At 38.9% G+C, this 71,914-nt stretch overlaps 4 protein-coding genes and 1 long non-coding RNA gene across 8 annotated transcripts; 3 read left to right on the top strand and 2 right to left on the bottom strand.

Moving 5' to 3' along the window:
- Positions 1-3,764: 3,764 nt before the first annotated feature.
- Positions 3,765-4,635, top strand: LOC148870873 (acylphosphatase family). Its single transcript, XM_088971710.1, has 2 exons — positions 3,765-4,115; positions 4,207-4,635. Exons 1-2 carry the CDS (start codon positions 3,816-3,818, stop codon positions 4,471-4,473), a joined length of 567 nt encoding a protein of 188 aa, XP_088827836.1. The 5' UTR covers positions 3,765-3,815; the 3' UTR covers positions 4,474-4,635.
- Positions 4,636-5,108: 473 nt separating this feature from the next.
- Positions 5,109-9,121, bottom strand: LOC148870874 (U-box domain-containing protein 14-like). The gene is made up of 4 exons (XM_088971711.1): positions 8,375-9,121; positions 7,096-7,212; positions 6,495-6,905; positions 5,109-6,414 (listed from the first exon to the last, which is right to left on the bottom strand). The coding sequence occupies exons 1-4, from the start codon at positions 8,639-8,641 to the stop codon at positions 5,338-5,340; spliced, it is 1,872 nt and encodes a 623-aa protein (XP_088827837.1). The 5' UTR covers positions 8,642-9,121; the 3' UTR covers positions 5,109-5,337.
- A 6,157-nt stretch (positions 9,122-15,278) lies between these two features.
- Positions 15,279-33,788, top strand: LOC148870875 (uncharacterized). 2 transcript variants are annotated; one of them, XM_088968626.1, is made up of 3 exons: positions 15,279-16,786; positions 31,664-31,755; positions 33,198-33,788. In XM_088968626.1, exons 1-3 carry the CDS (start codon positions 16,664-16,666, stop codon positions 33,256-33,258), a joined length of 276 nt encoding a protein of 91 aa, XP_088824752.1. In that variant the 5' UTR covers positions 15,279-16,663; the 3' UTR covers positions 33,259-33,788. The 2 variants fall into 2 exon arrangements, with proteins under 2 accessions (XP_088824752.1, XP_088824751.1); XM_088968625.1 differs by having other exon boundaries at positions 16,114-16,786; positions 33,135-33,788.
- Positions 33,789-36,673: 2,885 nt separating this feature from the next.
- On the top strand, positions 36,674-37,030 carry LOC148870876 (auxin-responsive protein SAUR50-like). The gene has a single exon (XM_088970000.1). It carries the CDS (start codon positions 36,674-36,676, stop codon positions 37,028-37,030), a length of 357 nt encoding a protein of 118 aa, XP_088826126.1.
- Positions 37,031-59,661: 22,631 nt separating this feature from the next.
- Positions 59,662-65,913, bottom strand: LOC148870877 (uncharacterized). Of its 3 annotated transcripts, XR_016107293.1 has the most exons (7): positions 65,589-65,913; positions 65,322-65,511; positions 64,671-64,811; positions 63,482-63,572; positions 61,268-61,330; positions 61,069-61,178; positions 59,810-60,118 (listed from the first exon to the last, which is right to left on the bottom strand). It is a non-coding gene; the product is annotated as an uncharacterized LOC148870877 (long non-coding RNA). The 3 variants fall into 3 exon arrangements; XR_016107292.1 differs by lacking the exon at positions 61,268-61,330 and having other exon boundaries at positions 59,662-60,118; positions 64,671-64,774; XR_016107291.1 differs by lacking the exon at positions 61,268-61,330 and having other exon boundaries at positions 59,662-60,118.
- Between the last annotated feature and the right edge of the window lie 6,001 nt (positions 65,914-71,914).

Consider the following 71,914-nt stretch of genomic DNA (forward strand, 5'->3'; position numbering starts at 1 on the left):
GACAACCCACAAAAACACACTTCCTACTCCTTTCTCCAAACTTATCCTTGTCTTGAGGACTCCGATGAGTATAGCAGAGACAGCCAAATACTCTCATGTGCTCGTATTGAGGTGGCGTCCTGAACAGTTCCTCATACGGAGTCTTCCCGCCAAGTACAGAAAAAGGTGTCCTGTTAATCAAGTATCCGGCGGTTAAGGCACACTCCCCCCAAAAACCAATGGGCAAGCCTGCTTGAAATCTCAATGCTCTCGCAACATTCAAGATATGCTTATGTTTTCTCTCTACCTGACCGTTTTGTTGCGGTGTCCCAATGCACGAAGTTTGATGCAGAATGCCATGAGTCTCAAAGTATGATTTCAAGCTTTTAAGTTCTGTTCCATTATCACTTCGAACAATCCTGACTTGCTTGCCAAACTGACGTTTTGCCATGGCACAAAATTTCTCAATAATATGTGCTACTTCACTTTTGTCCAGTAACAAGTAAACCTATACAGCACGAGAATAATCATCAACAATGGTTAGAAAGTAAATTGCACCACAAGAGGCAAGTACTTTATAGGCGCCCCATGTATCACAATGAATTAGAGAGAAACAATCATCAACTTTATGTTTACTTTTAGGAAAAATTTCCCATGTTTGTTTTGCTCTGTAACAAACATCACATGGCTTATCTCCTTCAGTTCTACTATTTAATTTATCTTCTTTAGGAAGAAAAGAGAATATCTGTTTAGATGGATGCCCTAATCTGTGATGCCATAACTCCCATTCATCCATACCTCTTGTTCTATTCGCCCGAACCGGTGATGCTCCTCTAAAATGATAGACCCCATCACACTGCTCACCCACTCCGATCAGACTCTTCGAGGTTTGGTCCTGTATCACACATAGCTTGTCAGTAAAAGTGATAGTACAATTTATCTTTCGCAACAATTTTGCTATGGAAATAAGGGTGCAGTTCATTATTGGTACAAAAAGCACATGATGTAGATAAATATTTCCACCCAAATGTAAAGTCCCTTCTTTCATTGCAATGGTTTGCTTCCCATTGGGAAGTCCCACCGGACACGGTGTAATATTTTGTACATCCATCAATAAGTCAATTTCTCCAGTCATATGGTGCAACGCCCCAGAATCAATTATCCAATCAGTAGAATTTTTCTAACCAGAGAGTTTATCATTAGTCCTGGTTTTGTAAGCATCAAGCATGTTTACGAGAATCTGCCACTGCTCGTCATTAAACCCGTTTAGTCCGATCCTGTCTCCGTCAATTACGATTGCATTATCAGCCACCTCACGCCCTGCAGATGATTGAGCAGCATGAGTTTTTGCTGAATTTCGGTCACGTCCGCCAGAAGGTCCAACATACTTACTCGAACTCTCACCGTTCCTACCGCAAATGGCCGTTGCCGTTTCCCTCCCAGACGTCATGAAAGCGTCAACCCGTCTAGACATTGTCAACTTCATTCACGTTAACGTATAAAAAAAAAAGGAAAGACAGCCGTTAGCAAGCGCGCCGCCCATCAGACCTCTACAGGGTCTTCTTCCTTCTAATTTCGACTCTACGGCAGGAAGAGGAGTTGCAGCGACAAGCTTTCAGCGACAAGCATTGGTCCTTCGTATCAATTTCCGATTCCCGAGTTTCAATACCGTTCGGGGACAAGGGGTCCCAGTTCTCTTGTTCCGTCGATCGATTTCAGACATCAACAGAGGCAATAGCAACAGAAGCCAATCCACTGTTCATTAGCGTCTTCTATCGAACCCGAAACCGGAGGCAATGGCGACAAAAAAGGAACGCACGATGGAGCAGCGTCTCTCATCCTCTTTGTGTTCTTCCCAGAAATCGTGACTGTTCATCGTCTTGAAAACTAGAGCGGCAGTGGATCTGAAACCGCTGACCTGCGGGCGTTGAGAAGACATCTTCCGCGATCAAGATCCTCAAGCAGGTCGGTGCTTATCCCGATGTGGATAGCCATGTGATCCGACCAGAAAAGGGTAAGATGAGGAACCGCCGATACATTTGGGTTCCAAGATTGTGAAGGCTTTCCGCAACATCTCCAGTGTCGTAGTTGCCAATGGGAGAGAAGAGGAGGAACAGTTCTCGCCGCCGCCGGTTCCGCTTGAACAGGGAGAAGAGGAACAGTAGCTTCGTCGCCGCTCTTCTGGGTTGGGTTCGAATGGAGGGGACGAGCTACAGTGCTGATCTGGAAAAACTAGAGTGCAAGGTCTGGACTCAGCCTGTGCCAAGCGAATATGGTGTTGCTCTCAGCAACTTCGTTATGGCTCTGATACCACGAAAAAATAATCTTTGTGGAGAATCTCCGCTTTCATTATGCAAGGCACAATCATATATATACATCTACAATCGACGCCTGAAATTTAGGAGCAGGAGACTCACTTGTAGTAATAACCTAGGGAACTACCAGAATTTGTGCCTAGATGCTCCAGAATTTCCTAGTCCATGACGAATTCCAATACCTTAAAACTACATTTGCCCTTTACAGTGCAACCGGATGATCACAAAAAAAAAAAAAAAAAATACAGGTATTAACTACCATCGGAGCAGAAAAAGTCGCCGACGATGTCTCCCGATGAATTGCAGCGGTATATAAACTAGAATTTAACATGTACACGACCTCTGAGATCAGAAACAGAAGGGACCGTACGAATCTCTTCCGTCAGCCTGTCAACAGCCAGGGCGGTAAAGCGATCCAACAGAATAGGATCATTACAGGATTGAAACGCACATTCGAGACGGTGCTTTAGACGGCACCCTTGGATCTCATGCCCCACCCGAGCACAAAAAATGCAATAACGAGGAAGTCGTTCGAATTGCATCCTAACCTTAATGGTCTTCCCGTCCAGAAATGTATAAGGAACCTGTTGAACTAAAGGGGAGGAAATATCGATGGAAATCTTCAACCTGATAAATCTGCTCCATTTTTTTGTCTCGTTGCCAGAAGGGCGATACGGCCGACCAATACTAGAACCAATATGCATGGCCGCATTAGTATTCAGATAGCCTACCGCATTAACAATCACGCTAATAGCCGCTTGGGAATCGGACAAGAAATGAGTTATCGGTGAAATCTAATATACTGTGAGGATGAACCTTCCAGGATTTAACCAGCATCTCTTTAAGACCTGTAACACACAATTGTCTGTCACTTATTGCTCTACAGACCAAACTTCATTGCCAGTCATCCGCCGGAGAAACATCATCTTGGTTTTCTAGAAGTGGAGAAGAAGAGGAAGGGAGAAGGAGGCGAGAGAGCTCTTGTAGTGTAGAATCATCCGCCATTCAAAACATGAGGGAGAAAACGCCTGACGAGGAAGAAGAAAGGAGAAAGCCTACTCAGTTGTTAGGAGAAACGACCTACTTAGTTGCTCATGTTGGATATGATATCATGTTCTGCAAGTATTGACGTTTATTTCAGTCTTGTAAATCCTTCGGTTATTTCTGCTTCCAAATTCCGGTGAGAGAAAATATTGTCTTCAACAATCAATAATTCAATATTGGTAGGTAGGTAGACACAAGACAAGCATACTTCCAGAGTTCCAGTAGTCCCATGACCCACATCGGATACAAGATAGGCCTCAACCCAGGTCCAACTAGAGATGGGGTAGGTCTCATTTCCGGGCCCAGGGTAAATCTGAAGCCCAAACACGGTGAAGGGTGGACCATGGGATATTGGGATAATGGCCAAGCCAAAGCCCAGCTTGAACCGTACTGTACTATTGTCATTGAAATATCGTTTATTTTGGTTTCAGGTAACAAAAGACAATTTAGAAGGAGAAGGCGAACGATTCACAGTGAATGGCAACAGCAGTCGCACCCCTGAGCGATTCTATACGTGTATTCACAGCAATAGTCCGGAATCATCGACAGGTATTGAGGGTTTCTCTGGCTAGTCGCTTGGTTCTCGTTCGCCGCTCCATCCACCACCGTTCACCTTCCGTTCCGGCGATATTTTCCCCTATTCCTTCTTTGCTCCGACGTTATTCTGTAGTGTCTCACGCTATGAACGGTAATACCACCACTTCCAATGGAGAGGGCAGTCCACTCGGCAACACCGCTGCTCCTGGGGCTGGGACAAACCCAACTCCACCTAACACTGTGAGTCTCTCTTCTCTCTCTCTCTCTCTCTCGTGCTTTCTCGATTCATTCGATCAAATTTGATGACGGATGGTGGTGAGGTGATGTGCAGGTTAGGGCTGTGATAAAGGGGAGGGTGCAGGGGGTTTTCTACCGAAATTGGACCATAGAGAATGCCCAACAGTTGGGTCTGAAAGGGTGGGTCCGCAACAGGAAGGACGGTTCCGTGGAGGCTCTCTTCTCCGGTGACCCTGGTTCAGTCCATGAGATGGAGCAGCGCTGCAGGCGTGGTCCCCCTGATGCCATGGTCACCTCTCTTCAAGTCTTCCCTTCCAACGACGACCCTGGTCCAGGTTTCGAACGCAGGCCCACCGTCTGATGATCCTCAGCTCATTCTCTCTCTCTCTCTCTCTGACTCGTTTTATTCCTTAAATTTTGATTGTAGCCTTTATATTTCTTCTTATGATCGAAAGAAATCTGTTTTGTAGTAACTATGTTATATATTTATAAATAAAGATAATGGTGTGATTTGTTCAACAAATATGCTTCAGTGCCAATATCTGGTTGCAGTGCTGCTCAACACAAACAATCAGAAGCACCAAAATTTGGATTACCCAGTTGGGAATTTTGATATATTTTAGAGTAGGTGACTTGTTGGTGTTAACTATAATCTCATCAATCATCATCACCTTAGGAGATTGAATTGTCTGTATAGATATCTTCATCTGAGTGTGCTTCTCCTCCAATGTAACAGCAAATGGGGTAAAGGAAGATGGAAACATCTGAAATGATTCAACAACTCTGCAGCAGAAATTACCCCTTTCTACTTTAGATCGATCTTTTTTCACTGTGTAGTTCTTGAGACCTATTTGAACCTTCCCTAGGCTGCTCCTTCCAGTTTAATCAAGAATCACCCAAATGTTAATTATTTTCGTTTATTAGTTTATGCATATAGCATTTCAAGCAGATAGTTTATGATCAAAACTTACTAGTTATAATTCACAAGGTTAGAGCTACTCAGAAGGATCCTTACTATGATTTATACAGATTAAACGTAAACAACAATTCACTTTAAGCAGTCAAAACACTTCCATTCACCAATGTACACCACCTTTTAATTTACCTCATACACATAAATTACATGTGGAATTCATGTTTATTGATCCACATAAACCTCATCCTAACTGCAGAGGAAGACATTTCCTGAACTTTCTGTTTGGTTAGAAGAGACATGGGTTGAGTTTCATGGTTCCCCAACTGCATCAACTGCCCGATGAATGAGCTCCAGAATATTTCCTGCTTTTCTCTTGGCTCGTTCTGTACCATTCTCTGTCAATTCCTTCAATGCCTCTTCAGCTCCATGTTCCTTTGCATTTTTAATATGCTGAGCATCGCATGTACACAGTGACCACAACACAGCTGCAGCATTCTCCCGGTTTCGTGGGGACCCAGTTTTCATTACCTCAACTAAGATTGGGATAGGATCAGCCTGACCTATAGCCATCTTCCCTTCTTGGTGGCTTGCAAGGATTGCCAGTATTGCAAGTGCCTCATCCACCATCCCACCACTCACATCCATCATCAGATTCATCAGTGGTGCTACAATCCCAGCCCTCACGGCCCTTACCTTGTTTCCTTGATAGATTGATAGGTTAAAAATAGCAGTGGCAGCATCTTTCTTGCCTCTTGGACTTCCTTCACAGAGCAAACCAATAAGAGCAGGGATAGCGCCTGCTGCCCCAATCGCCACCTTATTCTCATCTACAACAGACAAACTGAAAAGAGTGGCAGCTGCATTTTCCCTTGCTTCCATGCTGCCATTCTTGAGCACCTCCACTATATCATGTATGGCTCCCGCATTAACAATTCTTCCCTTGTTTGCCTCATTAATGGAGAGGTTGAGAAGTGCTGTGACTGCATGCTCCTGTGTCCTAGGATCCTGGGAAGATAGTAAATTGACAAGCAGGGGAATGGCTCCTGCCTCTGCAATACATACTCGGTTATCTGCATTCCTTTTTGCCAACAACCGGAGCTCACCAGCAGCTGCCCTCTGCTCTTCAGTGTTCCCAATTGATAATTTCTGTAGTAGGGCATTGATGGCTGTTCGATCACAATCAGATGCACAACTTCCAGACTTCTTGTTTCTGCAACTTCCTTGTTTCTTTGGAAGTTCAATGCCATTGCTCTCACACCACTGAGTGATGAGACTCTTCAATGCATAGTTTGGTGTCAGGGATGTATGCAACAGAGTCTGCTGTGTCTTGGGACAAGTCTTGTGCCCTGCATCCAGCCATTTCTGAATGCAGGAACGTTCATAAGTCTGCAAAAGAAGTAAACTAGCAGTTAAATTAGGGATATCAATATTAAATACAGTCTCCTTAGCTGGTGGGAGCTACAAACCTGTCCAGTAGCGACAATGACAGGATCTTTCATCAACTCAAGAGATATTGGGCACCGAAAATCATCTGGAATGACAGGAGACCTGTGCTTAAAGCTCTTTTCACCTTTGGAGGTTTCTGCTTCTGAATCTCCTGTGAGTACGTAGCCATTAAGTTTTTTGAGTAAACCTTTCATTTCCTCGAGACATTCTCTTAGATCTCCATCAGTTGAGTCGGCCATTTTGTGCAGAGCAAATGCCTCTTTCTTGATATCGTTAATAGTCCTGAGCTGCAGCTTTTCTGAAAGTTTCCTTAGAACTGCGGGATCAAAGCTCTTTTCTTTATGTGCTGTAATCAAATCCGGTTTCAGTTGGAAATCGGGCGACTCCATCCTTTCTTTTGCCCTTCTAAATTGAGCATGCACGAGTTCAATCTGGATTGCAATGAATCAAGTTGTATGGGTTGTCAGAAGTTTATTTTTTATTTATCTACGGTTTAATGTTAATGCTCTTCATTCTATTACAGTGTTTCTCTGATAAAAAATTAGGGTTGGCACCATTTATATGTACAGCAGCAGTTATTAAATTAAATGATTTCAATAACAAATTGTTGGCAAAAGGTACCTGCTCATGAACTTCCTCTGATAAATCGAGTTTATCATAAGGAATCTCACTCAATGCCTTTTCAATTTGTTCTGTCACCTTCAGGAATTTACCTGCAATTATCTCCCCATATAGAGCCTGCAAACAAAGTTTAATGCTTACATCAAAAACATCTTTTCTGATCTAGTCAAATTCTGCTGATGGGAACACATAGATGAATATCTTAGGGTACGTTTGGTTTACAGTTGGAATCGGAATCAAAATTTCTTAAAATCGGAATTGAAATGGTTTATTTCCTTAGTCTGTTTGGTTTAAACAGGAATCATGATTGAAATTGAAATAAGCTAGAATGGGATTTCATTCCCAAGGGAAGGGGAGGGAATGACCATTCTCTTAAATGGGGGAATGCCATTCCAACAGGAATGGAGAAAGGATTCTGATTCCACCCAACCAAACAGTTGGAATTGGAAGGATCCATTCCGATTCTAGACCCTTATTCTCACGAACCATAAGCCATGGTTCAAAAAGAGAAGAACTGGTTTCTTTCAATACATCATGTAGAATAGAAGAAAAGTGTTCGGTTTACGGTTGAAATCAGAATGGAAATTTCTCATAATGGGAATTAGAATAAGCTGGAAAGCGATTTCATTCCCAAGGGCGGGGGAGGGTATGGCTATTTACTCAAATGGAGAAATGTCATTCCACCAGGAATGTGAATGGGATTCCCATTCTGCCCAACCAAACAGTCCGATTTCAGACCCTTAAGATCTGCCCAACCAAGGGACTTCAGTTATACTTGTACAGTATCTGGGTCTGGGATGTAATCAGGTAATATGTTGATATATGCTTCCCAACTTAAACAAACAGTCAATAACAAACTCCCATTAGTCCCTTTAAGTGCATTTTCATAATTAAGGGAATGCAATTCCTGCCATCTTGAGAAGCTCCTATCTTCTTTATGATCGTTATTGGTAATGGCAAGCCGGAAAAGAAACCATGACTGCAGTTGTTTCTCTCTGATTCATACATCCGATTACATTAATAAGAGACCATTTGCTTCAAAATTGATATTTATTTTACAGTTTCAATGTTAGAGTCTCTGAAGAGCAATTTAAATTTCTATTTCCAGTTAAAATCCAAAACATCCAAAATTTGATAGTTAATATACAAACTCTTTGATGGGTTTTCTCCTTTCAATTTATCTGGGAAAAATGTCGATTCAGTAAGGAAGAAAAATGATGGCTTCAAATACCCATAAAATCAACTTAATCAATCGACAATGGGCGATGAGTTTCAGTACCTGATAGAGCTTGCTCCCTTCGTTCACCGACTGAAGAAGCTCCTTGGCTGATTCCAAGGCGACCTTCAACATATTCAGAGCTCGAGCGTCTTCCTCGCCCAGAGGCGCCTCTCTATCCCTCAATTCCTCAAAAAGAGGGTTCAATAGCTTCACCCTCCTCAGAAGATTATGGTACATCTTCTTCGATGTACTCCGACACTCTGGAAACCCAGAAGCTTCCTTCACAATCTGAACGAGTTGTTCCACCACCTCGTTCGGTTCCTCCATTGGCACCACTTCACCGCAGCTAGAAAATCGAAAAGCCGAAAAACAGACCTGGATTCTTCAAAATTGGGAGTAACAGAATGGATCCAGTTAAGAACTCCCTGCTCTAAAACCCCCGACAAACATGAAACATAAGAATCGCCATGAAGGTAAAGACGAAGAAACTCAAACAACACAGCAAAGTAGGAAGACTGAATTGAAGAGAAGAAGATCAAACAGCAAGAGAAATTGAAGAAAGGGGTTTAAATTAAGAGAAAATCAAAATGAAGATAAATTAAATGGAAATGAAATGTGACCTCTTCTGGCCATCAGAGACCAGGTCATGGAGATCACCCTTACGGACGAAGTCCGACGTTGACAACCCCACTGATGTTTATATTTTTATAGTTGACCAAACTACCTTTCCGATTTTGGCAAAATCGCCCCTTGCTTGTTGATCTACTTCAGACTCCTTGAATTACGGATGAGGGTAGTTCAGGATTTTCGAACATAACAAGGGCGTAAACCCGTGCTATGTCCTGTTCAGGTTGGTATCATGTTCTGTAGATTCTCAATTGGCGGTCGGGATTCACTCATTCATTTTACCCGCGTTAGTTGTGTGGACACGCCGGCGTCCGGCGGTGGCTCGGCTGAGCTCAACTGCACTGAACGCTTCGACCATTCGAGCTTAACAGTTTTTATTTTCTAACGTCTCCCAAGCTTGCTTTTAACAGTTTAGGCTGAGTTTGCTTGAAATGCAAATGCAAACATGTACCCTACATATTTACCCATGTTTCGGTTCATGAATGCAATTGCAAAAGTAATTGCAAAAGTGTGGGTCTATCATTAAATGCTCCAATTATCTTATTCTCCAATGCATTAGTTTTGATCAAATAATTATCAAAATAACACAAAATTGGATCGAAAAAATAAGTATAGTAATGCTTTATTCTCAGAGTAAAAATGTCATAAAATACATTTTTACTTTAATAATCGTTACTTTTTTTACATTTCAAACAAACGCGAGGCTTTTGTATCGCAAACAAACAGAGCTTTAACATTTCTCTGCTTATTATTTGCCACATGTTAAGAAGCCATGAAGCAAAGAATTTAGGGGGCGTTCTTTTTCTGGATTTGGGGGGAAGGGAGTTGGTTAACCAAGAAACCCATGTTCTATACTTTGGGTGAGTGATACCCTTGGGGTAAATAATTTTTCCCACTTAGGGGAAAGTTACCAACACTTGAATGGGACAAAAATGTTCCTTTTAATATTGGAGTTTTATGGCTATAATGGCCATTGCCTTATTTATATGAAAAATAAAAGAACATGGGTAAATACACTTATTCGAGTAAGTCTATATGGGGAAACACTTACCTGGGTAAATGCATTTATTCGGGTAAATAACTTATTGAAAAGTGAACGAAGCCTATTGATGAAAAGGTCCCATTATTTAAGTATGACTTTGACCATCCAAACGCATAATCTCTTCTTAATTTTAAGGCCTTGTTTATTATTTATTTGGATGAATGCACTTATCTGGATAAATGTTTTTTATTGGGAAAGTGTTTTGTTTTTAAATTTTTGGGTACAGTTATATAATGATCTATTATTAAAGGGACAATATTGGCTATGTTTGGTTCTGTTGTTGTTTATTAAAAAAGTTCTGCTACATCAATATCATATAGGTGTTGGCATTTATTGTGCATAAAAACATTGTTTGGTTTCAACATTTATCAAATAAGTACTAAAATACATAAACACTTAGATTTGTATGCATGAGATGTTTGGGGAAGCTTCCAATTCTTGTTTCTCCCAAACGCGTGCATCTAGGCATTTCTTAAAACAAAATGCTTATGTGGCACACTTTAAACCGAGGTAGAAAATAACTTTATGAGGTGTTATATGAAACGCAAAACCAAACAACAAAAACAATAAACGTCTAAAATAACATTTTTCAAATAAATATTTCTTTGATAAGGGTTTGACTATGAAATTATATCCAAAAAAACAACTGACCAATAAACTAGAATCATAAATGTAATATCAGTCAAATGTTATTTATCAAAAATTTTAATTGATTAAAAGACTAAAATCTCTTTCAATATCATATATTTTCTTTATGAAATAAGATCTGAGGCACCGAGACTACCGACACCCACAATTGGCCATATCTATCGATCCGGACGGTAGAAAACTGATCTATATTACACGAAGTGCAATTCATCTAATACATTGCTCCTGTTATTTGATGACACGTGGCGAAAGGGTCCCAGTGGTGTTACATGAATATGTGAATCTGAATCAACCCTAAGCCATCCGTGTTTTGGAGACTAATATAAGATTTTATATTAGAAGAGAGGTTCAAATTTCTACAATCCAGCCATTCAAGAGGTTCAAATTTGTACAGAGCAGTTCAAAGTAGAGTTCCATTTCATGTCCACAGCAAAGCGAACAGCATTCAGAATAGCGATAACCCCAGAAAGTCAGAAAGCAAATCAGCCGAAGGCAACCTAGATATCTCACTTCTCACAATCTAAACACTGATACATATAAATCAGATTAAATACTATTCAGTTTTGACACACGAGAAACTAACCTACCTAATTTCTTGGTAATCTTCTCGTAATTAGTTAGATATCAAGCCCTAATTAGAGGGGAGGTCAAAGACCTCCAACGCCCAAGCTAATTTAGGGCTGTTTGGTTGAAGTGCAAAAATTGAATATATAGTGCAAATGATTTAGGTGCAAATTTTGATTTTTTTTTTTGTTTTTAAAATTTATATTATTTTTCTGGATTGCAGTACAAATGAAATAAAATAAGACTTGAAGCAGCATAAAGTAAACCTCCCACCCCCCCCCCCCCCAAAAAAAAAAAAAAAAAAATTTAACTGGAATTTGCATTCTTTTTTATTTATATTGCAACCAAACACATACTTAGATGGTAAACCTCTATTGATGTCCTCATCAACCTGTCTAAAACGACTCTGAATCTTCTGCCCACAATACACTATCCCTCGTGAATTGGAAATATCTCCCCCTGCATAATATATTATGCAGAGGATGAGATGTTTTCCATATATGACTGTGATAAACATGAACAGAATTCTTGTGAACAGGAGATCCGAATTCATTTAAAACCCATACGAGTATACAAAGCATCACATGAGATCATGCATGCCCATTTAAACATTTTCCTATAATATCGTGATAGCCCCATCAGATATTCCTTTGCATGGAAGGCACACTTTTACTAAAGATGAGAGATACTATGAGAAAGGGTGTTCAGGGTTCAGTTAATCGAACCACATGGGGTATTATTTGAAACCAAACTCATATTATATATTGGTTTTCGAAAATCTTCGAACCGAGAATGAATTGAATCAACCGGTTGATCAGTTTCCATTTTTGACTGATTCAGTTTTTTGGTTCATTCAATTAATCGGATCAATCGGTGAACAATCAACGATCAGTTTCCATTATTGACTGATTCAGTTTTTTGGTTCAGCTCAATTAATCGGATCAATCGGTGAATAACCAACGTTTAATCATACCAACTGGTATATATATATTTATATATTCTATATATATTATATTTTTCATATTATTTATAATGTATAATATAATATTGCATATATTTCTAGTATTTATATTAAATAATTATATATTTATTGTTAATATATATCACAAATTCAAAAAAAAAAAAAAGAAAAACCGAACTGGTCAACTGGGTGAATGGATTCCATCGATTGTGTTCTTTCGGGGAATAAACCCAAGATGAGATTTGATTGAGCTTGTCCAGGATCTCCACTAGACGAGCTAGGATCTCTTCTTGTCCATGTCATCAATAAGAAGGTTATGCTTGGGCTGGCATGGAAGGCCCAATAATTTATGGGCTCATTGGAGGATCTTGCGATCAATGAAGATCTTGTTTGCTGTTTTGGTAAGATTTTGGGCTCAAAGAAGTCAAAGGAGATGTAGGACCTTTTTCTGATCGGTGGTGTTGAAAAGGCCTAAAGAGATGCCAAAAGCATTAGGGTAGGGTAGAGGCAGAGGTGGCGGAGGAAGAAAGATTAATTGATGGTTTTCAAGTTTCCTTTGTAGATTTTTGGTTTTTTTTGCTTTCATTTTTTTTTTTTTGAATTAACTGTGCATTAATCACGCTTAAAGCTAGTTTGAGCCCATTTGTGGGTCCGGTATCTTCTTTGGTTTGAGCCCATTTGTGCTTCTTTGTCTCCTATCTTTTTCGTTTTAATATTTTTTATTTACTACCAGAAAAAGGGTTTTTATTATTCTTCCACCTCATAAAATTTTTATTGGTTTAATTGTATAATTAGAATCAGTAATAAGTGGAAGAATCTATTAATGTACAATGGGATATCGTATCATAGATGCAATTTTGATAAATAAAATTATAAAACCGAAAAAAATTTTTGAAACTGGATAAATAATAAAATTTTCAACAAAAAAGGGTTTCATTCAACATTTAAGTATGAAAATTTGTAAGTCTTCTTTGCTGAGAATACTGTTTAGAGTTGGGCCATTAAAGTAAAAACATGGTCTTAGTAGGATTATGAAGCTCTATGAAATTTTCAATTAAATGGTGCCCATCTAAGTTCGATTCAATTATTATTTTTTGGGATTATATCTAGTTTATCCAATCACAATTTAAGTTGTGCTTTAGTTAGAGTGGACAATTTCCTATTCTCTAGATGAATTTGTTTTTTTTTTTTTTATCTTAATGCTAAATTTTATTTATTTTTAAATAATCTTTGTTAATTTTTATTGTTTTATTATTATTTTTAGGTAAAATTATAAAAAACATCACCTTATAACAATTCTATTAACCACTTTTGTGTTTTGATCCTAACAAAAGCCTCTCCTATAGCTTTGAGAAAAAAAATGCAAATATCTCATTTCCTTTGTTTTCCTGTAACATACATTGAAATTATCAAAATACCCTTATCATTGTTAATGCATTATCATATATAATTTAAAGTTTCAACCTTACCCTTCTCTAATTTATTATGCTTGAAAACTTTGAAAGAATAATTCTCCTTACTCTTCATGGACAAAGTAAGGCACAAAGTCTGAAGTGAAGTAAAGTTAATGCACCAATCAATATTTTTTATTTGGAATGCTCATGAAAGGAAGGTATTTGCACCTTTTTCAAAATAATAGGGGATGTTTTTGTTAAGGTCAAAACACTGGGGGGGTCATAGGATTGTTAAGAAACCCAAGGAGGTTTTTATAAAATTTCCTATTTTTAAATGGAATTTAAATTGATTTTAAAACAATTAAACTATATTTAAGATTAGTATTTTTATTAATTTTTTAAATTAATAAAAATTGAATTTATTTAAGCACATTAAGTTTTTATTAAATTTAAATTCCTTATGAGATTTAATTAACTATATAAATTTTTATTTTTTAGTGGAACTTAAGATGGTTTTGAATTAATAAAATTTGATTACAAAAATAGTAATTGTTTGATTATTTTGTATTAGTTTTATATTAATTTTAAATAGATATTAGTTTTTAATTTATCTTATTCCTTTTATTAATTAAATTATTTTATTATATTTATAAAAATATTTTTATCAATAACAATAATTAATAGTTATTTTTATTTTACTTAAGTAACTTACTAAATTATTATGATTAATTGTTTTTTATTATTTTCAAATAGAATATAAATGGATTCTAGTTTTAAATGGAGGTAGATTATTTAGTGCAATAATATATGATTGAATATCTCAATTTCAATATAACTAATCTTTACTAATAATTACAGTTTAATGCAAATATATCTAATATATAAAATTATAGTTAAATTGAAATGGATATATATAGATAAAGTTAATGTATTTTATGCAATTAAGTGGAATAATAGAGATGAAAAAGAAATAGTGGCATGAGTTATTGAAGAGAGAGTTATAATGACACATTTAATGAAGAGAGATTATTAAAAGAATAAATAGGAAAGAAGAGAGAGAGAGAGCATGTGTTAATGGTGTATTAATGTGTTAAAAGTAGATTCCTTTAATAACTTCCATATGCATGGCAAAGACAAAATAATGCTTATGTTATGCCTCAGAGTGTTTTTTGGACATATTGCCTTTTTGGTTTCCCACTGGTTTGTATCGAGCCTCCGACATTATTGAGATGCTTAACAAACTTTGTGAAACCAATCTCTCTCTCTATCTAAAAAAAAAATAAAAATAAAAAAAAAATAAAAAAACAAAGAAAGAAAAGAGAAAATGAAACCAATCCCTAGTATTGAAATATGTTTCTTTTCTCTCTCTCTAATGCGAGGTATTTAAAAGTTAGTTGTACTTGTATGCTTGTACGATCAACTCTCCGTCTTACATTGACAGCCGGTGTGCTCTCTGAGCAATATGCTTTCTGAGGTTTCGTCAAAACTTTGGATAGCTGAGGTCGGTGGTTGACAAATCGAAGCTGCGTGCTCTCCAAAAGTCCTCCATTGAAAAGGGGAGAAAGTGACTTTAATGGAGGTCACACTCGGAGCAAAAGTTAAAATCTCTGCAAAACATATGTAGGAAAGATCTGTATGGGAAAGTAATGGCAGACAAGAGAATGAATGCACATGGAGTCTTGCAGCATGTTCATAACTTTTAGCCTGACTCTAAATATGAAGTCAAATGGTTAGAAAACGAAATACTATGGATCACTTTTAAGGAGAAAGATTTGAGATTATTCCTGGAACAAAAGCCATGGCTAGTAAATGGGTACCCGCTATTACTAAACAAATGGGTACCAGATGTCTCGATAGATAAACTTGTCTTTGATGAGCTCTTCATTATAGTGAGAATCCTGAATGTACTTGTAGACAAGCGATGCTGGGAATGGGGAGCTAAACTGGTAAAGATAGCTGGCGAAGCGGTTAAAGAAAGATGCTTGGAAGGGGAAGAGGAGGAAGAATTAGAAGAAGAGGAACCACAGTGGGGTCATTTCTTCAGAATCATAGTCAAAATTAAGGTGAGCAAACCACTGGCGATGGGAAACTACGATGTACACGAAGAGGGAGAGAAAGTTTGGTACAATTTTCAGTATGAAGGATTGCCGTTATTCTTCTTTAGATGTGGCCTTATAGGCCATGAGGAGATAAACTACGAAAAAGTCTCAAATGCGCAGGCAATGGAGGAGATTACAAAGAGGTTGGATGCTCAAACCTTTGAAGCTGAAGAAGGAAAAATGAGATATGGGATGACTCTAAGAGAAATACTAGAAAAAGAAGACTTTAAATTCAAAAACTCTCAAAGGACGGATATTGAAGCAACGAGAGAGAAAGGCCCAATTTGAAGCGAGAATAGGTTTAGAAGGACGACAGAGGAGAGGAGTATGAATCAACTGGGTGGTCAGGAAGGTATGGAGATACTAAAGTTAGTTGAAATTAGAGGTGCAGGAATGTGATCTCTGACACATATCAAGGACCGAAACAAAAGCTTTAAAGGCATGGACTCATGCAGAAGGAGATTGTTTCAAGAGGCGCCAAACCTTAGTTCTGGATTAAGGAGCATTTTCTTGTTGAGGGGACAGTTCGACTGATTATTTTGCCGGAGAAGTCATGCCAGCTAACTGAGTTGGAGGAAAAAGACAATACGATCAAGGAAGTGACAGTTACAGGTGGGGGAGCTCGAGGTTTCTGGAGGCAGAATTAGGCTAAGTGGACAGGTTTTGCCAAGGTGGCAGTAGGAGAAGTAGGAGGGGTGATAGGTGCATGGTTGGGTGACAAAATTCAAGTGACGTGTTATGACAAAAAAAGCCTTAAAGGGAAAGATCCCATGGTGAAGGCTATTTTTCAAGATGAAGTGCTGACAGCTTGTCTGCAACAAAAGAGAGAAGAATGAAGGGGTAGTTATTATAGAAGTGGAAACAGAGAGTGGGACCTAGCCGAACATGAATCGGGGATGGGCAAAAAGAGAGATACCCGAGAAGATATCAGAACTGAGTCGAATCTGGAATGGTTGATGGAAAAAGAAAACTCACCTGGAGAGGGCATTGATTTTGAAGACTTCCTGTTAGAAAATGAAGATATTGATGGGGCTGCAGTCGAAGGAATCGAAGGGTGAGTTGCTAGCTACGGATATGGAATTGGAATCTTCTGAGACAGGAACTGTAAACTGCTTGGGTAGTCATAGATCAAATGAGGTATGTGCCTACTATTGTCTCTATTATTTCTATGCATTCGAATGCTATGCTTTCTAATCTAGATGAATGTGTTTTTATCTCTGGCCTTTTAACAACAAATGCAAATATTTTGAGAAAAGAATTGATAAAAAACTACTACAGATGTGGAAAAAAAGAAAGAGGAAAAATGGATTAGATGAAAAAGGAGTCTCAAGAAGGGAGGTTAGTTTATGAAGTTATTTACCAAAACCAGGAAAAATAAGGAAAATGGAAAAATCAACAAAAATATAGGGAAGGGAGGGTATTGGGACTTGAGGGAGGGAACAAAACATCATTTCTTGGGGTTCAATGTAGAAAGAATCATTTCAAAAAATTATTGTGTAGTAAGCAAGAAAGGAGGGAACTCTAGAAGTACCTTAGATTCTATAGCACAGTTCAACTTAAAAATAAGTGGGTTTTGCGACCTGTCCCACAATAGGTCTCGAGTAGAAAATGAGAATATTGAGCTGGAATTGTTAGGGAGTGGGCTCTACGTTGACAATTCGAGCTTTAAAAGAAACCCAAAATAAAGAAAGAGCTGACTGCGTATTCTTAATAGAAACAAAGAATTCATTATTACAAGTTAGAAAAAAACTGAAATTTCTCAAAGATTGGCAATGTTGGGGGGTGGATGCTAGGGGTTTAAGTGGTGGTTTAGCTTTGTTTTGGAAAGAGGATGTGACTAAGGTACTTTATGCAAATGAAAATTTTATACATGTGTGTTTTGAAACCCATAGAAATGATGTGTGGCACTACACTTTTATTTATGGTGAGCCGAAGAGAGCCAAGAGGAATTTTTTTTATGCAGAAACGGGAGAGTGGCAAAAACTAATTCAAGGTCCTTGGATGTGTGTAGGAGATCTCAATATGATTTTCTTCAATTCTGAAAAAGGAGGGAGAAATTGTAGTGACAGTAAATTACAGAAGTATAGAGATCTTTTGGATGTGTGTGGGCTCCAAGAAATTCCTAGTAGTGGGCCCTTATTTACCTGGACAAACAAAAGGGAAGGGGACAGGCTTATTCGGGTGGAGACCTGTGCAGAAAGGCTCCAACCATATTAAACTTGGGGCAAAATGCAGAAATTTGGCTCAAAATCGTAAAATTTGGAATAAAGAGGTGTTTGGAAACATCCAAAAGAGAATAGCTGAATTAAAAAAAAAAAAAAAAACCTCATTACAAGAAGAATCAAGAAAGCGGGGTGCTGAATATAATGCAAGGAAAGTTAAAGAGGTTGAAGCAAAATTAAATGTATGGCTCAAAAGAGAAGAGATGATGTGGTTGTAAAGATCAAGAGTGAATTGGCTCCAACATGGGGACAAAAATAGTATGTTTTTCCACTCTATTACAAAGGGGAGGAGAGCTATAAATAGAATCAGCTATTTGAAAAACAATAGAGGAGAATGGATTGATGATGGGAGGAAATATCCATAGAATTAGAAAATCACTTCAGTGCAGTTTATCAATCCTCTGGGTCTAGAAACCAAGATGATATGCTTTCTAGTGTGGAACCAACGCTAGATGAGGTGGATAGAGAAAATTTGGAAAAGGAAGTAACTTAAGAGGAAATTAAGATTTCTATGTTTCAAATGGATCCAAGGAACGCCCCTGGCCCAGATGGTTACCCAAAATTTTTCTATAAAAAAATTTGGGTTGAAGTGGGTATTGATGTGACTAGGGTAGTAAAACACATTTTCTCAACAGAGAAACTGCTCAGAGAATTTAATGAAACTTACATTGCATTAGTCCAAAAAATAAAAGACCCGGACTTAGCAGGCCATTATTGGCCAATAAGTTTGTGCAATACTGTTTATAAGATAATTGCAAAGGTTCTTGAGAATAGAGTGATGGTGCGCGATCTAAATACTCCTAGATGGAAGACGATCCGAACTCTAATTGTGCGGTGAGCTGGACCAATTTGCAAAATAGTGGATCAGAGAACCCGGGGTAGATAACCCGGCGAGGTCGCTCCGATTTGCAAAATAGTGGATGCGAGCTGAATACTTGAGTGCTTGAATGCTGGTGAGTAAAATAATCTCGCATACCTTTGCCTTAGGGTTTTATGTCCTTGTATAATGGAGTAGTCGTGGGCCTTACGAAAGCGCTACGGGATCTCCGGGCTGTGCGGATAAGATCTGTTCCGTTTTTGAAGGGGAGTAATGTGTTGATAAGGTTTATCATCTACCTCCGATTTAGGTAGAGCTATGATGAGGCTCGTCGTGATCCGAGAAATTTGGGGTCCGTTGGGGAGGCCTTTCGAGTAGATTACGTGGCATTTTGGCTCTTTAGCTCCAAACTGGTACTTTGGTTCTTGAGTCCCGAACTGGATTAGGTGTCGAGGTGTATCTACGTCGAGGTGGTTTTTTGGGCCGAGGTGGCTGAACATCCGAGCTCAGAATGTTACGTGTCCCCTTCTTACTAGGTCGTGCCGAATCACCCTTCATCAATTGCCCCCTACTCCCTGTGCCAGGGGTCCCGATCCGGTGCGGGGAGTTCATGACGAGTCTAGGTGGGTTTGGCATGAAGTCTAGGCGACTTGAAGGGCGAACCACTGGTCGAACCTGTTCAATCATCTGGCTTAACCACAAAATGACCCTGATCATGTCTCGACCACGCACGGACGTCACACTGTTTATAAATTCTGCGGACGCCAAAGGGCGCACTCAACCGGTTTTGTCCTCGGGTTGTGTGCATCTAGTTTTCATGGGAGCTGTCGGATCGTATAGATCTCAAACGTTGATTTCCGAATGTGGTGGACTATAAATAGGGGGCCGAAGGGCCCATTACCTTTGCCATAAGTCGTGTAACTAAGCTCTCCTGAGATCGCATCGGAGTCCTTTAGCTCACCATTCTTTCCCTTGTGCCCGAGGTCGTTATCGTCTTCTTTGGTGAGTTTGTCTTCTTTCACTAGTTGTTCCCTTTTCCTTTTCCTGTCCAATATGTCTAGTGCTAGCATAGATAGATTACTTAGTGACTCTAGCGAGCTTGGGGGTGCCGAGGTGCGGTCCTCGACTCCCGTCGGTGAGGCCAACTCTTTGTTAGAGAGCTCCTCTTTAAACCTTTTAGGAGAAATGTCTTTACCTGACGTCGGGCCATCTCGCCTTGAGGAACCCAAACCTCAGGTAGAGCGGCCAGACTCCGGAAAGGGGGTCTTGTCTTCTACTCGAGGTCAGAATCCGGACAACTTTGGCCCTTCCACGATGACCTCGGACAGGTTGCTTTCCTTGATAGCTCGTTACCGTCTCCTCGACACCCTTGTTTTCAGCATTCCTTTGGGTCAGTACCCTTGGGTTCACGATCATAACGAACTCGCGGTTTTTGAGGAGCAGCTCGTAGTTGGGCTGCGCTTCCCATTCCACCCCTTCATCGTATAAATCATTAAGTTCTTTAACGTCACCATTGACCAACTACACCCGAAGTCCATTCGTACCATTGTTGGTACGATCTCACTTTTCCATGAGTATAACCGACCTCTTACTTTAGACATCTTTAGCTCGATTTGTTCCATTAAAAAGATCTCTTCTTTCCTGCATGGGGACACCCGACAGAGCTACTATATCTCACCTCACTCTGGGTTCAAGGTCCTGTTCGGTAACCCGAACAAGGTATCGGCCTGGAAGAGGAGGTACTTCTTTGTTCGGAATTCTGAAGGATGGCCATTCCCGACTCATTGGCGAGTGGCCATTAAGGACCCCGCGGTGAGGTTGGATGCAGAGATAGGGTGGTCATCCACTCTTGGAGGAACCTCGGCCTTGAGATGAAAGATTTCCTGGCCGAGGAGAAGCTTGTACGAGCTGGGGCTGAGTCCTCCTGGTAGGCCTCCACCTCGGCACACACATTACTTCTCCTTTTTCCTTTTCGCACTTACTTCAGTTCGCAACTAACTCTTTTTCTTCTCTCTTGTAGAAGCTATGACGGGTGTTGATGCCGCTAACCTTTTAAGGAGTTTTTAGAAGGGGAAGACGAGAGGCTTCGAAGAGGTCCCATCGAGAGGAGGCCTCCTCTTCGATTCTTGTCGATCCCGAGGTCGTGGCACCAGAGGCACCCTCTACTGAGCTCCCAGGGGAGGACGTTCGTCCCTAGCCCCCGGTTGTTGACTTGGACGAGGATCAGGATGAGGGGACCCCGCCTCGCGAGCTTGAAGGTACTTCGGTGCCCGAGCCTCAACCCCCTTCAGCAAAGGAGAGCATAATGACTCCGAGGCTTGAGCTCCTTAAGAGCAAGGATGTCGTGTTTCCTGCGGAGGTAGCAGAGTGGGCTAACATGCCAACAAGTCAGCTCGGAGGGAGGGCAACCTCCTACTGTATGGTGGTAAGTAACCTGCCCCTTCACTCACTTTCAAGAAAGAGATTGCGCCATCAAGGAGTTCAAGGAGTCCCCTGAGTTTCACGACCTCCAGGTCGAGTATGGCTCTGGCTCATACCAGTCGGGCTTCAAGCTCTACAAGTGGTTGATGCGGTAGAAGTTTCCCCAGCTCGACTTCGGACCTATCTCCATGTCTGCCATTACTCTTGAGATGGCGAAGGAAGCTGACAAGAAACCTGACTCCTCCAAGGGAGAAAGCGATGACAAACTTCTCGAGGCGAGACCGTCAAGGGAGGCAGGTCAGGATGTCGTGGAGGACCACATGGAGACCGACCGACCTGCTGGAGGTGATTTTGGCAGATCTGATGTTTAAACATGCCTCTTTTCTTGGACCCCCCCCCCCCCCCCCGTGCCCCCATTAGTGTATGTCCTGGGCCTCTGAGCTCGGTTATAGTAACCATGTATTCAAAACCTTTTTGTTAATGAAATATAGTGATTCAAAAAATCTTGTGCAAAAATCTTTCTAATTAAAAAATTTTCCCAAGTGTTGGTTATCCCGAAGTGCCAGACTAGCCAATTAGACTCTAGGTGGGATTAACCTTATGTTGTTGTACGCCGAGGTGGATAGACACTGTAGGGTATATACCCGACTTGTCTATGCACGGGCTACTTAGAGGCGATTGGTTATTTTGAAGTGCCAGACTGGCGAGCTGGACTCCAGGTGGAATTAACCTTATGTTGTTGTACGCCGAGGTGGATAGATACTGTAGGGTATATACCCGACCTGTCTATGCACGGGCTACTTAGAGACGATTGGGGATCGTTGCGCCTATGTTGAGGCGATTAGGACTTGTTTGCCCATGCCGAAGAGGCGACTAGGACTCATTTGCCTATGCCGAAGAGTCGATTATGACTTATTTGCCTATGCCGAAGAGGCGACTAGGACTTATCGTAGTGCCGAGGTCTTTTTTTTTAGCTCGGCATCATAGCCCTTAGGCTTTTGGGAGTGACTCACGGTTCTCTCTCCAGTCGGTCGTCTTTTTTGGTCAATTCAGTGGTCGCATAGACTTAGACAAATTTTGCCTTGGAGTCGCGGGCTCATAAGTAGTACCTTCTTAGGTTATCAATATTCCATGCTCGAGGTACCTGCTTCCCTTCCAAAGTCTCGAGCTCGTATGTATCCTCCTCGAATACTTGCTTTACATGGTATGGACTTCCTAATTTGGTCCGAGCTTACCTACGCCGGGCTTTGGTACCATAACTTTCCGAAGAACCAAGTCGTCGACACGGAACTGTCGCTTTCTGACCCAGGCGTTATAGTACCGAGTTACTCTTTGCTGGTAGGCTGCGCTCCGAATGTAAACTAGGTATCGCACCTCCTTTACCAGGTCCAAGTTGGTACGGAGCTTGTCATCGTTTGCTTCCTCATCATAAGCCTCCAATCATAACGTGGGTACCTCGATCTCTGTCGGGATCACCGCCTCTGTGCCATACGTGAGGTTGAAGGCGGTTTCACTCGTCGCAGTCTTGATAGTAGTTTGGTAGGCCCAAAGGACACTAGGCAGTTCGTCTACCCACAATCCCTTGGCTTGAGTTAAGCGAGCCTTCAATCCGTGAAGTATTGCCTTGTTAGTTACTTTTGCTTGTCCGTTCGCTTGGGGGTGTGCCACCGAGGTAAAGTTTTGCTGAATTCCCATCTCAGCACACCAGTTTTGAAACTTAACATCTTCGAACTGCTTCCCATTGTCGGATATCAGCATCCGGGGTAGTCCGAAGCGGCATACTATGCTTTTCCAGAAGAAGTTGTGTATGTTACAGGCTCGTTACCATGGGTTCGGCTTCCACCCACTTCGTAAAATAATCTACTGCTACAACCAAGAACCTCTTCTACCTTGTTGCTAGTGGGAAAGGACCAAGGATGTCGATTCCCCACTGCACAAAGGGCCACGGGCTGGTGAGGTATTTCAAATCAGCAGCAGGTCGGTGGTGGATGTTGGCATGCCTCTGACACTTGTCACACTTTTTGACAAGCTCGAGTGCATCCGCCTTCATTGTGGGCCAATAATAGCCTTGCCTTAACACTTTATGTGTGAGGGCTCTGCCACCCAAGTGTCCACCGCACAAGCCTTCATGGGTGTCGCGAAGTACATGCTCAGTTTCTGAGGGTCGCAAGCAGTGTAGGTAAGGGAGCGTGAAGGATCTTCTGTACAACTGTCCATCTATGAGGACGTACTTGGCTGACTGACACTCTACCCTCTGAGTCACATTGCGTTTTGTAGGTAGGGTCCCGTGTTGCAGATAACTCGCGAGTGGGTCGATCCAGCTTTGTTCCGCTTGTGACATGGGAGCAACCTCTTCTGCCCCCTCGAGTGGGTCGCATAGTGTTGTTGCTCGTGTTATCTAGACGTGACAAGTCATCGGCCTCAGCGTTCTCGGACCTCGGAATTTGTCTGATAAAGTAGGAGACGAAGCTACGCATGATCTCTCTGACTTTGGCCAAGTAAGCTGCCATAGTGGGGTCACGGGCTTCGTACTCACCAGTGACTTGGTTGACCACTAGTTGTGAGTCGCTGCATATGATGAGGTGCTTTGCTTTCATTTCCCTTGGTAAGGTTAACCCGGCGATGAGCGCTTCATATTCTGCCTCATAGTTTGATGCCTCGAATCCAAACCGGAGAGCATACTCCAGCTTCACCTCGTTTGGGCCATACATTATCAGTCTTGCACCGCTCCTCTGCTGGTTGGACGAGCTGTTGACGTGGAGGATTCAGGGCTCCTTGTCCTAGGTCGGTTCCATTCTGACTGGGGCTGGCGCTGCACTGGTTGATGCTTCCGTCGTGTGGGCGAGCTCTGTCAACTTGAGGGTCGCTACGCCGAACGTGCACTTTGCTACAAAATCTGCCAACACCTGAGCTTTGTTAGGAACCTGCCTAACTCAGGGCTCTTCGAGGGACCAACCTCCTGAATTCTTGGAAGGAGAGAGAGAGAGAGAGAGAGAGAGAGAGAGAGAGAGAGAGAGAGAGAGAGTTTAATGCTGAAAGAGTCCTCTCCTATTCCTTTTCTTCTCTACTACTTATAGTGTTACAATCTTGACTGTTACAACTGTTACAAGTGGATGGCAGTTGTTACAAGTGGATGGTTAGTTGAGTTGATGTGGCCTCTTGTAAAACTGACTAACTGCCTTCTGTTGGTCTATTCCAACAGTCTTGACAATCCAATTGGATGGCAGTTGTTACAAGAGGCTGGTTAGTTGAGTTGATGTGGCCTCCTCTTGTAAAACTAACTGTCTTCTGTTGGTCTGTTCCAACAGTCTTGACAATCCAATTGGATGGCGGTTGTTACAAGTGGATGGCAGCTATTACAAGTGGTTGGTTAGTTGAGCTGATGTGGCCTCCTCTTGTAAAATTGACTAACTGCCTTCTGTTGGTCTATTCCAATAGTCTTGACAACCCCCATTCCTTTAGAGCGACCTTGCCCTCAAGGTCTAATGTAGCAAATTTGATTGCAGATCTAAGTGGGAAAATTTGAGTCCATGTGCATGAATGTGGGCTGATCTGGGTCTCCTCTTTGCTTTGTCAGTGTTGCAAGACTGATGGGCCTTGGGCCCTTGCATGTCTGCCCTTGTAGATGGACTGTAGAGTTTTCTGATGTGAAGTCCATGGTGAGACGAGCCCAGTCACAGACCACGGGTCCTAGCTGCCTTAACCATTGAATGCCTAGCACCACGTCTGCTCCACTGAGATGGAGAGGATATAGGTCCACCGCAAACTGATGACCCTGAATCTTTAGTGGTAGGCCCATGCAAATGCTATTGCAAGATAGGCTATTACCGTTGGCCACATGAACCGTAAAGGTCGTTGTTGGTTGCACCGGAAGTCCCATTTTATCCACCAAGACTTGAGTTATGAAGTTAAGGGAGCTGCCACTGTCTATGAGGATTGACACTTGGCGTCCTAGAATCAGCCTTGCAACTCTCATTGTTTGAGGGGATGCAAGTCTCGTAAGGGCTTGTAAGGATATTTCAGGCGTGCCATTGGATTGTATTTCCCACCCTGGGTTAGATTCTCTGCAACCGGTGATGCAGCGATGGTCTGACTCAAATTTCTCTTTGCAGTTGTAACAGAGACCTTTGTCTTTGCGGGCTTGCATCTCTGCCCAGGTCAGCCGTTTGAAAAGAACCAGTGGGCCTGGGCCCAGTACTCCCTCCTTGTCTGGTGCTGTCGTCCTTTCTTGATCCCTTCTTGCTTCTGGACCCCATGGTCGCTGCACCTTTCTTGCTCGATTGAACTTGTCCTCATACAATCTTGCTAGTGCTACCGCATTGATGACCGAAGTGGGCTGCATCGCTTTCACTTCCAGTCGCAGTTCTTCTTTTAGGCCGCCAACGAAGTTTCCCACCAATGCCTTCTCTGTCCACCCTTGGACTCTCACGGCTAGCCTTTCGAACTCCATTTGGTATTCTTTTACTGATCCTACTTGCCGCAACTTTGCCAAATTTTCATCAAGATCTTCGAACCCAGATGACCCAAAACGGACAGTCATGGCATCGGTGAAGTCTGCCCAGGTTTGGCGAGGGTGCCCCCTTCGGTACCATTGAAACCAAAGGATGGATTCCCCTTCAAGATGTGCAGAAGCCAGAGCTACCCTATCTTGCCTCGGTGTTTCATGGTAATCGAAATACCTTTCTGCTCTGAGAATCCAGAGAGTTGGATCGCCACCTGAGAAGATGGGGAAGTCGATTTTGGCCATTCTTGTTGCCGCCCCTATTATGTGGCTGTTTTCATTGTTGCGCTCTTCTTGGCTTCCTCTGTCAATGTTCGTTGCCCCCTGCTCTAGTCGAAGGAGGATAGCAGTGAAACTTTCCTTCATTTCCTTGAGATCTGAAGACATTCGATGGATCTCGACTTCCATCTGATCCACTTGGGTGTCTACTGATGTGTTTCTTGTGTTGGTCATGCTGGCTCTGATACCAAATTGTTAGGAACCTGCCTAACTCAGCTCTCTTCGAGGGGCCAACCTCCTGAATTCTTGGAGAGAGAGAGAGAGAGAGAGAGAGAGTTTAATGCTGAAAGAGTCCGCCCCTATTCCTTTTCTGCTCTACTACTTATAGTGTTACAATCTTGACTATTACAGTTGTTACAAGTGGATGGTAGTTGTTACAAGTGGCTGCTAAGTTGAGCTGATGTGGCCTCCTCTTGTACAACTGACTAATTGCCTTCTGTTGGTCTATTCCAACAGTCTTGACAATCCAATTGGATGGCAGTTGTTACAAGTGGCTGGTTAGTTGAGCTGATGTGGCCTCCTCTTGTAAAACTGACTAACTGCCTTCTGTTGGTCTGTTCCAACAGTCTTGACAATCCAATTGGATGGCAGTTGTTACAAGTGGATGGCAATTATTACAAGTGGCTGGTTAGTTGAGTTGATGTGGCCTCCTCTTGTAAAACTGACTAACTGCCTTCTGTTGGTCTGTTCCAACAGTCTTGACAAGCTTTGACTGCTGGTCGAGACTCATACTGGATATCGTATTCACTCAGCTCGATGGACCACTTTGTTAATCTTTCAGGCACCTCGGGCTTGAGTAGAATCTATCTCAGGGGTTTGTTGGTGAGAACAACGATAGTATGGTCCTAGAAGTATGGGCGAAGTTTTCGGGCTGCTATGATTAGTGCGTATGCTATTTTCTCGATCTCCAGATATCTAGTTTTAATTTTGCTTACATAGTAGATGGGTCATTGAACTCGATCTACTTCTTTGATCAATATCGAACTAACCACTTCATCGCTCGCAAAGGTATAGTTTTAACACGTCCCCTTCTTAGGGTCGAGTTAAAACTGGGGCAGTACTTAAGTAATTTTTTAGTTCGTCAAAAGCGAGCTGGCATTCTTTAGTCCACTCGAAGTCCTTGCTCTTTTTTATAGCTTTAAAAAAGGGTAGGCACCGGTCTGCCGATTTAGACATGAAGCTGCTCAGGGCGGCTATCCGGCCAGTCAGCCTCTGGACCTCTTTTATATTCCGGGGTGGTTTCATATCTAGAATCGCTTTTATTTTGTCTAAATTGGCCTCGATGCCGCGTCGGTTGATTATATAGCCTAGAAATTTACCCGAAGTGACTCCGAAGACGCATTTATTCGGATTTAACTTCATGTTATATCTTCGTAAAATTTGAAAAACATTTTTTAAATCATCCAGCAAAGAATTTGAAAACTGGGTCTTCACGACCATGTCATCAACATAACATTCTACTTTATTGCCGATTAACGGCTCAAAAATCTTATTTACAAGGTGCTGGAATGTTGCCCCAACATTTTTCAATCCGAAGGGCATGACCTTGTAACAATATAACCCGAGCTTAATTATGTAAGCGGTCTTGTCTTCGTCAGCGGGATCCATCCTAATCTGGTTATAACCGGAATAGGAGTCCAGGAAACTCAGCAACTCATACCCTGAGGTTGCGTCCACTAGGCGATCGATCTTGGGCAGCAGGAAGCAGTTTTTCGGGCAGGCTCTGTTTAGGTTGGTGTAGTCGACGCACATGCGCCATTTGCCATTGTCTTTTTTCACCAGAACCGGGTTAGCCACCCAGCTCGGGTAATGGGCTTCCTTGATGAAGTCTGTTGCTAGGAGCTTCCCAACCTCTTCATCGACTACCCTCCAACGTTCCGGGGCAAGGTTGCATTTCTTTTACCTTACTGGCCTGACTAAAGGGTCAGTATTAAGTTTGTGAGTTGTAATTTTTGGATCAATCCTGGGAATCTCTGCCGCAAACCAAGCAAAAACATCTAAATTTTTAAGTAAGAAACTTACTAGTTGGGTTCGAAGTGGTTCGCTGATAGAGGCACCGATCTGAAGAGTTTTGGCTAGTTCAATGACAGAGACTGGTATGTGGAGTGTCTCTTCTTTTGGGGCAGCTCATTCGTCGGTATACTCCACTGGTTGCTCGAGCTCAACATCCTCTGCCAGCTTTACTTTTCCTTTCAAGGCAGCCACGTAGCACTTGCGGGATTCGAGCTGGTCACCTCGCACAACTCCCACTCCGTAATCAGTTGGGAATTTCATCGCTAAGTAGTAAGTGGATACTATTGCACGTAAAACAGTAAAACATGTGTGATAGGCCGACCTACTATTGTGTTGAGGGGGAGGGAGTCGTGACTACCAGGAACGTGTGCTCGAATCGCATAATGTTTGGCTACGTGCCAGTTTTCGCGGGTACTGTGATTCGACCAAGAGGTCTGACCTCCTCGCTGCGGAACCCTATTGAAGGCGTATCTACCGGTTTCAGGTCGCTTTGCTGTAACTGTAATTTGTTAATCACCCCTATTAAAGGCGTATCTACCAAGAGGTCTGACCCGCAGGTGATCATGTTAATCACCCCGCGGACTGGTCTTTCCTCTGGCAATTGTTGCGGTGGTTGCTCATTCTGCCTGTTGACCTCGGGGCCATTCCTCCTCTGGTCTTCTTGTCGATTTTCCTGTCGGTCTGCTTGCCCCTCTCTTCTCGCGATATGTAATTCTTCAGGTACCTTCGGCGGATAAGTTCTTCTATCTTGTCGCGGAGATTCCTGCAATTCTCTGTGTTGTGTCCATGATTTCGGTGGAAATGGTAGTAGACATTCGGGTTTCTTGTTGTCAGGTCTCCCTTAACCTAGGAGGCCATTTGACGAATGAGGAATCCTTAATAGCCATTAAGATCTCTCCTCGCTTAGCATTCAAAGGCGTATAGCTCGTTCTCTCCATAGGTGGGGTCCTGGAGCACCGACTTGGCTTGTGGATGCGCGAGGGGGACCGACTTCTTGACTTGCTTCCTCCCCTGCTCGGGGACTTGCTTTTCTTTCTTTTCTGCCCACCATTGCTCGTTCCTTCATTCTCTCTTCCTCTTTTCCAGCGGTGGGTTGTCGAACTTTTGGTTGATCTCCTCCTCGATACCGATGAATTGATCTGCTAGCTTGAGGAATTCGGTGATATCTTTCGATTTGTTAGCTACCACGTGCCACTTAAACTCTTTATGGGTGATTCCTTTCTTTGCCACAGTGAGTCACACCGCTGGATCGATGTCCGGTATCTGCAAGCAAGTATCATTGAAGTGCTTTATATAGCTTCTGATTGATTGTCCTTCCATCTGAACCACGTTCAGAAGGCTTTCTTGCGACTTTGGGCACTTCTTGCTGGTAATGAAGTGCGTAGTAAACATATCGGAAAATTGGGACCAACTTTTGATGGAGCCAAGTTCGGACTACCCCCCTAAACGTAGTGGAGAAGGTCACACACATGCAGGACTCGTCAGCTCTAGCTAGGTGCATTTGAGACTGGAAGGAATCCACATGATCGTTGGGGTCAAACCACCTATCATACTTGTATAATGGGGACACCTTGAAATCTTTCGGCATCGGAGTTGCCAAGAGCTCGGGAGACAGAGGAGATGACCGGCAAAGTAATGGAGGGCAAGTTTTCGTAGCCACCGAGCTCACTTCTTCCTTTTCTTTGGCTCACTCTGCTTGCTGGCCTGGCTTCGTCGGTAGGCTGTTCCTAGTCGAGCACCGCCGCTGCTGCTTCTTCACCGGCTCGGCGTTAGTACTGCTGATTTCGGTCTGGTCTAGTATTTCAGCATCACCACGGACATTATCGCGAGGTGGATCCTAGTTCCTTCTTGCTAGGTTCTCTCAGTTGTGGGGTTCGCACTGGCTATCGTGAGGGACAGAGGGGTCGTGCCTCGAGTTCGCACCTCGAACTCTGGGCTGGTTATTATCTTCTCGCGAGCCATCATTTTCCTGTTGGGAGTGTCGAGGCGGATTGGCCCTGTTGAGCTGACTATCCTCGGGCCCGTTTCTAAAATTTCCTTGCGAGGCTGGAGTAGTGTGCTGATCGTCTCTCCTCCCACGGGACGAAACCTGACTCCTGGGAGGAATCGGTACTTACGAGGTCCCCTCACCTCGATGGGGGGATTGGTTGACATTTTGGTTGGTTCCAGGCCGATTCGGGTTCTGGCCCTGACACAACCCTGGGTGCCGGGGTGCAATCGGTTGTTGGTTCGGTTGTGGTGGTGGGAATTGCTACTGTTGCATCTGGATCTGTATCGTCCGGATGCACTGAACGAGGTCATGGAATTGGGAGTGCCCAATTCCAGGAGGGACCACAGATGGGCCGAAAAAAGTCACACTCACTGGGGGAAGCGGGACGCTCACTTGCGTAGTACCGTGGTACGGACAGTGACGGGACTCCTGACACTGTAAGAGGAATAGTAAACTGGCCAATGCATATCGTAGGACCTTGGAGGAAGGTTGGTTGCTGATCTTGCCCCCCGGTGACCTTCATCTCGGTACTTTTTCCGGTGTTGCTGGAAGAGTCCATTGGGGAAAATTGAAAAAATAAAATTGTAACTAAAGTTGGGATGACCTTTCGATCGATTCCCACAAACGGCGCCAATTGATGGTGCACAATCTAAATACTCGTAGTTGGAAGACGATCCGAACTCCAATTGTGCGACGAGCTGGACCAATATGCAAAATAGTGGATCAGAGAACCCGGGGTAGATAACCTGGCGAGGTCGCTCCGATTCTTAAGTTAGTATTATACTATGGATGCGAGCTGAATACTTGAGTGCTTGAATGCTAGTGAGTAAAATAATCACACGTACCTTTGCCTTGGGGTTTAATGTCCTTATATAATGGAGTAGTCGTGGGCCTTACGAAAGCGCTCTGGGATCTCTGGGCTGTGCGAATATGTTCCGTTTTTGAAGGGGAGCAATGTGTTGATAAGGCTTATCATCTACCTCCGATTCAGGCAGAGCTAGGATGAGTCTCATCGTGATTCGAGAAATTCGGGGTCCATTGGGGAGGCCTTTCGAGTAGATTACGTGGCGTTTTGGCTCTTTAGCTCTGAACTGGTACTTTGGTTCTTTAGTCCTGAACTGGATTAGGTGTTGAGGTGTTTCTACGTCAAGGTGATTTTTTGGGCCGAGGTGGCTGAACATCCGAGCTTAGAATGTTGCGGTCTGGGTTCGTTTGGCTGAGTTGTCACCCCTCAAGCAGATTGCGTCTACGTGTCCCCTTCTTACTAGGTCGTGCTAAATCACCCTTCATCATAGAGTAAAGCCTTTACTAGGTTAATTGATTAGTGAAAATGATAGTGCTTTCACACCTGGCCGTTTTATCCAGGATAATATCCTAGTTGCCCATGAAATCATTGATTTCATGAGGAAAACAAAAGGAAAAAGTCCATGAATGGCACTTAAACTCGATATGAGTAAAGCCTATGACAAGGTGGAGTGGACCTTCCTAGAAAAAGCTTTACAAAAATTGGGATTTGGTAGCAAATGGACTGAGTGGGTGATGTAGTGTGTCACAACTGTTGTCTATAAAGTTCTAGTCAATGGCTGTCCTAGTAAAAATTTTTGTCCTGAAAGGGGTCTGAGACAAAGGGCCCTCTATCCCCTTACCTCTTCTTGTTTTGCTTAGAGGTCCTATCTGTTAAAATCACAGATCTGGTGAAGACAAAAAAGATATCTGGCCTAACAATCACAAAAAAATTGTCCAATTGTCTTTCATTTGTTTTTTTTTGCAGATGACAGTTACATCTTCACTAAAGCAGATCTTGGGGAGAGACGGACCTTATTTGATACTCTCAAACTTTATGGAGAGGCTTCTGGTTGGCAGGTAAACTTCTCTAAATCTGGTTTTTCATTTTTTATTTTTCAGTAAGAACTTACACCCTAAGATCCAAAAAATGATGGCCAGATTCCTTAAAATAAAAAAAAAAGGTTGAGACCCCATCAATTTATCTAGGATTCCCAACAAGTAAAGGAAAATAAAAAAATGCCCTGTTCAAATTCCTGATTGAAAGAGTTGAGAAACTGCTATCTGGATGGCAAGGAGCTCTACTCTCTCAAGCTGGTAAAGAGGTTATGCTGAAGGTTGTGTGCTATTCCAAACTATACCATGACTTGTTTTCTGATCCCGAGGAGTGTATGCAATGAAATAAAAAAGATTCAATTAAGATTCTGGTGGGGGAAGCAGAAAAAAAAAAAAAAACCTCAGTGGGTTAACTAGAATGATTTAAGTAAAAACACATTGGATGGAGGTTTAGGCTTTAGGGATCCCTACAAGTTTAACTTGGCTCTCTTGGCAAAACAAACATGGAGGCTTTGTTTGAATGAGGAGAACCTCTGGGTTAAAATTATCAAAGGCAAATATTTAAGGGGTAGAAATTTTCTGAATTCAGCTCTACCTAAGAACGGGTCATGGGGCTAGCGAAGCCTTGTTGCTGCTAGGGAAGTTCTCCAACAAGGAGCTGTGTGGGCAGTTAATATGGGGAATCAGGTCAAAATATGGGAGGACCCATGGCTTCCCAATATTCCAAGTTTTAGAATAGTGGACCCCAAACCAAATAGCTCAAACCTCATTTGGGTCAAGGATCTTGTGGTGCAAGGGGAAAGAAGATGGTACTCGGTGCTTAACTGCTTATGGTAGAAAACTTTGGGGAGCCTTTTTCTTCCAATATTCAAAGAATAAACCTAGCTGAGGGACAATGGGAAGACAAGCTGAGATGGACACTTCACCTAAATGCTTAGTATACTATAAAATCAGGGTACTATGCAATATTTAACATAACAACACTAATCATGACCGGGCTACTAACAGGAACAATGGGTACAGGGTGGTGTTCAAGAAAACACATTGGATTGAAATCTGGAAAGCAAAAATAGATCCAAAGATTAAAAGTTTCATTTGGAAATGCTGCAAAAATTCTATAGCAACTAAAGAGAATCTCTACAAGAGAAGACTCGTTGTTGATGATAGGTGTCCCATTTGCCTACAGGAGACTGTCTCTAATGAATTGTCTGTTTTTCTGTAGCCATGCTCAAGCGGTGTGGTTTGGAAGCCATTTAAACCTAAGAATAAACCAGGGCCCACACTATATTAGCTTTTCTCACTGGTTTGTTTTTTTGGTTGAACTATTGTATGAAAGATAAAGAAAGAAAGATTGATCTTATAACTTTCTCTTTCCTCTTGTTGTGGATTATATGGAAAAACAGGAATAAAAAAGTTTTTGAAAATTCTGATCCAGAGCCTAGAGATGCCCTTGCTGTAATTTACAGGATGTGGAGGGAGAGGCAGAAGATTTCCCAAGAAGAGTGGCAGTTTTTTTCAAGCCCCTAGAATGTCAGCAGCTGTATTTTGGAAAGTGCCCAAGCCAGGTGAATTTAAACTAAATGTGGATGGCAGTTTTTTTGTGGGTTGGTGTGATTGGTTTTGGTGCAGTTCTAAGGGATAGTTCCAGGATAGTGATCTCAGCTGCTTTTGGGAAGATTTCTGGATAGTCCCCCATTTAGGCGGAGGTTATAGCAATCCTTAATGGAGTGATGCTCTTGGAAGGGATAGGAGACTCCTTGATCTCGGTGGAATCGGACTGCCTTAACATTGTTCAAGCGTTATCATCAAAGAACTCCAATGAAGCTTCAGATACTTTTGTTTTTGTGCAAAGATATTGAAGTAGCGAGAACAAATTTTAATGTTGATTTTGTTTATGTAAACAAAAAATGTAATTCTGTAGCCCATCTACTGGCTAAGCGGGGACCAAAAGAGTCTAGAATTTATGCTAGTGGAATCTCTGATTGAATCAAGGACCTAGCAAGTCAAGACTTAATTAGACCCTAACTTCTTAGTTTTTGTATTGTTGGTTTTATTTTAATGAACTCCTTTGCTTTCTTCACTCAAAAAAAAAAAAAAAACATGACAACCAGTACTACCCTCTCACACACACACACTAACAATTACACACTCCATTTAACTAGTAATTACTGCACCAATATAGGGGGTTTTACAGTGAAAACAAAATCAAAAGCTTTTCTAGTGAACCACTGTGCACCGTTGGGTAGAGGTGTCAATTGGACTGGTTTTGGGCTATCCCGGTCCAATCCAATGTGAGTCCACTTACAAATGGACTCACATTAAAATGTAAATGGACAGGATTGGATCCAAACCGAATAAAATATCAAAAATTATATACAGGATATTATATATATATATATATATATATATATATATATATATATATATATAATACAAAAATTAATTAAATGAAGAAAATCTGAATATGACAAAAATATACCCTTTTGGCATTGAAAAATCACTTTTGTAAAAATTCTTTCATAAAAGTATTTTGATAAAAGTACTTTTATAAAAGTATTTTGATAAAAGTACTTTTATAAAAGTATTTTGATAAAAGTACTTTTATCAAAGTACTTTGATAAAAGTACTTTTATAAAAGTACTTTCATAGAAGCTTATATACAAGTGCTTTTATAAAAATGCTTTTGTAAAAGTACTTTGATAAAGTGCTTTTATAAAAGTTCTTTCATAAAAGTGCTTTCCTAAAGTGCTTTTATAAATGTACTTCCATAAATGTGCTTTTACAAAAAGTATTTTCGTAAAATTTCTTTTGTAAAAGTGATTTCATGTAAAAGTACTTTTATAAAAAAGTGCTTTTGTAAAAGTGTTTTTGTAAAAATATTTTCATAAAATTATTTTTATAAAAGTGCTTTTGTATAAGTATTTTTACAAAAGTGCTTTCATAAAAGTACTTTCATAAAAGTGGTTTTATGTTGGTTTCAATTTTGATTGGTTTCAAATAGAACAAGGGTTTGATCTCATGGATTGTTGGAAATTTGGTTTAGGTCCAATTTAGACTAGGGGTGAGCATTTGGTTTATAAAAATGCTTTTGTAAAAATGTTTTTGTAAAAGTACTTTGATAAAAGTGCTTTTATAAAAGTACTTTGATAAAAGTGCTTTTATAAAAGTACTTTCATAAAAGTGCTTTTATAAAAGTTCTTTCATAAAAGTGCTTTCCTAAAGTGCTTTTATAAATGTACTTCCATAAATGTACTTTTACAAAAAGTATTTTCGTAAAATTTCTTTTGTAAAAGTGATTTCACAAAAGTGATTTCATGTAAAAGTACTTCTATAAAAAAGTGCTTTTGTAAAAGTGTTTTTGTAAAAGTACTTTCACAAAATTATTTTTATAAAAGTGCTTTTGTATAAGTGTTTTTACAAAAGTGCTTTTGTAAAAGTACTTTCATAAAAGTGGTTTTATGTTGGTTTCAATTTTGATTGGTTTCAAATAGAACAAGGGTTTGGCCTCATGGATTGTTGGAAATTTGGTTTAGGTCCAATTTAGACTAGGGGTGAGTATTTGGTTTATTCGGTTAAAAATCGAATTGAATAAACCAAAATTTTAAAAACTGAATTAGAAAAATGAAAACCTAATCGAAACCGAATTAGAGGAAAATCAAAATAACTGAAGCTGAAACTTTTGGTTGTTTAAGTTAAAACCGAATTTCAAAAATATATACTATATACTATATTATATGTATATATCATAACATATAATATATAAATATATATTATGAAATCAAATTTTATTATATTATATATTAAATATAATATGTTGTATATTATATATTATATATTATATATTATATATTACATGCTACATAAAAAAGTTTGGTTAATTCAGTTTTTTTCGGTCAACCAAAATTCTAATTCTAAAAATTGAAAACGAAACTAAAATATTTAAAAACCGAAAAACCGAACTGAATTAACCAAAAACCAAAATAACCAAACCGAAAAAACAGAAACTAGAATTTTCTGTTAGGTTTTTCAGTTTTAACCGAATAATACTCATCCCTAATTCAGACCAATAAAAATATGGATCAATTTATTTTGAATTGACTCAATCCAATAATTATTATAATGGATCGTCCAAATCCAATTTAATAAGATTTGGATCAGATTGGGTCCAATCCAAAACTGGTCGTTGACACCTAGCTTGGGTGAGCTTCTAATTGAAAAAGACGAGTCAAATGAGGGAAATCCGGATCTAGCGCTACAGTGGAATTCAGAAATCTGTATTGAGTCTGTCCATACTTTTCCGCTTACTGATAATTGCACAAGAGCGTATATAGATAATTAGATTAATGAACAAGATTGGCCGGCGGCCGGCTAGTCGTCCGCACATTTTGCTTGAAGCTGATAAAGACTAGTCCAGAACACGGCTCATCAGTAAGGATACACGTTTATTGTTTTGGTTTCATTACTAAAATCAAATTTCGGGTGGATTCATTGACCCTTTACCTATGGGAAGCTATTGCTCTCCTACCAACCAGATGTCTATGCGTTTGCTTTGCCTGAAATATAAAACTCCGGATTATTCGACTGCAAAAGAGTGGTGGAGAACTGGGCATCGAGAGGTGGCCTTAAATCCACTGTTAAAAGGTGATTTAATAAGAGCCAAAGTTCTCTCTCCTCATGGAACATGGCAACGTGAGCCGGAGTCCCACCATACTTCCAGAATAAGAAATTCTACAGTGACTGGTCATGGGTGTATCCAACAGAAGGTTCATATACACATGCACTGGTCTAATAAGAGAATATCTAGCACAAGTCTGATGTTCTCTTCTTCTTCTGTGCTTTCATCCAGATATAAATCTTACACTGGAGTCCCATTTCTCTCACTACAACAACCAACGATATTAATTAATTCTCTTCATCAGTTCCTTCATTTCTTGCAGCAGAGATGCCGCCCAAGACTACTAAGCATATAGTAATGCTCAGGAGGATCAAGAAGAAGATAAAGGAGTTAGCTACTCTCTCATCACCAAAGAAACTCAGTGGTGATGGTGTCTCTGATGAAGAAGTGAATCCTGCTGCAATGGAGCTTCCCGAGGATGTGAAGGAAGGGCATTTTGTGGTGCTCGCAGTTGATTGCGACCAACCCAAGAGATTTGTTCTTGAATTGGCTTATCTCTCTCACCCAGAATTCCTTAAGTTGTTAGAGCAAGCAGAGGAGGAGTTCGGCTTCAACCAGAAGGGAGCTCTTGCCATACCCTGCCGGCCTGAGGATCTGCAGAGAATTCTCAGGGACTGGAGCTAGAGAGTAGATGGGTGATTGGACCGGCTGGTCAAACCGCTGGTGCGATGTTCCAGATCTGTGAGTGATGGTTAGAAGCTAGAGAAATTAAACCCCTTAGGTAGATATAGATTAATTAGCATGTACTTGCAATCAAGAAACCCCTTGGAATGTAATTAATGTGAGCATAGTTGTATCAAGCCATTACAATCTCTGATAGATTGCTCAAAATAATATCTTTTTCTTTTTATCTTTTTTTTTTCAAGAATATTTCAGTGTTAAAATTTATTTTTCGATTTTGGATGGGCCTTGGTGCAATGGTTAGGTTGCTCCATTGTGATAAAGGGTGACTAGGGTTTAAATCAAATCTTGGAAACAGCCTTTTTTGTACTGGACATTTTTCAATTAAGACAGATTTAATTTTCAAGTTAATTTAGAAGATAAAAATAAATTTTGTATTTAAAACATTCAATCATACCAGCAGTAATACACCAAATCTCATCAAAACTTCAATTCCTATGTTAAAAATGATAAATTCTTGTAGACTGATAAAGGTACAATAACACTCCGCCGAGGACTCTTCCATAAGATGTGCATGCAACCATGTTTTACCATGAGAAGACATATCCTCAACATTAAGGCTGACTTTCAAATCCATGAAAAAATTATGGGAGAAGGACGGATCAGCCTAGGGTCAGAATTTGCAGTGTCAAAGTACATTTTGGGTAGGTGTCAGCTCGGAATTGATGCCAATTCACGGGCCTTTATACGTGCATAGAATGTGGGTTTTTGACCTTTTGAATGCTTATAGTTTTGCGGTGGAAATTAGAAATCTGCATTGGGTCTGTCCGTACTTCTCCGAAAATTAAAGGCTCTCTCAAGTAATAAAAGAGCTTGTTAAAAAGATTATCATTTCTATTTTTCCAAAAAAAAAAAAAACCATAAAATAATGATACTTCCTTCAATGGGTAATTGTAGTATTGCTATTTGCTACATTAAAAAAGACAATGTTTTCTTAATAAGAAACTTACAATTATAAGTACTCAAGTCTTGAAACTCATATAAAGATTAAAAGACATCATCATGTGCTCGCTTTTAAATATTGCTTCAGCAAAGCATCTTATATAAAAGAATACGATCATATAGTATAGTTCTAAGTTCTACTTCATAATTGTCTTGGTTTTTTGTATCGAGAACTCCCAATTGACCCAGATGGTAGAACTGTTTGGCCCAGGAACCGTCCAAGCAACCGGTTCTGTTTTACCCCAAACCCGGTCCCTGGAAAAAATCATTGAATCAGTCAATGACCGATTGGTCCGGGCGGTCAAACCATTTACCCGATGACCCGTTCAATGGTTTTTGGCCATTTTTTATTTTTAATTATTATTTTTTTATTTTTTAACTTTTGTTGCCAGAACGGGCCATCCATTCAAACTAGACGGTTGAACCATTAACTTGAAAACCGGTGGCCAGAACGATTCCGTTTCTAGGTCAATTTTTTCTAGATGCCAATAAATAGATGAAATAACTTTATAGACATAGTCATGGGAAGGGTGGACATTACAAGGGATTCCAAAACCTTGAAATATTGCCATTTAACAAAAGGGAAGACCATATATATATATACACACTACATTGGGATATTAAATATTGCCATTTAACGAAAGGCAATAGTTCTCCATGTTTGTTTTGCATAATAATTGGGAGTAGGGTTTTCTAACTCAACCATGCAAATTTTGAAATAGGCAAATATACAAACTGATTGGTTACCACTTATGACTATAATCAATTATGATGAGGGGTAATTTGGCACGACCTAGTAAATAAAGGTCACGGGGACATCTTAGGACTATAATCAATTATGATGAGGGGTAATTTGGCACAACTTAGTAAATAAAGGTCACATGGATATGATCTGCCTGTAGGATGGCAACTCAGCAAAGGGAGCCTAGTCAGTAGTAGGCGGAGTTTGGATGTTTGGCCACCTTGGCATAAAGTCACCTCAGCATAATGCCACCTCGGCAACTAATCAAGTTTGGGGCCCAGGAACCGAAGTGACACGTAATCAATTCCAGTAGCTTCCTAGACTCCAAATATTACGGGATCACACCGCATAACGGCAAGCCTTATCTTCTCTCCGCCCGGATTGGGTGGCGATAATAAGGTTCATTGATTGATATGTTATTCCTCGACTAAAGCGGAAACAGATCTCGTCCATTTAGGCCGCAGACCTCGGAATTGTTTCGGGAAACCCACGATAGCTCAACTATATAAAGGCATCAATCCCTCCATCCTCCAGGTATGTGTGATTATTTGCATCCAAGCTCTCTAGCACTCAAATTCTAGCTTACAACCACAATAGAATACTAACTTAAGCATCGGAGTGACCTCCCCGGGTCATCCACCCCGGTCACTCTGATCTCTGTTTTGTAGTTTGCTCCAACTCATCACTCGAGTACGTCCAGGCAACCCTCCAGCTAGGAGCTTCTAGATCGTGCATCATCAATTGGTGTTGTCTGTGGGAAATGATCAAAAGGTCATCCCAATTTTTTACAATCTCAAACTCAGTCTCAACCTTAATGGTATCATCCAACCACAACAGTAAGGGTAACATGTACATCACGGGGGGCAAGAGCAGCAGATAGTCGTTCCCCAAGGACCCTCGGTAACAATTAGCCAGTTCACCATTCCTCTGACTGCATCTGAGGTCCCATCACTATCTGCGCCCCACGCTATCCAACAGGTGAGTGCCACATTCTCAGAGCCTTTCGTGATTCCCCTGGGATCAGGCACTCCTAATTCAGCAACCTCGTCTAGAGCGTTCGGACAATGTAGATTCAAATGCAGTAGATTCATCAGTTCCAACAGTATTAATTTTATCAATTGTATTAGCAGCATTTCCCACCACTGCAACCAAGCCAGCCGACGAACAACCAGCGCCAGAATGCCTACCAGTCTCCTCCCCGTAGGGAGAGAACTTCGCAGGTGTCGGTCCCTCCTTTGGGACAAACCCCGCTGTAGGGTGGCGTAGGTGACTAATGTACTCCCCCTTGCTTCTCGAAGAGAAAGCTTGAGGAATAGGCTCGAACCTAGCCAGCCCGAGAGGCACAGCCAACAGATTTCCCATGTGGAGCATCGGCTCGAGGTCCGAGGTGCGGGCTCCAAGGGAGACCCCTCGGTACCTCGCAACAGCCAGCATTGAACGCATGACGAAGAGGAAGTGGCAAGGAGAATCTGTGAACCAGCTCGTCCTACTATTCGAAGTAAGATTGAAGTACTTAACAACACGGAGGCCGATAGTACGAATGTCGCTCCACCAAAAAAGCAGTAAAGCCCAACCATCTAGTAGATCAAGGTCGAGAAAGAGAGGGGGTGAGCTCGGTGGCTACAGGAACAACACCTGTTCTTTTGAGCTAGCCTTCCCCCTGTCACCCGAGCTCCTAGTGGCTCCAATGCTGAAAGATTTCAAGGTTTCGCCACTGGACAAGTACAATGGGTCCTTTGATCCTAATGATCATGTGGACGCATTCCAGTCCCAGATGCACCTCGCTGGGGCCACTTGTATGTGTGTGGCTTTCTCCACCATGTTCAAAGGAGTAGCTCGAACCTGGTACAGAAATCTAGCGCCGGGTTCCATCAGAAGCTGGGCGTAGTTCGCAAATATGTTTATGACCCACTTCATCACTAGTAAGAACTGCCCGAAGTCACAGGAGAGCCTTCTGAATGTGGTGCATAGGGAGGGAGAGTCAATCTGCAGTTATATCAAACGCTTCAATGCGAGATGCCTACAGATACCGGACCTTGACCCAATAGTACGTCTCACCGTAGCGCGCAAAGGCATCACCCACAAAGAGTTCAAGTGGCATGTTGCGGCCAACAAACCAAAGAACATCACCGAGTTCCTCTAATTGGCAGATCGGTTTATCAACATTGAAGAGGAGATAAATCAGAAAACTGACAACCAACCAGGAGAAAAGAGGAAGAGAGAGGAAGAAGGGACGAGCAACAAGAAAAGAAAAAAAAGTAAGTCCCCCTAGTGAAGAAGTAAGTCCCCGAGCTCGAGGAACAAATCCCCATCGCGAAGTTACAGGTCGGGTCCGTATTACAGGACCCCTCCAGTGGAGAAGACGAACTATACTCCCTTGAATGTGAAGCGATGAGAGATCTTAATGGCAATCAAGGACTTCTCTATCGTTAGATGGCCACTTAGACTCCATGGAGATCCAACGACCAGGAACCCGAACGTCTATTATCACTTTCATCGGGACCATGGTCATAATACAGAAAACTGTAGAAACCTCTGTAATGAAATTGAAGAACTGATTCGTCGTGAGTACTTGAAAAAGTACATTCTACATGAGGAAAAGGAACAGGGGAACCGACAGGGAGATCGGAAAAAAGATGCCCCAGAGAGTAGTAGACAGAACGAACAGCCACCTCGCCCACTACCAGAAGAAAGACCAATTCACAGGGTGATTAATATGATCACCGGGGGATTTATTGTAGTGGGGTGCACAATAGAATACTGACTTAAGCATCGGAACGACCTCCCCGGGTCATCCACCCCTGTCACTCTGATCTCTGTTTTGCAGTTTGCTCCAACTCATCACTCGAGTACGTCCAGGCATCCCTCCAGTTAGGAGCTTCCAGATTGCGCATCATCAAATTATATGATTTATTAAAGCAAATCTGCATGTGCATATTGACAACATCAACTAAGCTTTCTTGGTCTATTTTGATCATTACCATCAAACAACTCCATTTTTATGGGGAGTGCAAGTTACATAAAAACCTTGATTTTTAGAGAATAAAAACCTATTCAAAGACCTCATTTGATAGTTTAAGCTTTTAGGTTAAACACTTCCTTAGATGATATCATAGCCTCTTTGAGCAAATGGTCTAGTGTTCCACCCTCGCCACCCCAATTAAGTAGACTTGTCTATAAAGCCAAACAAAACCATTTTGCACTGTCTAGAAAACCATAGGCAAGCTAGATTAATAGAGAAAACCTCCTCTATCCCTCATCACATAGAAGCCTAAGTGTAATTTACATGATGTGTTGCGGTTCAATCCACACATTGTGTTTTGATTTCATGTATCTTACATACACGATATGAAACAATCTATGCTATTGATCAAGAATAAGATTTTTTATTTTTTTTAAGAAAAATAAATAATTCTAACAAAAAAATACAATTTGACCATGATTAAGTACGAATTAATATTAACTATCTATAAGAAAAAATAATTAATAAAAGATTACTGGATAAATTCATAAAAAATAATAATGATTAAAAAAATTAAAAGTAATAAAAATTAGTATACAATTATTAAAATTAGTGAAAACATAAAAAGTAAAAATTCTTACTTTTAAAACTAATTAATAAAATTATAAAAGTAAGATAAACGGTAATATTGAAAGGGAAATAGGATTAGTATGGGATAGCATATTTGGAGAGTATAATCTACCGTGTGGCCAATAAATTAGGATGTGATTTTGTCGTGTAGATCTAATTAACCACGAGAATGCTCGAAAATGGTGTGGTATGGTTCGGATTTCGGAACGGTCTATCTCATGGTCATGGATAGATTGGTTGCCGGTGAGCCTATATTGTTTGACAAGACTGGACAAGCTGATTATTCAGACAAACATAGCAAAGAGCTTCTATTACTCAATCGAATCGTTCGAATCATCACCGGTCAAGATTATGGGTTCGGTTCAGTCAAGATTCGTCAGATGGTCAAAACTGTTGATTTGGTTAAGAATTGTTCATCCAGCCAGTTTAAATGTTAACCTATTTGACCCGGTCATTAAATCATAGGTTGCATACTCAATGTATGCAAATTTTTGAAGGCCATAATTTTACACTCTATTGTTTGATTTGAGTGAATTTTTTTTATATATTAGGTAACTTTTTGAGATCTATGCGTTCCAAAGCACCACCCCACTAATTTAAAAAGAAAAAAACCTTTTTTGACCTTAAATTACAATTTTTAATAATTTTATGAATAAAAAAAATTAAAAACTGAATTAAAAAATAAATTAAATATAAAAACATATTACATATCTAAAGCGGTTCAGCCTCCGAGTCGATTTTTAAAACATTGAGTCTTACCCTAAGAGACAGCAGGTGGGGAAGGGACTCACGACTGATAACCTCCACACCATTCAACTGGTCTTCCATCTAAGTGATTAATTTGGTCCAAATTCCAAAGTAAAATCATCAAAATGCGAGGGAAAATTCCCAATTCGTAATACCACTTTGGTTTCCAAACTTCCAAATGCAATAATTCAATATCCTAACTTTTAAAATGTGCCAATTTAAGTAATGTTTGGTGGTGTGGATTGGCCACAATATATTCAGTTTTAATTTACACCACCTATGTATCATGCATTCAGTTGGTTGTGGTATGGATTGATCCACGCTATTTCGTGGATTGGTCCACACCATAGTCCCTTTTTCTCATCCATGGGTTTATCTCATGGAAGCATCTACACCATACCGTTTTGCATATGGAATAACGATCCAATACTTTGCATGGATGTTTAACCCTAATATAAGACCTCTTTTTTTTTACTGTTGCAATACTTCTTTGTGAGTTTGTTGTTGCTATTATTCTCTACTCGTCATTGCTACTCTCCCAATTTGAACTATGGCTATAATTGGATCAGACTCAAATCAGATGCAACAAAACCCACATTCAATCCTATTATTGAGAACTTACAACTTAATCTTGGCTCAAATTCAAATTCAAATCTAATAGACTCGGATTGGATTTAATTCGACTCCGCTATAAATTTTCTAAAATACTAGAGAAATAAAATTTATTTATTTTTCAACTTTTATATATAATAAATTAATATAAGTATAACATACTAAATTATTATATATAAATTCATATATAATATAATATATAGAATACATTTTTATAATTTTAAATATAATTATATAAAACTTATATATTAAAATTAATAAATATTATAATAATTGGTTTCATATTTTAATCGGATCGGATGGGGTCAAATCCGAATCCAATCCAATTATTAATTGGATGTAGATTGTAACATCCGGATCCGATCCGATTACATAAATACATCATCTGAATCCGAGATAATCAAATCAGATATTAAATCAAGCCTTGGATTTTCAGGTATCATTAACTAACCTAATTTGAACCACTCACCACTCCTCCTTCGACCACTGCTTACATTAGATTGTCGATGGAAACTAGTAAGTATTCATCTTTGTTATTCTCATGCTATATTACTCTTCTCTGTTTGAACCACTTGCAATTGCTACTTATGTTTATTAATTAATATTAATATTATTTTATTAATTATTAAATTTCAAATATTACTTTTATTAATATTAATTGTTATAGATATTATTAATTATTATTGAAATTGTTGTTAATATTATCAATTATCATTAATATTACTACTTGTTTTTAATTAATATTAATATCATTATTTGTTATTAAATATTATTAATTATTGCTAATATTATTTTTATTAACTATTAAAATTCTTAGAAATTTACTAATATTTTTCTATTGTGTATATTACAAAAAATAATATATTATTTTTTTAATAATTAACAATATACGTTATCTCAAATGTTGTAGTTGGGATGCATGGAATCAAATACAATGTACAGACTGAAGTATGTTGCATCTTGTAGAATGCCCATAGAGATATGGTATGGATCAGTACACACATTTTTGTCCACAGTGTAGAACAACTACCTTGTTGGGGTGTGGTTTATTTTCATCCACATCCCAATTTTTTTGATAGAAGAGAAGAAGGATTTGGGATTATTCATTTTTTATCAACATTTAAATGGTTCATAAAGAAAATTAGATAACATTCCAACGACATGGATTGACACATTTTAAAAGTTTGGGAAGTACTAATTGAGAACTTTCCCTGTATTAAATAGATGTAGGAGATGAAGAGTAGTACGTGTGTGCAGCCATGAACGACAGAAGAGGGGAACAGCAGCCTTGAGCGAGTAGTACTTTTTGTGCTAATAACCGTATAAGTTGTTTGTAGATGTATGTATAAAGTGTTTGTATAGACCCCATGGCTCAGGATACCTCAGGTGCTACAAAAAAATGACAGATCAAATTTGCACCCAAGTACAGAAAACAGAGTCATATGCATCCACATGCATTAATTGTATTAATTGATCCCCACTTAGCCCTTTTAGGAATATTTTCACAGTAGATATCAATATATATAAATATCGTCATGGTCATGGGTTGCTTGCAAAGAATCGTGAACTACTACAATCTGTTTCAGGCTTGAGCACACGTGCAAGTGTGGAGAGTCTGGAGGAGACGAGAAGAAAGGAAGATAGCCATGGATGTGTTTAGGCTCATCGTGAGAAAACCGTAAAGGATTTTCTCAGTATCGAGAAGGCTGCATTGGGAAAATAATAATAATAATGGCGATGAGACAAGCGAGATTGCTGATGTGCCTGAAGACGTAAAGGAAGGATGTACACTTTGTAGTGTTGGCAGTGGGTGAAGGGAGCCTGATGAAACCGACGACGAGGTTCATTGTTGAACTGGGTTATCTGAATAACCCAGAATTCTTGAAGCTGTAAGAGCCGGCGGAGGAGGAATATGGGTTTGATCTGAAAGGCGCCCTGGCGGTTCCTTGTCATCCAGATGATCTTCGACGAATCCTGCAAGCCTAAAGGAGGGAGGGGATGAGTGGTGGTTTTTTATTGAATGCCTTGTCACAATTTGTCTGAAAAGAACTAAAAGCAAATCAGATTATTAGGGTAAAAAAGAAGAAACAAACTCTCTCTCTCTCTTTTCTTGTGCCTTGTTACATCAATGGAAAATCCCAACAAAATCAACTAGTGAATATACAGCATGTATTCCGTTCATACAAATTTACCTTCTTACCAAACAATCTTTAGCTGTAATGGATGTAAATATGAATTTCGAAAAAGTAATATATCATTTTAATAAAGGTCTATTTTGAATATAAATTTACTTATTTTTTATTATGTAAAAGTATACCTCATTTTTTATGTAAACATGCCTTAGAAATTGTGTTTTCCATCATTGTTAATACATAAAGACAATCTTACCAAACACTAACAAAACTGAACCAAGTGCATACTTACACTGAACCGACATTTACACTCTATTTGCTTCATCTCCAAATGCAGCCTCATAAGCAATTAGTACAAGAATATTCTAGTGAGAGTTAACCTCGACCACCATTGAACCACTAGAATAATTGCATAGCCATGGTTCATGTGGCTCATGAATCCAAATGAATTCTTTTCAACTCTCTGTAAAGGCAAAAAGATTTGAGGTAAAATCAGTGTTGTAGCTTAATTAGAAAATAATCTTAGTATTCCAAAGGATGTCATTGTAGTAAATTTCATTTCCTTCTGATCAATCTTTTCACAGGATGAGCCAGCAAGCCCCTTTGGGCTAAGGTTAGCATGACACCCTAAATAAAGATCCAAGGCACACTATTGAGTTATTAAGGCTCAGTTTCTGAATTGTCCAGATTGGAAGATATCAGAAAAGTTCTATTAAACTTCAGATATTTTAAAGAATTTTATGAATATATTTACAAGTTTTCTCTGGCTTTGGATATGAAAGGGAATGGTATGAAATAAAAGAAATGAGGGGCTGATGAGACATTAATGCTCCAAAAACCAGAGTAGACGTAGAACTGGATGGAAGGATGTCTAAGTTCACGGTAACTTCTCTGACTACCAAAACTGATTCAAAGTTGAAACGCAGAACGAGAACATTGAACTAAGACACAAAGTCCAGAAGTAGACGATCCACGCAGGTTGTTTCCGGCGACAGTATATAGAAATCAAGCAAGTTTCTTGGAAGTAGTCTGTCTTCGTCAAGAGACAAATTAACCACGTACGGCCAGTCCGACGAAAAGTGTGACTAGCGTCATCACCTTTGTAAGCTTCTCATTAAGCTTTTTTCAATAAATAGGTGGTCACAGATACCCAAAAAGTAGATAAAATAAACACTGGTCGGATCATAGATGATATCAGATAATAAGATTGGTTTCTCATCGATCTGTTCACGATTGGAGGATGAACAGAAGAAAGTGTGACCCCATTCTGATCTGCCCGTGATCTCAATCTATAATTTGTGAAGAAGCATGCTTGCAGGGCTTAAGACAAATTAATCATGGCTATACAACACCGGGGTAGCCCTCCTCCAGAAATCACTAAAGCAAATAGAATATAAAAACCTATTTCTATCAAGAGACTCACTAATAATATGTCATAATCAGCATTCGTGAGCCAGTCAGCTGCTTGATTAGCTTCTCCGAAGATATAAAAATATTGAATATTCAATCTCCACCTCGAAAGATCGGATGATATTCCTTATATTTCATGGGAGACATTGCGACCTATCAGATAATCTGCTACAAGGTTTCGAATCTCTCTCGATAATGAATTATAATATTTATCGAACCACGGGTCTCAAGAGCAGTCGATGCTTCAACAACATTTATACAATTTAAGGGTATGGTCTAATAAGGGCCAAGGCCCCCAACTCATTGCTTGTAGGGCTATTATTGATCTCATTTGGATTATAACATAATAAATCAAATATGTCTCTGGGGTAAGCCAGAACAAACTGGGTCTTTATTTGGACAGACCAAAGCTGAGTCCAACCATGGAGACGAAGACCAGTAAATTGCAGGGCCCTAGGTTAAGTGGGCAGCTTGACACCACCCCATTAACATAAGAGTGCGTATTTGACAGGCTTTCTTGATGGTCAAACCATGCCTATTTGAAGGCCTCGCTAGGCCAATCATGTAAGACTCAATGGGTTATATTAAATCCAATTTTATTCATTTATTTTAGTGTTGTTTGGTAAGTCTTTTTAGAAAAATCTTCTAACAGTTCATATGGCCAAAAGACATATTAAGCTTTTGGGGTCTTAGTCTTTAAAGACAAAGATCGTTTGGTAAATGGCTCAGTCTACCGAGCTTTTAAAAATGCAAAAAGACCAAAAAGCCTCTTTTGAAGCTTCTTGAAATTTAGTGTTTTTGGTTTTTTTGGGTCTTTTCACGCATGCATCCTTTCATTTTTCCAGCTTTTGGTTACCAAACGGAAAAATACCGATTTTCAGTCTTTAGAGCTTGTTGAAGCCTAAAAGACCAAATGTAAAAGGACCGATTTTCAGTATTGTCTTATAGGCCGTGTTTGGTTGCAGTGCAATTTTATTTGTACCAGTATAAATGCATGAAAATACAATTGGAAAAAAATGCAAATTGTTGTTTAATTTTGTTTTGGATTTTACTTTATTCTACTTCATGTATTACTTTACTTCATTTGTAATGCAACCAAGCAAAATAATCTAAAAATTAAAACAAAAATAGGTCAGAATTTATAATCAAATAATTTGCACTATCATGGTTTTGCATGAGTGCAAATTTATTTGCATTGAAACCAAACACAGTTATAGAAATTGCATGTTATATTATGTAAATAGCAATTAAATACTGTATCATTCATTACTGATTTGCGATATTACTGCTGATATTTTTAATTAAAAAAATAGAAACTTCAATACACCTTTTTTTTTTAAGGCTTTTCCCGATGTCAATGTTTTTAAATGTTAAATACCATTAAAAGATTAAAACCAGCCACAGGGCTACTTTTAACCTTAATACCAAGGTTTTAAAAACTAATCCAGAATTGGAACCGTTTTGGGCACCGGTTTTTAGATCGATGGTTCAACCGTTTGATTTAAATAGATGATTCATTTTGACAAAAAAAATAAAAAATTAAAAAAATAGTTAAAATAAAAAGGCTAAAAACTGTTAAATGGACTGCCCGGATCAATATATCATTGACCAATTCAACAGTTTTTGGCTTGGGACTGATTTTGGGGTAAAACAGAACTGGTTGCCCGGACAGTTTCCAGGCCGAACGGTCCAACTGTCCGAATCATCAACGGTTCAAAAATCATTGCTTGATACACCCCTTCAGGCATATTAAGACATAACAATACTTTGAACCTTGATTAGAACTTTTTTGATGGAATGGAACCTTAATAGGATAAAATTACACGAAGTTAATATAGGCCAAGCTGGGATTAGCATGGCCCATATATTAGAAGCAAAAACAAGTTGGTTTTGTTTCAATAAATAATTCATATTTTTTAAATCATAAAATAAACGATTTTGAAAACAAAAAACAAATTTTGGAGTATATATGATTTATGATAACAGAATGACAAAACACCGGATTTTTTTTAAACTAGAGACTCAAGGGGACTTTTTTTTTCAGTTTTGAAAACTAAAAACTCATATAAAACCAAAAAGACATGTTTTCAATGCTTTTTGTTTTAAGAATATTCATTTTGTTTTCAAATCGATCAGATGGTTTTTATTTTATTTATTGGAACTCTTAAAAAAATAATTCACATTGAAGAACATTCCCTTATTTTGCAAAACTTCCAAAAAGAGTGATGAGTTTGGTGCTGATATATAGAGCTGGTGACATTGGTGTAAGTTGGGAGGGATGGAGCCTGGTGCTTAGCTCATCCAAAGTACAGAGCTTAATTTGAACTTTGAAGGACCAAACCAAGTTGTCCCACCCTGAGGTGCTTAATCCTACGATCGACTGTAAATGAATCAGATCAAATTAGATATATGTCTTGATCGAAAGTTTTTTCTTTTTTCCTTTTTTCATGTCTAGATCAAAAGTTTATCAATAACTGAATTTTTACTGGATTTATATTGGACTTGGATCAAATTTGGTTATTGAATATCATGACTAAATTAACTCAAGAATGATCAAATTATCACATATTATTAAAAAAAACAAACAAAAAATGAATTTGATATTGTACCATGAATATAAACATGGACGTAAATGTTTAAAATGGATCATATTAGGGTATTTCCATATTTTATCCAATTAAAAATAGATTGAATTTGGATTGCCTAAGACATGATATCAAAAAAAAAAAAAACTTATAACCGATTCACTGGCATTATAAAATTGTGGTGACCAATCAGGTGGGCTTCACAGAAAAACGGGAGGTTTTTGGTATCATTTCTCAAATCATGGATTTTCCCTAGGCTTATTTTGGAAGAAGCATGAATACAAATATGTAGAGTACAAAACCTTGTATTGTGTATATATTTATATTTTATACTGTACATGTTTATATTTGTACTCTTTTTAAATTGAACCTTAATTACATAGCATTCACATTCAAATTCAGAGAAATAGATACCCATTGCAGTGCTGCTTAAGCTTATTGACTAGATTACCACTAAACTATATCTTAAGCTTGCTGTCTTTTATATTCAATTTTACAATTGTTGAGTAACAAAAGATGCAATTTTTGGTAGTAAAGAAAAGCTTTGGCTGAGTGATAACAGCTGATAAGGTGTTCAAAGGTGTACTTGAAGGGTTGAGAGATCCATCACATGGACGCCCAAAGATTGCGGAATAAGGGGCGAATTTCAAAAAAAATTTCTCTCCCTTCAACTGGGAATCATATTCCCTATTTAGAAAATCACATTTTCAAGGATAAATCTTGAACCTTAAACTGAACCAGATCTGAACCAAAAGGAATGGGAAAGAATGATACCTGATACGAAGAAGCAATATCTCCCAACGAAGGTGTTCACGCCCAAGGAAGGATCCAAAGACTGCTCCCACTGAAAATGGCGCAGTGCAGGATGGAGCAGAATCAGCAGTGTTCTTCCCCAAGAACTCTGTCATTCTCAAGAAACAGCAGGATGGAACGTGAGCACAGCTTCCTTTCAATCCTTTCTCAAAGAATTGATGTCAAGATCCAATCTTGACTTCTCCCACAACTGGAGATCGAACTGGGAAACAGGGCAGCAAGAGCAGGGAGGCGGCAAGAGAGTATTCGTAGGGTGCATAATTCTCTCTTCTTGATTTCAGCACTAAAGAGGATCTGATGTATTTCTTGTTCCCTTTTTTTTTTTTCTCAAGGCTGCCGCCCCCTCCTACCTTTTGTTAACTTGAAAAGATCAGCTCCTAATCCCATTAGGAGGTGCTTATCCAAATCATATTTGGATCAGCCTTCTCTTCTAGTGATAAGGATAAACCCTTATCTTAATTGCTAATCCATCTCCTAATCCCATTCAGATTTGGACTCTCTGAGTGGATAGGATGAAGACCCTATCCTAACTGCTAATCCATCTCAGAATTCGCCCCTTTAATTAACTAAATTAATAGCCCAGTTCGAAATGGGCTTTAGGCCCATTAAGCTTATGTGCTCACTTAACCTTCCTAACTGCTGCCCAGTTGGGCTTCCTTGTATGGCGTGGGACCCAAGCATTGATTTACACATCAGCCATATGGGTTCAGCCCAGCCTTTGTTACAAGGCCTGGTCGAATACACTGTTAAGACAGTGCACCCCCTGAAACCCATCGAATGGGCTCTATGGGCCCAACACTTACCCTAAGTGGTCCCTGGGCCAAGCCACCTTGCAACACCCAGGGACTGTGGGCAGATGCAAGATTAGCCCATCAGGTATTATCCTCAATGGTCTTACACTTAACCTCTCAGCCCATAATGATCATACACTACCCGACAAGAAAGGACCTCTCCTTTGACTGCAAGGAACAGTGTTGCACTCTCCACTTATATGGATCCCGGGAATTAAAACCCTTTTGCAAATATTTTAGAAACCATAATATATATACTTTTATATCTCATATAAAATATATTTTGCAAAACAAATTTAAACGGTTGAAATCGGCTGCCGGCAGTCTTGGTTTCCAACAGTGAGAGTGCATCCCCGATCATTACCTTTGTCCGACAAAGGGGCTGATCCTGTCACTATGATCACCCACTCAGATGAATTCTCGGATTGTCCCAACATACCCAGGTTTTGACCCCCGCTAAGGATCTCACTGATTGGTACATCAAAGACAGCCCGATCTGACACCTAGTGTAGTATCATAATCGAGTCTAGGGGTCGGGTGTAACTTTCCAGTTTTGCCCATCAATCTCCAAGGTTCAGGGCAATACTAGAAATCTGGTCCAGTTCAAAGATTCAATTAATCCCACACTGTATGTGCCTAGGGTCTCACCCCGGTAGCTGAGACAAGCCACCCCAACCGACTTGGTGGCACCACAGTGTCAGCCTTGGCAGGATAGGTCTCCCCAGACCGACCCACTGGCTGTGAACGTTCTAAACCAACACGAGTCTCAATAAGTGTCCAGTTTAAGAGTATTACACAGAAACATACCAAGGGAACATGAATCAAATATGTACTTTTATTCATTTATAATAAACTCATAAAGTACATCAATTTTGATTGAAGCTAAGGGCATACAAAACTGTCTAACAGTACTATAGTAGTCAAATTAAGGCAACTTCATTTGCAAGGGTACGAAAGCATGGAAGTGCAATTAGTTGATTGCTAATTCTGATTTACTTATGTTTTAGCTTTGAACTGTTTTTTTGGTGTCTTTAGTGCAGAGATGAAGTAAAACAAAATCTGAAACAAATTTAGTAGATGTGAAACCCAAGTCAGATGTTGAACCAAAACATGCACTCTTCATATTTGCAATTCCCATGCATCTGTACCAGTGCAAATGAAGCTGCATTGCAAACAAATCGAGCTAAACGACACATCTCTTAAGAAAAGGAAACGCCTTTCTAAAACTCTTTATGACATTGATTCTTTGAACCTTAACCGAAAACAAAGCATTGGGAAATGGGAACCATTTCAGCAGCAGAGAACCCAGACACTCAATTCCCCAGATTACAGACATCTAGAAAAATGACTCCTCAGGTGAATACATTGAAGCATTGGATGGTGGAGCACATGGACCGACCCCACACGCATTGTCCATTGCTTTCGGCTTTCTGTAAAGAATCTCATCATTGGTGATCCAAAGAAGAAGAGAAACAAACCCCCCTGACAATATTCAGATGTCCTTTTTCCTTCTTTAAATATTAATTATGCAGATGTTGACAGCCATCTTTGATATTTCATTGAAGTAGTTCACTCCGTTTGCATAAGCAATAGCCAAATAGTGTTTGGTAAGAGATGATTTTAAAAACATAAAAATCTGAAGCCCCAAAACATAAAAGCTAAAACTGGGGTTTGTGCTTTTGAACTTGAAAGATGTTTGGTTTCGCTTACGTTTATTCATTAAACATTTATTGATGGTGTCATATAATACCATCTTAAAATTTTCTCTCTTGCTCTTTTACATATATTGAAAATGTAAAAAGTAAATTTTAGTTTATATGTATGTCAGTTGTTTGTAGAGGTTATTTTTTTAAGCTTTCTATTTAAGCTGAAGTAGTGCCTAGTGGCACCTAATTGTCATAAATAGTTGTAATTATTGTAAAATATAAATGTTTATTCAATAAACATAAACGAAATCAAATACATACTTGAAAAGCACAAGTGCTAAAGTTTATCCAAATACAACCTTAATCTTCATGGTGGGTGTACCGTTGACCCTTTAAATGCATAGGGATCCAAAATTCTTTTATTGTTTATAAAGGTTTTATGGGTCCTCTAAACACAGAGTCAAGATAGCTTTTCTTTATTGTACAATCTGTTAGAAATATTTTATTTCATGGTCTAGATAGTAAAACATTAAAAAAAAAAAAACTAAGGAAAGAAAAAAGATAGTACTAATCACTTTGAGTTTGCTGGAAATGATATTTTCCCAGTAAAAATGATATCACAAATAGCCCAATTTATTTATTCTTTTGCTTTTAAAATGTTCTCACTTCTTAAGTTAGGATTAACCTAGCCATTATAATTAATTTTAATATATATATATATATAGATAATGGTGCTTTCCAGTTTCTAGTATTAAACAAAAGAACCATAACCTTTAAATTTAGAACTATTGATGCATATGCAATGCATACTTTACATATAGATAGACATTTTGGGTTTGGATTGCCAACCCTAACCCAACTATCTAAAAGGTAAATTGGGTTTATACCCCGACACTACTGGACCTTCAGGCTTCCACTCAGCCTTCTAAGTTGGGTTTTGGGCTTGATTAATTAGTTGGACCCCTCTAATAGGATCTAAACCTTAAAACCATACCAGATTTGGAACTAATAAAGAACAGAAGAACAGATAATGGCCGACTTTCATTTGATAAATTTATATGAGCTAGAAAGGATGATCATCAGAATCATGAAAGTAAACAGTACTATCAGCAATTTTAGGCAGCACTATATTCAAAAGAGTCATGAACTGGCTCTGATCATATATTGAAAATCTTAGTTGCAAGTGCAACCACCTATACTAACAACAGCATTAATATTCAACTATCTCTTCATCACAAGTTGTTCAGCAATGGAAACAAAACATCCATTTAGCTGAGCCAGACAACACGATCGAGCACAGTTGCAGGATAGCTTTCTAGCCTGTAGACAGACCTCGTGTGCACTTTTGGCTGGTTATTAGCCCAGTGACAAGACCACACAAGCCAACCATTCTGCGTTACAACAACAACAACGAGAGGGACATCATCTTGCATTAATTCAATATATATTGCTTTATTTTCAAGTAACTTAAAAAAGTAAAAGCACCACTATTTCTTCAAAAAACAAAAAAGTAAAAGCACTATAAGGCTATTAGCTTAATTTAAGTATTACACTCTCAGGCTATCGTTGTTGCACTCTGTGTTAAATACATATCTACAGGCTATTAAATATATATATATATATATATATATATATATATATATATATATATATATATATATATATTCAAGATTTACAGTCCAAGTCCAAGAGTGTTTTGAGGATAATGGTAGAAATGCTATCTGTACATAAAACCAATGATCAAGGATCGATGGGGGGACCGCATGCAGATATTTAGGCTGTGCTTGGTTTGAAGGTCTCTCTATCTTGGCAACTGAAAAGAAGAAATAAATACATCCGCGTGTTTTAGTTATCACTGTCACATCTCAGTGGCAGAAGAGAGGACAGAGAAGGACGAGACAAGTCCTCTGAAGCCTAAAGCAGCAACTTTTGCTCAGGTGAAGTGAATACTGAATAGCGTGATCTCCATTTGAGTAGGCCCAGTACTCTCCAGAAGCAAACAACAGGAGAATAATGAGTAAGAGATCTTCAAGAGATCTACCGTCTTCTGAAGTAGAGATCGATTGACAGTGCACCACCACATGCATCGATCCAAACATCTCAGACGGACTCTCCAAGAAGTAAGAAACTTCTTCTATCATCTGTCCATGGCCCCATATAAGAACTCACCCTAACAAGCTCCCAGAGAGTATATAAACATAGAATCCTAATTAAGCTTTTGAGGAACTCAGAGACAGATAAGATCAGTACGCACGTATAATGGGAAGAAGGAGAAGGACGGGCGTTTTGCAGTATTAGCGGTCAAGGGTGACGAGAAGAAGAGGTTCAACGTTGAGTTGGGTTTTCTGACCAGTCCTGATAAGTTCTTGTTGTTGCTGAAGCAGGCTGAAGAGGAAACCATGAATAGATTTGGAGCTGGCCGATCAAGACTTGTGTACATACATATTAGTTTTCTTTATTAATTGACTGTTGTTTCTCATTCTTTATATACAATTGATCAAAGTTACATCATGGTGAAATGAAGCATGATTTCACATGCAGCTCAGTTTTCAACTTAGACTTTTTCTTTATTTGCACATAATGACAATAGTTCCAATATATTATAATGAACAAAGAAGAGTAGTTCTGCGAAGGGATAACAGCTGATCAAAGAAGAGAAAAGTACTTTTCAACTGGTTGGGTTAATTACTATACCCTCAAATATTTTATTTATTTAGGGCCCATTTGGTTCGCGGGAATAGGGGTCTGGACTCTGGAATCAAAATCAGAATGTGTCATTCTCATTCTAACTGTTTGGTTGATGGGAATCCCATTTCTATTAATTCCTACAGGATTCCAAGTCCTATCTGAACTCTGAACCATGCAGACTATAAGTTCAAAAAGACAATGAAAATTCATTCAGTTCAGAAAAACAGGCTACCCGGCAGCCGCAAAACTTAGGCCGACCACCAAAAGCTGGCCGGGTGTGGTGGGTTGGATGGTTCGACCAGGCTATTTATCCGGTAAAATGATGAGAACCATTGAAGACCCTTCAGTGGGACACAGTCAGCTGTACTGATCACCGGGTCAGTAGTTAAACCACCCGGGCCAGTAACGGGTTTAGGCTGAGAACATGCTAAGTCAGCACTCAGCAGGAAGAAGATTAATTTTGCATGATGATAACCACCGACGATTCAGATGATTTGGTTAATTTGACCGAGAGTGTGTGTGATTTCTTCCAATCAATAAAGGCCTACAACGTCATTCGCTTTTAACCACCTCTTGATATTTTTTATATAAAAATCAAACCCTAAATTTTAAGTGAAAAATGCATTTGGTCATTTGGTCAGACTTCATAGAGCCAATAATTCCACCTGGGCTACTCAACCAGTAAGTTCGGAATCACAACACAACAACCAAATTAGTTAATCCTTGACCAAGCTGGCCGTTCATGAAACAAAACCCTGACTGATTCCTGCAAGCTTATAGGCATATTTGTACCACATTTGGCTCATTACTCTTTGACAAGACCAGACAAGCAAGCATAAATCGCAGGCAGATAGAGATACAAGTACGTAGCTTGGGTAACTTATAATTATAAACCTTGCATTTGCATGATCAGATGTTTACCAAGGTTAAGTATATCAAGCTAGCTATTATGGGTTCACTAAAAGCTTAATAGGCAAATCCATCGATAAGAGATGGGACCCATTATTTTTTTCTCATGCACCAGTTCATGAATACATTGTCAGATCTGCCACCTAACGGTGGGTAACAGTTAATTGAATAAAACTAACTTGATGTCAATCTCAAGATGCAAAAAGTATCAGATCTACTGTCATATGGATGTCAACTGATGCTTAAAACGGATAAACATTAGAGCCTTCAATGGAATTCCAAAAGGAAGGGTTGTGGAAGGATTTCTTTGATAAGGTGAACCAAAAACAAGATGAGTGGTGGAAACATCGATCAGTTCGGAATTTTTTAAAATTTGAAAGACTGATTCAGTTTTCGGTTAATCTATAAAAAAACCAACGGTTAACTGAACGGACTGGTATATATATTTATATGTATATTTTATAAATATTTTTAATATATGTTACACATTTTCTATATATTTTATATAAATATATATTCATATTATATTTATAATGATATATTTATAAATATATTATATATTTTTAAAATATTTATAATATACTATATATCATTTGTTATTTATAATATAATATTATACACATATTTATACAATATATATTATAAATATAAAAAACCGAAAAACGAACCAGTCAAAAACCGAAACTAGCAGAACGGTTAACCAGTAGTACCAGTTCAGTTTCAGTTTGGAAAAATGAAAAAACCGATAATAACAATTCGATTTGCAAAAAGGGACCATGGTTCGGTTAACCATGGACACCCCTAGTTTCAGGGGTGCACCACATGCAATGACCCCAAATGAACTCCCTCGGAAACTAGTTGAATCCCTTGTTGCCGTCCACTCTCCACTATAAGATCTCATCACAAGCTCGTTGCTTAAACACATTATATAACCTAAGCTTTTGAACAATCTAGAAACCATTCTAAGATGGCCAAGAACAGAAAGAATGGGAGAGGGGGGGAAAAGAGGCATTCTTATGCTCAGCCATGTCATGGAAAAGCTTCAAAAGGGTCTAACGCCGACGAGAAGCACGGGCATCGGCGACAGTAAATCCAATGGAGTAGAGGGAGAAAAAGCAACAGTGCCATTGGACGTGAAGGAAGGACACTGTGCAGTTTTTGCAGTTGAAGGTTGTGAGAGGGAGAGGTTCATTGTAGAATTGGATTATCTGACTAATCCCCATTTCTTGTTGTTGTTAAGGGAGGCCGAAGAGGAATTTGGGTTCAAATAGGAAGGAGTTCTTACGGTCTCTTGTCGGCCGGAACATCTCCAGAGGATTCTAGGAGGAACAAAAGAGAGAAACAGCGGCAGCACTGATGTGTGGCCTACTAGCAAGATGCCTGCGATTGATTGTTGCTAGAAATCAAGTGGATGGATGTTTTAAGGCATTTAGCAATTTTTGTAGGTAATGAAGAGTTGTTATGAGAAATTCCTGTATAAGATGTTCAAAGCTTCTTGTATTCTTTATAGGTAGCCTCTCCATATTTTAACTCTCTTAGACCTATGGAAGCATTCTGTACTTATATTTTTTTTTTCTCTGTTCACTTTTAATGAATTAAAGGGTAATTATAGCTAACTATTTTTATTGGCTAGATTATTTTGTACTCTCTTGGGTTTGCTTATTGTCATGGGCTGATTAATCCTGGATCCTGAGGCAGTGCTTTCAATATGTTGGAGAATGAATACTCTTATCAACACTATGGTTGCAAGTCAATTACCAAGATTAACTTCAACATCCATAGCAGCTAACCTCTTCACCAAGCTGGTTGGGTGATAGGAATTGAAACTTGTCGACATAATTGTACTACTATATGCTCATTAGCCCAGAGATAGAACAAGACAAACTTACAAATTAGTCATTGACTGTAAGGATGACTAACAAAGATTACGCTATGATATAGAAAGTTTAAATCATGGATCTGTCTAAGAATGAAAATAAAGAAGAAAGAAAACAATCACAAGATGATTAGGTGGTCATCAATATCATATAAACTTGTTATAGTTTCATACTTTCATTATAGTTCCATACTTCCATTCAAGTTTCATCAAGTCATTCAATCAAGAGTGGAATTCACTGTTTCTCAACCATTGATTCATGAATGGATGATAAGAACTACAAAAGCGTGGCCCCTATTCAGCATTAATTTCGCCACCAGCCGATGGTGGCTAGCACTTCCTGGAATAGCGAGACTTGATTGTCCTATGCTACAAGCATTGGCATCCTATTTAATGGATACCCAAAAAGGTTCTGAGCAATTAGAAATTAAGGTGGAAGATCTGTGTCAACATGGGAGTCTAAGTAAGAATACAATTTATCTTACAGAATTGCCTCCATAGAGAGGATTCTAGGAGACGGGAAGATAGACAAAAAACTGGAGTATTGTTAAGTTTGCTACTTGCAAGACAACCATTACTGAGTTGTTTAGGGAACAAGAGATGTATAGATGTACTGAATCTCAACTTCCATGGTGATCATCACCCAAGCCTTATCCCAACCATATGGGGTCAGCTACATGACAGCATCCACAAAAGATGTATCTTCCCTCTTTCAACCGTTTAGTAGAATTAACGATTCATTCCTAATAAAAAATCAGGAAGTAAAGCTGACCCAGTAAAGAGGAACTTTTCTATTACTGCACAAGCCTAAATACTCCTTGTCATTTTATTTGAGATCAATGACAAATTGGCCTAGGTTGAAATTTCAGTTGCCGACCATTACTCCATTTGTTTATTTAAATATTAGTATTCAACCTCTTGCTTCCAACGTGGTATCTATCTCAACAAATTAAGTTGATGATCTAACCCAAGTATAAGATTATTTTTATATAAAAACCAGGCTTACAGGAAACTTGAGGTTAAAAGGAAGACTTAAATCTCAAGCCACAAATCATGCATGAATTGATCATGGAACAGAAGATAAGGAAATTCAGGATCCAATATTTAATGAGTCCCATTTAGAGATTGATATACCAAAGTGAGCATGGTTAAAGATCATTTTAAACCATCAAATTTGCAGATGGTTTTAAAGTTATTTCTACACCAGCCAAATATCACATTAAACGACCCTTGCAATGATCTAATCAAGTTTACTACTTTTAGCCGGGATAATATTTTAGATGCAGCCCCATAAAATGTCATGTTCTAATGCTCTGTAGGTATGTGAATCTATGGTTCAAATCTCAAACCAAGTATTAGCATTTTAGTTCAATCATTAAGCAATGTATAGAGTACTCCTTTGCTCAGAATGATAGAATAGAGATATCAGACGATATTGTGCTGAATGACCTTTACCCCGGGTAATGGAAGCTGCAATTTTGCTTCAGTTTGTAGTTGGAGCAGAAGTATCTTGAACAAAAACTTTTTAGTGTGCATGCATGTAAACCTAATCAAACAAATAGGACCAGTTATTTTCATTTCCCACTCTTACATGGATTTAGGTAACCAGTAGGACCAAGTTAAACAATTAACAAGAAAAAATGACACTTTTATTACACATTATACATTCTATTGCATAATCCAATACAATCTTACGTACAAAAATTTGTTAGAATATGTATAGAATCTGTTGGGACAAGGCTTGGATGATGACGATATTGATAGCATCTGTCAACAGATATTGTCGGGCTGAATTTTTGAAGGGAAATGGTAGGAATGGCAACGGGGCGGGGCACCCCCTCCCCGTCCCCGCCCCAAAGTCATGATACCTTGCCCGGAGGGCATCCATTCCCTATCGGGGACAAGAAATTCCCAAATTTTCCCCGCTCCAAGGCAATTACTTAAAAGTTATCTATTTTATAGACAATTTATACATAGGATATAGGAATTTTGGAGTATTTTAGAATTGAATTATAATACTTTAAGGGTAATTCAAAAATAAAATTATGGGATCCTAAGATTTTAAAAATTTAGGAAAAACTTAGAGATATTTTAAATATCAATATTAAATGTAGAGATATTTTACTAATCTACCTTCGGGTTCAGGGCGGGTTCGGGGAATTATATACAAAACCCGTCCCCGCCCCGTACCCGGTTCGGGGAAAAATTATTTTCCCCATCCCCACCCCGTTCTTGTTTAGGGTTGGGGAAAACCCACCCCGTTTGGGGCGGGGCCCCGGTTTTACGGGGGAAATTGCCATCCCTAGAAATGGGTTTTGTTGCAACTATGGCTACTTTACCTCTGAGAAGCTGTCTGGACCCACAAGTTCTCTAATCGCTCGGGCAATTTGTTATAGCCATTACAGCATCCACAACTATATATATTTCTAAATAATGTAAGTAGGACACTCAATAGATGAACAACACAGAGCATGTAATCCCAGAAAGAAATTTCACCTTCTCTTTCCAATAAAACATATTTCTGTGCTTCCCTGCCACACGACCCCAGAAATTACATGTTACATGCAAACCCACAGAATCCCCAACATTGAAGTTCAATATATTGCCTGACAACAAATTCTATGTGCATGAGTCATATGTAGAAAAAGATTCAACATTTCAGCTTAAAGATTGGAAATGCATTTTGAATCTTTACCAAAAGTGAGATCAGCAACAAAGATAATTGTACTGTCATCCACATGCCAATAATCTCTAATTGCTAAGCTTGCAACAGAGTAAGGAATATAAAAACATCTTCAATCAGTAGAAGAAACAAACAGCAATACACATGCTGGAAGCTATGTAAAGATAAGATGATGCTCCAATCTGTGAATTAGATACCAATTTAGAGGCCAAAGAAAACCACCGAACCACCACTATTAACATATATATCTTTTTGAAGAATAAGCTAAAAATTTCATTAAAAAGTAAAAAAAGAGAATACAAAGGAAGGTGATAAGATATCACCCAAGAGAAGAGAAGACTAACTGAAAACAACAACTTTCACCATAACAGCAAACTAACTGCAAAGAAAAAAAAACGATGAATAGAAACAAAGAGAAACTGACTCCTCTAGCACCAGCTCCTCAAACAAAATCCCAAATGGTCACCTACAGACGAAACAAAAGACAAAAAAAAAAAAAAAAAACAGATCGAAACAGGGCCCTAATCTTCCCCTTCAAACTCCTTCTCTAGACCAACAACCTCTTCATCCCACTTCCCTCCTCCCAAAGCACCTTTCTTTGAAATTTCTTCCCTCTTTTTCTTTGCAAACACTTCGAGAGCTTTCCTGGCAAATTCCTCACCTCCCCAGAAGAACAGTCCCAGACTTTTGCCAATTTCTACATCTTTTTTAGTCACTTCCTCAACAGGAATAGTTCCATATTTCTCGCCGTTCTCTTTACGGCTTTTGTCAATGTCTCTCCCAATAAAAATGACTTCACCTTCTATAACTTCTTCAAGTTGGCGAGTCCCCACTCCCAAACCCAGATTAGGAGCAGCAGAAGAATCAGTCATCAATAGATTTTGTCTATGTAGTTGTCTTGCTGCCCCTCCTCTTATACACCCTCTTGAAATTCTTTGTAGGACCAGCCCCTACCAACCCAAGTTTCAACATGAACATTTCAAATCACTAATTCTAACTGCTAGAATTTTTCCCCTGTAATAGAACATCACCATATTTATATTTGCCTACAATGAGAACAACTGTTGAAATTGTTTTTCTTATTATTTTTTATTCAATTATTGAACCGCCATTAATCCTTATGGTCACCTATTAGACCCAGATGCTCATACAAAGGTGCCATATCCAGTCAGATACTTCAATTTTAGTGTAAAATTCATATTTGACATCGTGCGCAGCTTGTTCTTGCTGTATCTGGGTAACATAGATGGTCAAATTTCTGCACAACAATTCTTTATTACTTCTAAAAAGAAGCATTAGGATATACTGTTACATGAAAGAGGGACATATTTGTAGTCAAGGTTTCAAATGTAAGTTTTAGTGAAAAATGCTAGCCACTTAATAAGAAATATATCAGAAATATCAGATTTTTTGTTTCAAACTATTATAAAAAACTTAGAACAATATTGTAAATGTTTATCTTAAAATATTTGTTAATAAAATACATACTCTTTTAAAACTATAAACATGTTGAATTCATTAATCATAAATGTTGGAATCCCATCTGAACTTTCACCTATTTATTTTTGAAATATTTGGCTAAAATTGAGTTCAAAACTTATAATTTTTTAGAATTACATAATTTATTCATTGTAATTGGTAAAAAATTCAAAGAAATTTCCTTTTATATTTAAATAACTAATTTTTAATTTATTTGGTGAAATAACTGAGAAATAAAAGAAGAACCTCATTTATTTTGGGGGATAAAATCAAATACGATATAACAATTTTCAGAGCAATGTACATAAAAATGTCTAGAGAATGTATTTTCAATACTCTTTCATATCTGGCAGCACCAAGATATGGTTTCCATCCCAGGTCCCAATTCAAGTTTCTAATTCCATATCAAAGAACAATTTTGATCCTCAACAAGATATCTAGTTATCCACAGAATCTCCATAACCATTTCCCAATCATCCAAGCTTTGTGAAATTTGAATTCATCTATGCAATCCTACAATAGAAAGTTCCTCTGAATTTTATTGTCATGTAGAAGAATTTGTTTCATCTCCATTTATACTTTATGAATTGCTTCATTTCGTTTCATTATTAATTCTTCTATTGGCCTATCTCAGTTTTAGATTTTTATGAATATGAAATCAGTGAGAAAGTTGATACAAGTACAATTTCGATATTCATTTTTTATGTCTTTATGTTCAATACATTTAGACTGGCCCTGTCCTGTTACCTGGTGTTTATGGATAATTCAGTGCCAGAATTCTCAGCTTGCATCCCATATCTCTTTCAAGAGTCGCAATCTCCTGTGCAAGCCTTTTCTCCTGCTAATATCCATTACAACTAGCATTAGCATATCTTTTTTTCCATCTGCACTTTATCATGGCATGCTTCTATATTTGTTGTAAGAGCAACAGATGCATTCAGATAAAACTGTAGGAGCCACCACTTTAAATAGGAATTGACCTTTTCTGGATCAAAATTTTCACGTCATACTAACCAACTGATATGCATGTACGCACACACACACACACACACAGAGGATGAACAATAGGAGTTAGGAGCCAAATACATGCAGCTAGGAGAATAAGTTACATTTGAAAGTATGCAAGGCTTATGATCAGCTTAATATAAAGACCAGGAAGTCAAATATCTCAAGATGTGAAACATGAATGGATAAAATGATTTTTCTTGAAGCCTTAGAAGGAAAAATGCTTTTAAACTAATAATGGGTTAATATTATTAAAAAAGAAGAATATAGCACAATATAGAATCATCAAAAACTCCCAATACAAGAGGTTTGGCCAAAAGGAACCACTAAAAGAGGCAGGCACTAACACATTCAGTACATAATTACATACAAGAGTTGATTGAACTACTTTAGAGGTAATGGTCCCTAACTCAAGTTATCTTTTCAAAACCTCCTCTAGAAATCACATCTCCCAAAGATTTATGATGGACCATGAGAAGGGTCAATAAAAATATCTAATAGATTTAGATTTTTATGGTCATGAAGTATATAAATGCAGTCATATTTATAGAAGTAGATCAAGTAAAACTTACATAAGAAGGAAGAGTTTGAAAATAAAACCTTTGCAAGGCATCCGCCACTAATATGAACGCAAACACTAAACAGTAGTGGAAGGGCTACAATAATTTCCACATGGTTATGGATATCCTTCAATTGACAAATTGCCATATTTCTTATATATGCAAACTACAAGTTTAGCAACCTTTTATAATGGGTTTGGCAATTATAATCCGATCTGAGCATAATCTTCCCCATGTACTGATGCACTTGTATTTCATTTATCATAACATTGAATTGTATAATTTAAGGTAAACTAATAAGTATGTAAAACAAAGTAGAAAACATATAATTGAACTATGCAATATCCAGAAAATAGGAACATCAACAATACCTGGCTAGCAGAGAGGAACCCAACTACATATATTATAGTGCTAAATTCTTTGGGAAGCAATTCTAGCTTGTTAGCCCCAACTTTTGCTTCCACACGTCCAACTCCTACAAAGTTTCGTTTGTTCCTTTTCAATTTTCCCGTCTGGACCAAGAAAAAAAAAAGTCTCCACCATAGTTCACAAGTTAAAATTAAATTTCAGATATGAATAGTAAGTACGTGCTTTAGGGAGCAAAAGTGATCAACAATAATTTGTGAACTCTGAACATTCAAAATCTTTATAAAGATTCAAGGATGTAGGGCTCAAAGCTTCAGTAAGTAACCATGGTCTAATCCTAACACCGGTTTTTAGCGCCGATGACAAAAGTAGGTCTAAATTTTTTTATCTCTCTGCCATGAGTTAAAAAAAAAAAGGAGAAAAAAATTAGTGTATCAGGGTCTGCTAGACAGGGAAGAAAATTCCTTTAATAACACTAGAGAAGGATACAAACAATTTCTTCTAGTTTCTTCTTCATCAGTAAAATGATTGACCGGCATGAACTAAATTCAATTCATTAAAACAAGTTAAGAAGGAACCAATTTTCAAATAAGGAGATTCAGATAAAATCGAAAGTGATCAAATCATATCCACAACAAACAGAAACAAGGAAAGACCTTAATACATGGTTCTAAATAATGAAGCGCTTAATCTCCGAGTTAAGAATGACCCATTCTCAAGTAACGAGATTCGAATAAAATCCAATGTGATCAAACCGTATCCACAGGCCACAACCAGAAATGTCCTTTCTCCCTTCATCTGAAAGCTATGAGTTTCAAGAGTCCTTGGCATCAAGAAGACACTCACCTGTAAGAAGAGATAATCCAAGAATGAGAGCACCTGTGAGCGCGAAATGAAAAGAACTTAAACGAAATTCGGCCAACCATTTCTTTAAATCTGGTGCATTTGGGATGAAAGATGTTGAAGATGATATGGCAAGGGAGCTAGAAAGCAGAGAAGGGATTCTATTTCGAACCACCCTACTGCTCAATTGAAAATCGAAGTATGGAGGATGGAAAGGTTTTTGGTTGACGCGCGTGTTGGGCGGGAACCAACAGACAAGCGTGTATGAAACCTTGGGGCGTGGCTGCGTCAGAGTCGGAGATGAAGGTGTTTGTTGTTTTGTCCCTTTTCACAAGTCTGCTACTCTCTGCTCGTTCTGATCTCTCCAGTAATGCAGTTGGATTTTTCCGTAATTGGCAATTTGGTACGAAAAGGGTTTGAGTCGATATCATTTTGTAACAGGGATGCAACTCGGGCGGGTTACGGATTGACTCATGCCGAGTCGAGGGTCGTATATACCCTTGAGGCCTTGAACAGTGTTCAGATAACTGGACCGGGCATCAACCCGGAAGAGGGAGAGGTTCATGAGTCAGAGATTCAACCCGGGTGGAGATCAAACCGTGATGACGTAATATATATATATATATATATATATGTATATATATAATTTATATGTAATATTATATATTAGAATTTAATATATCTAAAATATAAAATTATATTCTGTTATAACAGTTTTTATTTTATTTTATATCATATATTATGTAACATACATGATTATATGATATATAATTATATATAATAATAGTATTAATTATATGCATATTTTAAAAATATATAATTATATTCTTCTATAACTTATATATTTTATTTTAGTTTCAATTTTTATATTAAAATTTAATATTTGAAGCAAAAAAGGTGATTTTAGCAAAAACAGTGGGGCAAAGTGCCTTTTTCACCTTGGAAACACGTAGATCTCAAAAAGTTACTCAAAAAAAAAAAGATCACCCCAATCAAACATCCGAGCGCAAAACTATGGCCTTTAGAAGTTCACATTTATGGGCAAAAAATTTGTCAAATAACTACCCGATTTTCTAAAACTAGGATCGGGTCATCGGTTTTTTGGTTCGACCATTTGGGTCACTGGTTTTGATCAGTTTTTCGCCCAATGGGTCTAATCACGGTTCAACCACCGGTCCAACTAACTAGTTCAATCCGGTTTTCTGAATACTGCCCTTGAATGCAGGGAGGGTAGGATCAGGAGGGATTTGTAATTTTATATGCGATAAGGTTTTGGATTTTCAAAATCCAATCCGCTACGGGTTTTGGGATGGTTATGGGTTGGGAGGTTTAGGGAGGTGAATAGGGTTTAGAATTTACAAAACCCTCCCCGAATCTGCCTCATTGCCATCCCTAGACTTGTATTCGGTCAAACTTGAATAGATTTGTTGAGTTCGAATATGATGTTGGAAAGACATAGTACCCAAAGAGTATTGAGTATTAACCAATCAAAAACCCACTTGTGAATTTTGATAAAATCCACCTAATTGATTAACACATTTTATAATACAGTTGGGTCACAAAATTTTGGATATTATGTCTTTCCGGTATCATAGTGGAGCTCCAAATGCCCAATTTTAAAGTAGGTAGAAGGGATTGAAAATAGCCAAATGGTAGTATGTGGAAATCATATGATATGGAATGAAACCACACACCTCCATGTTGGCATGGGGTTTTTGACACCGAGTCCTATTAAAATTAGTGGTGGAACCAAGAATTTTCTTTTTGGGGAGTGGGGGAAGTTGTATAACTTTCTTTTCTTTTTTTGTCTTATGATAATTAAAAAATTATTATACAGGTTCACAGCATAAACAACACAAGTAGATAAATAGATGAGAGAGGGATGGCGGGAGGGGCACTCATGAGATTAGTTTTCCTTTGGTCAGCCTTCTTGGCAAAAACAAGAAAATGAAATAGGAAATAGAGGAGGTGAGGATTGGAGAGGGAGGATGTAAGTCTATTACAACTTTTTTTTATGCAAAAGTAAACAATTTTTTTATTACTTTTAGGGAATAGAGGAGGTGAGGGTTGGAGAGGGAGGGTTTGAATCTATTACAACTTAAAAAATAAAAAAATTAACAATTTTTCTTTTTTTAATTTTGGGAGTTAAGTAGAGGGGTGTTAGAGAGTTAGAGAGGAGTCCTTTACTTTCATGTTGGGGAGGGGGTCCACCTTTAAACTTGTCTCCGCCCCTGATTAAGATAGAGGCTGAGGTTTTTTATTTGCCTTATGAAAATTCTTGAAAATATATACAAATTTTTATGCAATATATATGAGAGTAGGAAAAATATATTTTTATATAAATAAAACGCATACATGTATGTATGCTTAGCCCGCCTAAAACCATGCAAAGCAAAAGCTTGGGTTGGGCTCACCCAAGTTGCAGCCTTATTTGGTAAATGCCATTTAAAATTGGGAGTGAAAGAAATTTGAAACTTCAAAAATAGCTAATTTTCACTAGTCTTTTTTTATTTTGTTTTTTTCTTTTTTTTTATTTTTTTTTTTGAGAAAAACAAAGCATCTATTAAGGCTATGCTTGGTTTCATGATGTTTATTGGAAAAACGTCACCACATGAGCACCACTTAGGCTTTGACATTTATTATTGTTTGGTTTCATCGTTTATCAAATAAACAGTAAAAAACAGAAATACTTGAATTTATGTGCTCGAGGTGTTGGGGGAAACTTCAAATTCTGGTTTCTCCCAACACCCCAATGTTTATTGAAATGAAATGCTTATCAGGAGCATTATAAGCTGAGGTGGAAGATAGCTTTATGGGGGTGTTACTTGAAATGCCCATAAAACATCCAACCAAACAACAAAAGCAATAAGTGTTAAAGTTGAGGTTGAAGTAGGGGTGAGCAAAAAAAACCAAAAAACCGAGATGATTGGTATACATATATTCCTATATATTTTATATATATTTATGTATATTATATATATTTTTATATACTATAAATTAATAAATATGCATTATATATAAATATATTTATTTATAATATATGATATATTATTTATTATTTAAAATATAATATTTTATATATATTTATAAATTTTTATTATATATTGATATATATATATATATATATTGTAATATATATTGTAAAAAATAAAAAACTGAAAAACTAACAAACCGAACTGGTCAACCGGTTAACCAATAGGTTTCGGTTACTAGTTTTCCAAAAACCAGTACTACCGGTTCGATTACAAAATGAGCCCCACAGTTTGGTTAACTAAATCGTGAACACCCCTAGGTGGAAGATAGCTTTATGTAGTGTTACTTGAAATGCCCAACCAAATAACAAAAGCAATAAACATTTAAAGTAACAATTTTCAATTAAACATTTATCTGAAAAACGCCCCATCTATAAATGCCCACGGAACTAAACACATACTAAGAAGATTTACCGTTTACAATAAGGCTATGAATGAAATCCAATTCAAGCAACCACGTGTAGATGCTTTGAATTGAACGAGCAGACTTCACAGTGCTCTAAACTAGGGTTGTTCATAGGTCGGGTTGGGTCGGTTTACTGAGATTTTTCCAATCGACCCGACCTGATCGGGTTACTTGAGATGGAAACCGAAACCGACCCAGTGTTAAGCAAAACCGACCTGGTCGGTTTGAGTCAGGTTGGGTCGGTTTGGGTCGGTTTGGGTCAGATTCGGCTAAGGGGGTTGGACCAAGTTAGAATTAGAATAGAAGACAGAAGTTATCATGAAAATAGAAAGTCAAACTGTATTAAAGAAAGAAGACTGAAATTTGTATATTTCAAGAAACTTTCTAAGTTCTAATGTAAGTAAAAAAGGACACATAATTCTAATTGTAATTGCCTAATTGGTTGCCTATTTGATGTAAAAGACTATAGAAACTAGGATCCTTCGATTCTTTTCTTTAAACTTTTCCAAAAAAATTCCTTGTCTAGTTGTCTTACAATACTTGCCATTAATGTTATTCCTAACTAGAAGACTAGGTTAGGTTGTAATTAGGAATTAAGATAGAGACAACTTAGTTAAGTAGGAACAAAGTTGGTTCGGTTCGGATCGGATTCAGTTTTTACACAAGAAAACCGAAAAACCGAATCCAACCCGAACCATCAGTTTATGAATTTCTACAACCCAAAACTGACCGGTGCTTATGAAAACCTAGCCGGATCAAATTGGATAGGTTTGGGTCGATCGGTTTGGTCGGGTTGGGCATTCTTATGAACAGCCCTACTCTAAACTATCTCTCGGCATGCTTGAAGGTGCAACTAGCAAAGGAAGGGATTAAACTTTTGCAATCATCAACTAAAGGTAATATTTTCTAATGGGGTCATATAATAACTTAGAAAACCCCCCAACCCCGGTGGCAATGGAATTTGATCTCAGGTCTCTACTACATGGAATCAAATTAAAGATCCTACAAGTGAGCCACCATCAATTGATTCCCAATAATTTTAGTACTGCTTTTGCATTATTGCTGAACAACTCTTGCACAAAATTAGGACTATGCCATTTTAATTTATAATTGTATTATAACCATTAACGACAAATAGAAAGGTCCAAGCAAGGTTCAAGTACAATTCTTCTTTTGTCACTGGAATTGATGGTATGGCAGATCCGATCCAAATCAATTACCACAAAGAAAATACCCTTCTACAATGATGACTTGGCCCAAACAAAACCAAAACACCCAAAACCCCATGTATCAAATCTGGGACCAGATCTAATAGGTACATCAAAGTAAGCATGTTAAATGAGCACTTGATAAATATTTTGACAACTGTCAAAAGTGGATATTAATCTTTTTTAAGTGTGGAGTGAGGGTATTTTAAGGGACATGTGTCAAAAAAAAATTTCAAAGTGCTCATTGAACTGCTTACAACTTTGTGCCTACCTCATCCGAATCCGCTTATAGGCCTACTGGCAGGGGCGGAGCCAGGGAGGACCTAGGGGAGCCATGGCCCCCCCTAAGGTCCCCCCTCCAAAATCTACACCCCAGTGGTTGCCCCCCCTATGGGTCCATCCATACTTATTCCTCCCTCCCCCATTTTATTTCAAGTTTTGGCCCCCCTCACAAAAAATTTCTAGCTCCGCCCCTGCCTACCAGAGAAGGAAAGGCCAACACCCCAGTGCAAAAACATGCCTCTAAAAGACATCATTCTAACCTCAAAAAACCGCTCCCCTAAAACACCAAATCTGGTGGATTTTTCCCTCACATTGTACTTACAACATTTCAGCCGTGCATTGGGAACATCTTTCCATAAACGAAAACATACAATATGGAGATATTCCTACTAAACGGCTACAAGTGTTGTGAGAGTGGTGTGAAAACCAATTTTATGAGGACAAAATCCGACCTCTAAAACACCACATTGACAAATTTCAATCTAATTTCCTCCCTCACCCACTTCCTCTTCCCCTAACACCTTTAAAACCTTTGTAACATTCACATTTCTGCATCATCATCCACGTGCTCCTTTTCTCCTTCTTCCTCAGCTAGACCGTACCATGAATCCTAAGGACATCTATGGGTTCTTCTTCCAACTTATAAATATCTGCCTTACTTCTTCCCACCCCAAAACAATCCCATTCCTTACCAACTTACACATCAGTATGCCACAAACAACCCAACAATCTTCAAGTTGTTGGGTGATCCCACTCCTTTTTGCACTACATCATTCCCTCATCTATCCTAATAGAAGCACCAACACCTGCAGTGGGATCACAAACTGCCATATTGTCAATTAGGGCCGTAAGTTGGGCTGGGTTAGGTCAGGATGAGGCTAACCTTAGCCCAATCCTAAGTTCTAAACCCCTAACCCTAACTAAATTCCTTCAACCCTAACCCAACCTTCTATCCATCCCTTAAAATCTCGTAAAACTTCTCAATCGCATATCTTAACTCAACTTTCATTACATATATTAATCTTGTGTTTCATTACTATTTGTTTGTTGGTGATGGAGCGCAATCCGGCCGGTCTTAGCTGTCAACGATTTTGCCTCTGACTGGAGCAGCAGGGAGCCTGAAACGGAGAAGATGAGGGAACTCCGAGGGGAACCCGGTGAAATAACTCTGAAGCTCAAGTTAGTATTCTCTCAAAGTAGAGACCAGACGGCGCAAAGTTCACATACCTTGTTGTTGGGGGTAGGGGGCCTTTTATAACCACTTCGCGCACTCACTCCTAGGCCTCTATCAAACCGAGTATGATTATCTCTGTTTCTACCAGTTCGGGTGTCACGCTTTCTGCTGGGACAGAACTGCCACTGCTCCTTGTCAGAGCCATCTCTGTAAGTGGAGATGGCGGTGTCAGGTGGCGGTGGCAGGTGGTCATTTGAAGTGTGGCCGTCAAGCGTCAGATCCCAAGTCAGTCAGGTGCGCCGCC

The sequence above is a fragment of the Nelumbo lutea genome, chromosome 2 (assembly GCF_056320005.1).
Source record: "Nelumbo lutea isolate HS-2025 chromosome 2, American lotus-T2T, whole genome shotgun sequence".
In the NCBI taxonomy this organism is placed as follows: domain Eukaryota; kingdom Viridiplantae; phylum Streptophyta; class Magnoliopsida; order Proteales; family Nelumbonaceae; genus Nelumbo; species Nelumbo lutea.

Excerpts from the sequence above, each read along its gene's own strand:
- LOC148870873 (XM_088971710.1), top strand. The coding sequence starts at position 3,816 with ATGGCAACAGCAGTCGCACCCCTGAGCGATTCTATACGTGTATTCACA. Across the intron at positions 4,116-4,206 it reads ACCCAACTCCACCTAACACT|GTTAGGGCTGTGATAAAGGG; the intron begins GTGAGTCTCTCT and ends GGTGATGTGCAG.
- LOC148870874 (XM_088971711.1), bottom strand. The coding sequence starts at position 8,641 with ATGGAGGAACCGAACGAGGTGGTGGAACAACTCGTTCAGATTGTGAAG. Across the intron at positions 7,213-8,374 it reads AAGGGAGCAAGCTCTATCAG|GCTCTATATGGGGAGATAAT; the intron begins GTACTGAAACTC and ends CTTTGTTTGCAG. Across the intron at positions 6,906-7,095 it reads CAGAGGAAGTTCATGAGCAG|ATTGAACTCGTGCATGCTCA; the intron begins GTACCTTTTGCC and ends ATTGCAATCCAG.
- LOC148870875 (XM_088968625.1), top strand. The coding sequence starts at position 16,664 with ATGAAGATATTGATGGGGCTGCAGTCGAAGGAATCGAAGGGTGAGTTG. Across the intron at positions 16,787-31,663 it reads GTAGTCATAGATCAAATGAG|ATGACAGTTACATCTTCACT; the intron begins GTATGTGCCTAC and ends TTTTTTTTGCAG. Across the intron at positions 31,756-33,134 it reads GAGAGGCTTCTGGTTGGCAG|GAATAAAAAAGTTTTTGAAA; the intron begins GTAAACTTCTCT and ends ATGGAAAAACAG.
- LOC148870876 (XM_088970000.1), top strand. The coding sequence starts at position 36,674 with ATGCCGCCCAAGACTACTAAGCATATAGTAATGCTCAGGAGGATCAAG.